Genomic DNA, 72089 nt, shown 5'->3' on the forward strand with positions numbered 1-72089 from the left:
CCTTTTCGAATGGGGCCGCGGTAGCTGGGAAATGAGCCCGTGCACTCGCGCTCAAAAGAAGGCCGCAGTAGCCACTGATCCACTGCGGCAGGTTAATATGGAAACGACACAGTTGTGCTTTACTGATGCTTTATAGTGTTTAGGCAGCTGAAGCCACATCCGAGAGCCCGATAAAGCTTTTTTGACATTGCACTGGATCGTTCCAAAAGAAAGCGGTCTATCTGGGAATTTACAGTCAGTTCTTTGAATTCTCTGATTGTTCTCTCTCTACCTCTTTATTGCTGGCACAGGTAGTCAAATGTCCTGGGGCATTTTAACCCGAAACATAACGATAGCATAATTATTGCTAGGCACTTTTTTGCCGCCACATTGACGCTCTGCATTCAGCATACGTATGCTGTGTGTTCATCTACATCGCCTATGCCAGGTAGATGCTATACTATTCAACAGCCAAAGTTGCTTAGATCAGGTCTTTAGTGCTTGACCGAATTATTCCTCAAAATTTGTTGAGAATTGCAGTGCTCAAATAAAAGTCTTAGACAATTTGATTTAAAGCACATGCCTTTTATCTTAAACTTTCTCTGACTATTAAAATTGCGAAACAATCACAGTGCTCACAAACTCTAAGTGGTGAAATTTCACTGTCGTCGCTCTTTACGGTCAGCGCAGTGGCACTGATGCGATGCCATTACAGGCCTTACATGGTGTGTTAAAGTATTTAAGGGAGCCAGAAATATTGCTGCTACCACGTATGCCGCATCCACGTATATATATTTAAAACAGCGTTCAAACGCAACAATAAATCTTGATATCGCTGTCAGTGCGTCGTCCTTAGGGCGAAACTGCCAATTTTTCATGCTTCCGATAATGAGGCTGCCTGCCCTCATATATATATATATATTTACTGTCGCGTGTATATTGTCTCATTCGCGGAATTTCTTGAGAGGCAAGTAGGGTGGAAGGTTTCTTTTCATTGCATTGAACTTTTGATGAAACTGCGGATGTCTGCTTCGAGCGTTTCGTAATCGCCGTGAGTGTTAGGCAAACGGCACCCTTTGAATACCCAACCGCCGTTCTGGCAGTATACTGACGATTATCGCTGCCAAACTAAAGCGAGCTGGGTTTTTCACGCTTCCTAGAATTCTAATAACAAAGTGTTACACATTTCCGGGATTTGCATCGCATCCGTCTCAATTTGCTTCGTGCCGAAACTCGTCGCAAGACAGTTGCGGACCCGACTATGCTTTTCCTTAATATAGTGTATGCTACGCCACCTGCCAGGTCATGGCAGCCACACGCTGGCACTTGGTCAAGAAAATATTCTTCTGTATTGGTGCACAGTGCTCAAACCAGCCGTCGGGGAAAAGAAACTGCAAACTGCTATATCCTGGCCCGTTCGCCAGTTCCTCGGTTTCGCGTACAACCGCATTCCTAAAGCCATTCCTCAAGCTCAATCGATTGATGGAACAAGAGGAACTGCTGCTGTCTTATCTCCTGGCCCTCACTTCAGTTCCTCCGTTTCGTTCTCAGAAAACAAGGAGGGCGAGGTTGGAGAAGGCGCAGCAGGCGTGTGTACGTGCACCCGTGAGCAAAAAAAAAAAAAGAAAAAAAGAAAAAAGTATATGGACCACAGGGTCGCCGAAGAAACTGAATTTCTTCGTAATTCACAAACATAAACTAGAATTAACGAGCTTTATGAAAAGTTCGCAATGCCAAGTTTGGACTGCAGTCTTCAATTTCAAGTTGCGTTCACAGGCAGTGGAAAAAAAAAACGGCTTTATCGCGCAGCCCCTGGTCCGTACACTTTTGCTCCCGGCTGTACGGCGCAGGCTGACCGCCGCAAGCTTAAACCGTGCAGCTCGCAGTGGCCTTGCCAAGTCGTTAGTTTTACCCTCGACGTATCCGCCGAACGGGACACGTCACAACCTTGCCGATCTGTAGCACATCTGGGAGCGGCTCGATGCTAATCGCGACTCCCGTTCCCCTGGGGTGTAATTAATCAGCGCCAGCTGCGCACGTGAACCACCGCCGACCGGTGGCTGCAGGGCGTTCGGGCAATGCGGAAACCGGAGATCTTGCGAAACATTGTCGTGACGCGCAGGTGACCTCGTTTTCTCTGTGGCTGTCTTTTGTCTCGCATGCATATGCGTCATCGCGTGCTTTTCACGTGCACTGGGACATTGCGGTGTCCAAGACGGGTCCTCGGAGCTTCATTTGCTCGTTTGGGAGCGGTAACCCTGACGGCCGGGACACCCTTCAGGAAGGGCATGGTCGGGCGCAGGCACTGTTCTTGTGGTATACTCCAGTAGAGGCGACAAAAAGGCCTTTTCATCATCCGCATACTCACCCTTTCTACGTTTTTAAGGCGAAAGCCTTTCTAGGCTCATGGTGAAGTTTGTGTCGGCGGACCTGACCGCCGGAGTGTCCGCCGAAGCGTCATCACGCCATATGAAGACAGATTACAAAGGGATTAAAGAATGAAAAAGGCTTGATAGTGACATTTAGTGAATGATATCGCTATAATAGAGATTGGTAGAGGTTAATAGTGACTACTAATTTCTCCGAAATGACCAATATGTCTAACGGCGGCTTGTAATTCACAATTGATTAGAAATGAGTAAAATGCTTACTATAGTGAGCAGTAATGACTAATAATGACTGAAATGACTTGTAATGACTACTAATGACTATGAAATGACCAATATGTCTAACGACAACTTGCAACGACTACAACTGATTAAAATTGACTAAATATGCTTGATATGCATTGTGAGCGTTCGCTCACAATGAAAACCACCACGTTTTTTGTTCGCCTGCATTTTCCTCAAATAAATGCGCGCACACAACACGGGGAACTAACTGTACATGAATTAAGCCAGCGGTTTTAGGGTGGTTGGCTATGCGGTGGGGCGCGGTATTGTATGAAAATGTATTAATTTAAAGTAAGAATTTGAAATGAAAACATGGTAATGATATGTAAAATTTCACCAGTAACGACTAATAATGACTTTAAATGACTGCTAATGACTACTAATGACTACGAAATGACCAATATGTCTAACGACGAATTGTAACGACTACAATTGATTACAAATGATTAAAAATGCTTAGTAGTGAGCAGTAATGATTAAAAAAAGAAGAGAAAGGGAAGAGGCAAGGAGATAGAGGCGAATGATAAGATGAGGAAGAGGACGATTCGGCGTTCACCTCTTAATGGAGACCTTAAGAGACCCCGTAATTTTTCTCTTTCAGATCTAAAAACAAAAATCAACCTTTAAGGTCAGTGCATTGTTTCTGCCGAGGCTCAGAGAAAGAAGACGCGTGAAACTGCTCCGGTAGGATTTGTAACTTTAGTTCGGTTGGGTAGTCTAATGACACTCTAACGTACCAAATACCACACCTCGAATTCGAGCTACTTTAAAAGTGCCTTGCGCTCGCAGATTGCTGCACAGTACATTTATAACTGCTCATTTCTGCTCTTGGGTTAGACAGGAAACCAGTAAGCTATCGCAGGAGACGAAAGATCTGATCAAGAAACGCCAATGTTTCGCTGTTTTTTGCATGTAGGTGACACTTGAAGCACAATAGTGAGAAGCGCTAACTTGACACATTGACCAGTTGATTTCAAATCGGCAATTGCGAATAGGTTAGTCTTATAGGGAGAGCACGCCTAGTAAGCGGGAAAGAACGCAAAAAAGAAAGAAAGAAAGCGGGGGTGGCTATGTCAACTTGAAATACCCGCACCAGCTATCCGGTATGTCGTATGTTCTGGTTGCGCCACGCAAGGGGCTAGTCAACTATTCGTCAATAAAGGAAGTACGATGTTACTTTCTAATAAAAGGAAAGACTCAATTCCGCGACATTTGCAGGCATTTGCACGGAACGGATAATAGCGCATGAGGGTACGGCTAAACCCGTGACGTCACAGTGGTACCCAACTGCACGACATAGGGAAGATTAATGAACGTTAACCGACCTTTCCTCCCCACGTCAAATGCAGACAGTCAATCGTTCGGCCAATCGATCGATCGATCGATCGATCAATCAATCAATCAATCAATCAATCAATCAATCAATCAATCAATCAATCAATCAATCAATCAATCAATCAATCAATCAATCAATCAATCACTCAATCAATCAATCAATCAATCAATCAATGTCATTGCTCACTGTTACGGCCAACAAAAAAAGGTAGCGGATTTCAGCGATTCCTACGGCTCCGAACTCAGTTACCTAGACAGCAGCGTTCGCTCACAATGAAAACCACCACGTTTTTTGTTCGCCTGCATTTTCCTCAAATAAGTGCGCGCACACAACACGGGGAACTAACTGTACATGAATTAAGCCAGCGGTTTTAGGGCGGTTGGCTATGCGGTGGGGCGCGGTATTGTATGAAAATGTATTAATTTAAAGTAAGAATTTGAAATGAAAACATGGTAATGATATGTAAAATTTCAATGATAAATTTAAATGCTACGATATTACAGAAAGAAAAGTGTGGACAAGATATGTAAGCGTTGGTTCTATCTTCATTGCGGCGCACGAAACTTCCTCTGTCTGGCGCAGCAGTTCATGTTGTGGAGTTAGAAATACGTGCACAAGCAAACCTTAGCACTCTACGACTCCGCATGTCTAAGTAGGCTAGATTTATTTAGTTGAACTCCACAGCGTTATGAAACCTGTTGTTCACAGCTGTTTGGCCAAAGGCTTATGCTAATGTTTTTCTTATGGGTGGTTAACATATTGCTATTTATACTTGAATGAGAAAATCTTGCTGTAGCATCTTCATTTGCGTTTTCTTTGTGTATTATTATTGGTGAGGTTGCGCTGTTCTCATTGCAGTAAGCTTTTCAAACATACGTAAAAGCAGTCATATTTTCTGTTTCCATTAATCAGCAGGACAATGTCAAAACGTACAGCCGGGCGACGTTTCGAGTGTGTGGTATATGATAATTAAATATTAAGTTTCCTTACACCGTATTTTACATTGTTTGCGTAAATCAACGTTTTAATCCCGGCGCGGATGAGGGAGCCGCTGTCTCGAAACGTTACTTGCATTTCAGCGACCACGAGTCGTTTTGAAGCCCTCCCCGCCTGGGAATTAATCAAGTATGAGCCAAGACTTCTACTACAACTGGTCTCACAAACCAAATGTTTCAGCGTGCTACCTGTACTATAGATATCAGCCATTTCCTTCCTTTATACGGCCTGTTAGCTCACCGCGGCTTTCCCCTCCCTACCTCCCACACGCTTTTTTCATCATCGACTTGGTCAGCAAACAGCGAAAGTTCGCGTCCTCGGAGGTGAAAGTTCCGAGAAAACGAATACTTTCTTCCGGAGCCGAACCATCCGCGCCACAAGCGTGCGCACTCTTAAAGGGACACTAAAGCGATACAATAAGTCGGTTTAGTCTAATGAAGCATTGTTTCAGAACCCTGAAGGCAGACATTTCAATATATTGGTTTGATTATTAGATGAGAAAATGAAGGTCCAAGTATAAGTACTTGAATTTTGCGCCGAAACCCCAGCGCCGGCACGACAGCGTGACGTCACGGATTCCAAAGAATGTTTTCGCATTTGGGCCGCGTTGGCTGAGGGAAGGTTCCCGAAGCTTGCCATGTTTAATATTTGGTTCCTTTAGAACACAATGTAGTCGATCTGTACCGCTATATAATTAAGTAGGCCCTAGAAGATGCCATCAAAATCTATGACGTCACAGCGAGTAGGTGCGGGAACTTCACGGAGGCGTCGCCACCCGTATTTCTTTCTTGCGCCTTTTCTGGCTTACCAAGCGCCTTATCGTTGTAAGAGTGGTGTTTTGGGGTTGTAACAAGGTAATTTACTGATGCAGGAGAAATCATTTTTCACTTTAGTGTCTCTTTAAGCAAAAGTACACCCTTTTGTCGCACAACAATGATCGTCATCTGTCTTGTCCGCATTTCCTTTCTTTGACACTGCAAGGCCGGCACTTGCAAGTCACAAAGGGCATGCGCGTTATCAGCGTGACATATGTATTCTACGCAGGAAAGTAGCGAGCTCGGCGTTTTCAAGAGAGCAAACGCAAGCACGGCAGATCACGATTATTGTTGCGCGGCAGATATACACCCCAAAGGGTGTACATTTGTTTAAGAGTGTAGTGTACACCACAGGGCAGAGAGAGCTACACTCTAAGAAAAGTTTACACCCTTTGAGTCGTATCGTGCCACAACGATAAACGTCATCTGTCTTCTCCGCATTTGCTTTCTTCAACGCTGCGAGCCCGGTACTTCCCAGAAAGGAACGGCAGGCGCGTTATCAGCATGACGTAGGATTGCCGACAGGAAAGTAGCGGGCGCGGCGTTGTCAAAAAAGCACACGCAAGCAAGGCAGATGACGATTATCGTTGTGTGGCAGATATACACCCCAAATGGAGGTGTAAACTTTCTTCTAAACTGTATCGCTGTGTGGCAAATATACACCCCAAAGGGTGTACATTTTATAAAAGAGTGTATAGTTCTCGCTTGCGCGGTCTATAAGCGCGTCGAAACGGACGCGTTCTCGTTCCGTTAGGACGGCCTTGGCGCCAGCGAGGCGCCCGTCGGTGTGGGTCATTCGTGCGGCTTGCTGTTACCGCCGCGGCCGGCAGCCTTCCAGCGCTGGCACGCCGGCGCGGCCGCGCTCGCTCGTCCTCGGCCGGACTGCTGCTCGCCGCCTCACTAAGTTTCATGGGTGCGACCGCCGCACCGCGCGTCGATCCCAATCGGGGGTTTGCCCGCGTTCGATTAGCCTCGACTGGGGCCTGGCCGCCGCCGGACGCTGGGGCGGTGTGCGCGAATTGGTCCACTGGAAGGGCAGTGCGTGTCTCCTTGCTCGAAGCACAGGAACGACTGGGTAATCGACTTATGGAACTGACTGACATGAGGTGCAGACGGCGAAAGCAAATACGAGCAGGAAAAAAAAAATAACGTAGAAGGAAAGGAAGAAGGAAAAATAAACGTGTCAAAACGCTCTTATGACTTGCGTCTTGACGTCGCGCTAAACAAGGCGCGCTAAAGATGGGCCGTTTCTGCGGGGGCAATGCATAAGCCGCACATTGCTCCCCGTTTTAAATGTGAAATTCATACAAACAAACAAACAAACAAACAAACAAACAAACAAACCAATTCATATGCCCCATAATACTCATATACAATAATTCCACATGAACCACTTAAGAGGGTAAATATATATACATCTTCCCAGATGTCATGTCTGATTGTTTCATAAAGAAATTCTGGGGCATATGTTTTTAATTAATTTTCGCTGTAGGGACGTCTTGTTTCTCGATATACCCCCATTATATTGGTCCCCGTTTTGCACAATCTGTGTATTGCTTCTTGTTTTACTTGACACGTCAATTACAGAAGTCATACTATTATTCACGAGAAATACATCATGTATTTACTCCACGCATTTCCATTCAGCGAAGAAAGCCACTGTGGCATAACTAGACTATCATCGACGCGTCTTTAGTAATTTTCGGTAGCCCGAGGAAATGGCGGCATGGAAACCGGACCCACCGGAGTTTGAACATGTGGACGTCACAGAATACGGCGCCCTACCATAGATCAACTTGTACATTTATTTGCCGCGACTTCCGCCAAACTTAAACGACTTGGATTTGCGCCAATGGTAAAAGATACAGAAAAGTACTGGCGGCGGCCGCCAGGGCGAGCCACGCGTACCGTGCGAAAACCCCTTATCGTCTCGCCGCTAACACACGGACAACTTTGGCCGTGTGTAGCTCCGGCTTCTCTCTGCAGCGGTCAGAAGCGTCGTCAGAAGGTTGACGTCGCTTTACTCACGCCCAAGAAACTGTGACCAACTTCGCCGAATGTGGTTCCCTATAAGTGGTCTGGTACGAAGTGATCTTCGGTGTAAGTGGAATGAGACCCATTGTCCACGACTGGCGCGGACTGACTCCCCTGTGGTGCGTCCACGTTCGGGATACAGCCCGTTAATTGCTGCGGATAGTGACTTCAGCGGCTACACGGGCCACAGAAAGTATAGCAAACATGGCACTGTCATAAGAGGAACATGTCGCATTATAATAACCGAGAGAACTGGCTATATTGTCTCCTTGGAGTAGTTCGGCTATTGTTCGAGCACTGCGACGTTGGGGATCAGTGAAAGGTGGAATAGGGAGACTCGCAGGCCTCATTTCCACAGATACCGAGACTTTGGCGGTTGCACGAGCTCTCGCGGCGATGTACAGCGATTCGGTACCGAACCAGAATGCATTAGGAACATTCTTTTCTGTGATTGTGTCTCGCAGAAATAGGTTCTTTTGTTGATATGTATATAGCTTGACGAAGGTTATGTCACTATCGAAGTCAGCGCATACAACGGCCCAACGCAGTCCCCTAGTCGAAACCGGCTCAAACTTGAGACATCGCTTGCTCGACAAACGTTGATTACTTGTTCAAAACAAAATTTACCATACTTGATACCTCCTGATTGTCCCGTGTAGGCAGTGCAACTGGGTACATACCGAAGGCTGTGGTGGTACGCAAGGACGCAGTAAGAGAAGGGAGCGGCGGTGGATGTTACAGAATTTGAACGAATGTCCTATGATAGCCGCATTTATCAAAAAGACAAATGATATTTAAACAGTGAGGCTCGAACTACAGGTAACTTGAAACCAGCGCAACGCAGCTCCGTTTGCTGCGGGTGCTCTAGTGTAAAGCGCAACCCTTTCGCGTTGTGCTCACCGGAATTTAGCCGCCAACAGGGCGGCAACGTTTGCTACACGGTCCGTGCACAACTTAAAAAGCGATACCAGCTGTCGCACCCCGGCGAAGATAGATGGGTTGATCGGGCTGCTTTCGCTTCCACCGCGTCCCGCTGCGCTCGACGATACTAAGACGAACAGAAGGGCGGCGATCGCGTTTGGCCGAAAAGTCGGCGTGAAGGACTACGGCATGTGCGGGCTCTACGCGTAGCGGGAGGCTGTGCCGCGTTTTAGCCCGTCGCGCTCATTAGGAACGCGAAGTTAAAGTAACCGTGACTGGCGCGACGCGTCGCCCTTGTTCCCGCGTCGAGTCTCTCGTTTCGTTCCGAGTTCCGCCTCGTTTCACGTGACACGTGGTGAGCACAATGTAGCAATAACGACCCGTGCGACTTGTCGCCGGCGGCTGTTGAATTGCAGAGGAGGAGGAGATATAGGAGTGATGCTGCCTCTGTTGTTATATCACAGACAGACAGACAGACAGACAGACAGACAGACAGACAGACAGACAGACAGACAGACAGACAGACAGACAGACAGACAGACAGACAGACAGACAGACAGACAGACAGACGGACGGACAGACAGACGGACGGACGGACGGACGGACGGACGGACGGACGGACAGACAGACGGACAGACAGACAGACAGACGGACAGACAGACAGACAGACAGACAGACAGACAGACAGACAGACAGACAGAAGGACAGACACCCTCCATCTTCTACTCTTGTTTCAGTCATAACGACCATACGTTTTCGCAGCTGGCTTTGTTATTACGTGTCTTTTGTCACGAAAGAACGGGCTACGGATAGGTGATTCTTGGAATGTCGCCCCTTTCAGAAGGACGCGGCCCGTCGTAACTGTGTGTAGTCGCACCAATAGACGATTGTGACACGTTTTAGAATTTGCCTCGTCGCTGCAAGTGGATCTAGAAGATCCAATGACCGTGCTTGCATGCTGTCACCGCCGTCGATTTGGCTGCGCCTTACTTTCTTTGAGGGCAGAAATTCGCCCAATAAAATGTTCGCGGTTCATTCTTGCTCGTCATATCAACTACCAGCTTGCGCACCGTCACATATACTTGGCAATATGATCTAGGTGAGACATGAAAGGGCACGTGTCACTAGCATAAATAGAAACGCTAATAGGAATAGAAATAGGATCCGAACGCGTGCTGTACGCAATTACACAAAAGTGTGACGTTTAATCTCCGTGTAGCTGCACGGAGCAGTTCCATGTAAACGTTATGAAGCCTGAATTTAGCCACCGTTATAAATGTCGGTGAATCTAAATCGAAAAAAAAGAAAGACGGATTGGAGTATAGTTCCGAGATTGTTCGCTTTTACGTTGGTACTGACGGTGCTCCCACGAGCAAAAGCACATGGAACAGTGAGTGTGTGATAAAGACGCCTTTCGTAATTAAGTATCCCAGGAGGTTCACGTGCAAAAACCGCGATCTGATTATGAGGAACGCCGAAACGGGGCACTCCGGATCATTTTTTTGCCACCTGGGAATCCTTACGTATGCACCCAATTTACGGCACACAAGTGGTTTTTCCCATTCCGCCCGCATCGGAGTGCGGCCGCCGCCGCAGAGATCGAACCCACCACCTCGCGCTCAACAGCGCAACGGCATAGTCAAAGAACAACCACGACTGTTGAAGCCCATTTTCTTTTCCGCTTATGAATATAACTTCAAATCGATGAGTGCAGCCCGGGACTTGACAATGCAAACTTTCGAGTACATGCGCCAATTTCGGTTGGCGCACCTGAATTACGAATAAATTCAGCTTTTTCTTAAAACGAGCCTGTGGTCTGTATCATTTTGTTCACGGGTGTACACGTCACGTATATGTTACACTTGACTTCGTTATCATTTGGCTACATATGGTTGCGAAAGCGCTGACGAAAATTGGCCCCCTAGGTTTACACTCTTCCCGTTGCCGCCCACAATGGTGACACGCAGACACCTAGTGTAGGGACAGTGTATAAATAGAATGTTTGCTCAAGATCATTGTCTTGTTAGAAGACGTACGCAACCCTCCCCCCTCCCCCAAACCAAAGAAAGGAAAATGTTTGAAGGAGGCTGCGATGGCTGAATGCACTTCAGCGTCTTGACGTGAGATGGCGCCAATGAGCCACGTGCCACCATGCTTTGGAATCTGTTGGTCTCAGTTTTTCATGTTGTACGCATATATATATATATATATATATATATATATATATATATATATATATATATATATATATATATATATATATATATATATGTAATGTTTTCAATTGAAAGGAAAAGGCAACATATGTTCCATGCATATTTCCTAAGCGAAGTGGAAGAAAGGTAAAATTATTTTTATATAAATGAAAACAAACGTAAACAAACGCGGGCCGTTTTACGAAGGCCCCATACCGACATGTAGTAGAGTATATGACACAAAATACACAACCACCGAGCGAAGTACAGCACAGCCTCCAGTCTAAGAAGGCACTCGAAGCTTCAATAAGCGGTGCTCTTGGAGTAACAGACAAATCTCGAAGGCAATGGCATTGCGCATTTGATGCGACGAAGCCGGTATAGTGGTTGCTATAGTGGCTTCGGCGTTGCACTGTTAAACACGAGGTTGCGAAATAAAATCCCGGCCACGGCGGCCATATTTCGATGGGGTCGAAATGCAACACATGAAAAAAAGCAAATCATAAGCCACTCTATTCTGTGGAGGTGGGTGACCAGCGGAGCTGTGTAGCACACGACAAAGAGGTTCCACATAATTTTGGACAAAGGTACGAACACATTTATCGTCTGGATCGGTGGTCGTCGTGACGAAAGGTACGCACACGCATTTATTTTTATACACCCGCGTTCATTCGTCTTATACATTCGTTATACACATTCGTGTTTTCATTTTGCGACATACCGAGGCAAAGAATTTGACAGCGAAATCACCGCACTGACTGGCAGTGGGGCAGTGCCGTCAGCGCCTTCGCAGAGGAAGGGGCAGTATGGTGAAGCTGGCATGATGAGCGGCAGCTGAGTCAGCTGTGGAAGAAGACGACGACGGCGAACGCGCGAGCAGTGGTGCGAGCCATTGCTGATGATGATAGTTTTTGCTCACGCACATTTGTTCACGGGCATGAAAAATGCTTGTACCCCTGCCATAAACAGCTTCGCTGTAAAACAACCATGTACCGGGCATTGAGTGCACCTTAAACAACCCCAGGGGGTCGATATTAATTCGTAGTACCCCACTATGCGGCGTGCCTCATAATGAGATCGTGGTTGTGGCCTTCAAAACTCCAGAAATATTTCATTTTTTTTTATTGACTTCGTACTGCTTCTGTTATTTTTCATATGGCGCAAAAGTCGAGATATCTATTGTGCCCATCGTATAGAGTGGAGTTGCGCTTCTTCGCTTCGCTCACTTAAGCCGGAGGCAAAGCGGTAGTCAGGCATCCAGGCATCAGGCTGATGAATCAGGCATTCAGGCATCCGACCGAAGTCAAACCTTGGCGGAGATTGAGCAGCTAACATGACATAAAGGGCTTGACTCCGTTGTCTTCTGACATGGCGCGGCTTGGCGAAGACAGGAAGACAGTGCGACGCCCCTCGGGTATCAGAAGGCGGTCACGTCTGACACCATGTCGAACGCAGTTGGACCACCCACAGAAAAGAACCGAGCGCACAATCAGATGGCCGGCGTGGTGACAACAACCTTTAGTCTCATGTCAGCAACATACCTATATAGGACATTCATGTGCCAAGTGGTGCCGCACACAGACAGGAAACGTTTCATACAACAGATTGACAGCCCCAGATACTGCGGACACATAAGGCACGCGGCACACTGTGTTGCGCACTTTGGATATATATATATATATATATATATATATATATATATATATATATATATATATATTTCTTCACTGCAGCCGTATTCACTATATCAGAGAAAAATGTTATGGATGCCTATTTAAGAGTAAACGGGACCGGCGTTATCTCATCATATATAGAAAATAACTATACCAAGGTCCCACTGTACAGCAAAATTCTTGGCTTTATTGACGTGAGCAGCAGTGCGCGGCAGCGACATAGAACGTAGATTTCCAATGATCATTTCTTCGACACCCGCACCAATTCAAACCCGTCCGTAGTGAATATAGCCTTGGTGTCACTGTGCTCATAGGTGCTGGACATGTGTTGCGTACGTCTAAACACTGGTAGAATGTGACGGAGAAGTTCAAGGCAACTTGCTTCCAGGCACCTCGTCTCTCCTCCTCTTCCCAGTTCTCAACTGGGCCGAAGTACCATTCACTTGCTAAACGTTTGCTCACTCACTCGTTTCTTATTTTCGTGCACGTGGTTGAGGACAAGGGCGGCCTTACTCGCACAGAAGAGGTTTTCTTGAACAAGGTTATGGTCAACGCTGCATACACATCGTACACACTTGACGAACGGCACCAAACACCAGAGAAGCTACGACTGCGCACACTTACGTACCAGACGCAGACATTGTCAGGAGTCATGCAAAGCAGACTTGCAACACTTCATTAGGAGCTGCGCAGCTTTTTGACAAGGGGAATCCAACATTCCACTCTTACGGCACTAATACATTGTAACCCTAGAAAACTCAGTACAAGCTAACCGTGAAACGCAGAAAGCCATCGTCACATATGGCAGACAAAATGGCCAGTTTCGAGTAGTTACGAGGGGTCGGCCAGCCCACGCGAGAGCGATGGAACCGAACATACACCTAGTAATAGCAGAGTCTGCATAAAGCGGAAGATCAAACACAAGACTGAGATGAAGTTGTGCCTCAGCCAACAATCCGGCAACGTAGATTCCTTTCCCACCTAATCCTCAACAGCGGCCAATTAAAAGCCGTCCTCTTCCTTAAAGGGACTGACATCTTGCCAGAATGTATTGTGAGACGTTGATGGGAGTGAAGCGTACGGAGCGGCGGGCGAGGAGGCGAGAAGTAGCAGCCGCCGGAGAAGAACGCCCCTCCTCCCTCGCCTGACCCCCCCACCTCGCGCATGACAGGAGAGGGCACGCATCCGGGCTGCGTCCCTCGCTCGCGCACGCGAGATGGAATGGCGTTCGCCGGCTCACCCTCACACGCTTTCGCTCATACGGAACCTCACGGCGACACCGACGCCGACGGCGACGCCTACGGCAGAAATGCGCCTGGAGTGTGCATATAATTACTATCGCACTGAAAAATGGGTATCATGAAAACAGGTTGTCAGTACCTGTAAAATAAAACTTTTATTAATTCATTCTCATTTTTGTCGAGAAAGCGTGACAGTAAACAACAATTTCGGATGCTCCATCGCAACATTTAGCTTTTGTTGCCACGAGTGTGCAGAAGTAGATGAAAAGGCACATGTTATCCGAGAAGTGTTTCGTCAGGGGTGCCGGCATTGTGCGCGATTTGGAGTGGCATAAAAAACGTTTGATCAAAGTTACAGAGGAATACTAAGACACATTGGAGGCCTGACTGCACAGAGCACTCTAATGCGCTTAACTGGCTCGAAACCCATAAAAACACTCATGATGGACCGGACACTAGGCGCTTGAATATAATGCTAGGATGTCTCGAAATAATTACTTTAGTAACTCTATAAGTAACATGGTCGGTGCCGTACACTAGGGGGGAGCGCGGCGACAGCCGCAAGGAGTCGCATTCCCTGCCGCTATATAGAGTGAGTATGATCATATACGTTTACCTTGTAGATGAACTAGAAGCCAATGGTAAGCACATTGTAAAGCACTGGCACAGCCAATTATTGAAAGTTAGTGGCGGCAAGCTCCACTTTACAGCTACGCCTTATTAGGTATCACCCAGTAAAGGCAGTTCCTTCTTTTTTTAACTGCGGAAATGATCTTACAGCGAAGCTGTATACCTCTACCCCGCAATGCATTTGTCATGTGCGTGGGCAAAAACTCAACCAATCACAGCGCTTGGCGCACGTCGCGTGTGCCATTGGATTCCTTGCAGTACCACCAGATGACTCTCGCCTCCGCGCATCCACTAAAGCCCCTTAAACTTCGTAATGTAGCGACACTCTCCTCCTCTGCCTTCACTCCTCCTCTTTTCTCCTCTCTTTCACGCTCCCTCCTCGACTGTGGCGCCGCCTACACTACTCTAGCGTAGTAACGGCGCCAACATGCGCTCCTCGCCACTCCGTAAACGCTTCTCGAGCAAGAATGGCGCTGATGCACGGCGCGAGGGCCCACGTGATGCTATTTGGCCAATAACGACGCGTCGTCGGCCTCGGCCAGAGCGCGCGAGGAGGAGGTGGCATTCTTCAAAGTGTGGCACTACGATGTTTAAGGGGCTTTACGCATCCGCGACAGCGGCGGCGCCAGCTGTGCCGGGGGAAAGAAAAAAAGAACCAGAAAGCTCGCCGTCGCGCACAGCGTACGCCTCAAGCGCTTTCCGGTAAAGATTACGGTTGCATAAGCAGCGGTTGGCGGGAAGCGACAACTGTAGCGTACGAAGCAATGAGTGACGTAACTACAGTTTCGTGCGTAAAAGAAGAACTCAACCAGCAAATCATTTCATTTGTGTTCTGATGTAGCGCTATGGAAAGGCCACGCGTAATTAGGACACCCGAAGGGCAGCGTGAATACGATGAGCGCCGAAAGGAACAGAAACGTCAGTATACGCAACGGCGTCGTGCTCAGGCTCGGCAGGACCCAGTTCAAGGCTACATCACATTGGTCTATTGGAACAGGGGATACCATAGCTTCGCTGGCCAACCACCTTCACAGCGTCTATTGGAGCCCTTTTTTTTCTCTGTCGCGGTTTCCCGCAGAATTCCGTTGCTACGGAACTTTCGTCATCGCCTGGCACGGCGGAACCTGGCCTGCCAACACTGTAAACTAATTTACACACTTAAGCACGCATAAGGGTGCAAATTGGTCTATAACTCATAGTTTACACCCGCAAAAGATTAAGGACGTGAGTTAATGACAGACTTACACCCTTATGCAACCCTAGGGGTGTAACTTCGTTTACGGTGATAGGCCTGGCCTCTTCAGGCCGAACGGGTAGCCGTTTACAACCAGTTCGCCCCCTTCACTGGAATTCGCGGGAAGTGAATGGCGTTGTGTAGACTTTCACTCATAGAACGGCATGTTCACTCGTACTCACACTCGTTCTGCTTATTTCATAAGTTTGAGGTAGAACATTAGTCAGTGTCGAAGAGTGAGCGAACGCGAGCAACAAAGGGAGAGCGTGTCAGCGAGTTTGAGTGGACGTGAATATTAACAGAAGTGTCTGCCGGTTAAGCCTTTGTAGGACGGCGTATTCTTTTTTTTTACGATACTGTAGAAATTTTTAGCGTGGCATGACGTAAATGGAGCCTTAGAAATTATTTACAACAAATTTCGCTTTTCTATACCAAGTCGTTCAGAAAAAAAGTGGGACCTATTCGTCCCACTGACACAAAAGGGTCTGAAAAAACAAATGGGACCCCTATGTACCATTGTCCGACTAAGGGTTAACGTAAGTACGAACTAAGGTGAGTGATGGTGATCAGTATGAGTGGACGTGAGTATGAGTGACTGTCGGTGAGTGTGAGTGGTCGCGAGCGTGAACGCAAGTGTGTGCCGATAAGCGCGAATTCCAAGTGGCTTTGCACGCGAGTGAGCGCTGGCGAGTATGAGTGGGGCGTCCGTGGGAATGTGAGTATGGCGATAAGTGTGCATGTGGGTATGAGTGAGTACCCACCTATTCTGCCAGCCTATGCTTTTTGGCTACGCTTTATCTCACCTCGGCAGCAAAGTTCGGGCGACTTTCCGGCGGTATTCTTGAGATCCGTTCTCTATAATGAGGGATGAAGGGCGTAGGTCATATGGTCACGTGCACTCAACTCGCGGTGTCACTGCACCGGAACGGTGACGCTTTCCTTTACCGTTACGGCAAAACACAGCGAAACACGTAGAGTGGCGACAGATGGCGCCGCTGCTTGGCTGCAGAGAAATCGGCACTTTTCTGAGCCGCGTCACCGCAGACAACGCGACCATGCCACCTGCTTCATTTAGAGTTGCTTGGGGCATCACAAACCAGCATACATGCTGCCCTCACTCATGTATCAACGCTTGGACGCGTCAAATGGGCTCTATAAAGATTTCATGTGACTCCTTAATGCATCCTTCATGCGTAAACTTCTCGTGGGTAAAGTTCACTTTATTCAGCGACGTGTGCGACAGTACAGCATGGCTTCATTGCAATCGTCGTCATGGCTGCCTCGACAGCAAGGAATTCAGCGAAGCTCTCAGCTTCCGCGGTAATCTAGTTGGGTCAGAAATCAAATATTACTAAATTTTTTTAAAGTACAGAGTGGGTTTCATATGTAAGAATACTGCTTTGATTAAGATCTGACCTATTAGTCTGAAATTCTGTGCACGAGTTTTGTGTTGAACGTTCGATAACTCCGTGTCCTGAGAATACGTTTGTTTATTCGTACAGATCAGGGAGACGGAACGGCACGTTAAGCGAATGACGGCCTTCGCCCATTTACCTACTACCCTTATGCGGCTGGATTCCTTCCTTTTCGTGGCTCGATGGCTCCGCGAAATAATTACTAATACAAGAAATTTTCTCGATGCACTAAGTAGATTTATCGACAGCTACTCACCTGTACTTATCTAGTAACTAGGTAGTTTGATCAGGCATTACACGTGGCTCTTTGTCGTTACATAATTTATAGCGAATAGCCACTCACGCTGCGTTAATTACCTGGGTTTAGAGATTTGCGAAAATGCCTAATTCGAATAGCATGTCAACCGCATGCTAGAAAAAAAAAAAAACTCCACTACGACCAGGGCCCGAGACTTTGTGTGTTTTTAAATACGTATATGGTGAAGCTCATTGCGCAGCTGGTGAAGTGCCACGTTCGCTGCGACTGCCTCCGAAATCTCCGACACGAGGCGCTGCTACACGCCAGAGATTTCGGAGGTCCACTTTAAAGTTATGGTTCGTGCCGCGCTCGGCTGTAGTTGTCACCCTGGTGCTAACACGTGTACACGGCTGAGTAGGAAGGTATACAAGCCGCGTCCCGCAGTCGTCGTCGTCGTCGCCGTTTTAGCGACCGCTTTTTAGTAGTTAAAGATTTTGGGAACTAGCCAAAAACACGGAGAAAGGAGATCCGAGAAAAAGAGAATCCTGCTTTCTTAAGAGAAAACACGGGGAAGGCGGGAGAGGGAAATTCAAGACGATGAGCAAAACGAGAACAAGGTGAAAGCAGGAGCCAACGTTTCGACATGTTGACTTGTCTTCTTCAAGGCGACATATGTGTGTGACAAAGCGTGTGACTTGTGTCGCTTTTGAAGAAGACAAGTCCACTTGTAGAAACGTTGGCTCCTGCTTTCGCCTAGTTCTCTTTTTGCTCATTGCTTCCTTAAGAGACATACGTCTTTCCTAACTGTTTGCGCAGATCTGCGAACACTTCTTTTTTAACCGCTTTCACCTAGAGCTTCAAGCTAGGCTGAAACACGCACATTGTCATTACAGCGCTCACGGATGTCACGAGGGGTGTCTTCCCCTGAAGCAGCGTTCCCAATTCGGAGTGTCCGACACACCGTTTGTTGTTCTGCTGTGCCTCGCAGTAAAGTTCGAATAACAGCCCAAGCGACACTTGCTCTGTTATTCAAACTTTTTGAAAAGCGCGTTTCACCAACAAACCCAATCTTACACCCGTCTCGTGTAGCGGTAACCCATGGCGATTACGGAATGTGGAAACCCGCCCGTACGGGGGAGGAAAAACAAAAATGCACGCTCGAGTCAGCCGACATTTCATGCACCATTACCTCATTTCCTGGGCGCCCGGCCGGGTGGGCACCGCGGCAGTGCCCACTCAGCTGGCACGACGACGTCAAATAAAACATTTAACCCAGATGCAATCGATGCTCGAGGAGCACGGACGCCGCGCGCACGCAAGCCCGCTTCCGCGCCGATCTTCGAAGAGAAAGCGCCACGGCCGAGCGCGCGTACCGCATTTGCTCGATCTTAACGCGCACGCACACCCTGAATCTGACGAGCAACAAGTGAGTTCGAAAGAAAATGTGTTGTGCGTCCGAGTTGAACGCGCACGCTATTTTTTTTGCAACGAGAACGATACAGTAGCCTGACTCGACCTACTCGAAAAACAAAACAAAAACACATAAAAAACCAAAGTGCAACCGGCACAATATTACATTGCAAAAGGACATGATTCGGGGCTAATTGGTGCCTACTTAATGCCAGGATGTAGCAAAGTGGCACAACTGCGAAGAAGCGACACAACACTGTAAAATGATTTGCACGGTTAAATGTCTGTAAAGGTGTAAACCGGTCTAACGTTTCATAACCCCAACACCCAAAAAGGGTGTAATTGTGTGAGTTTTAGACACCCTTACTTACTTTTAAGGCTGTAAAGTATTTCTTACAGAGAATGCACAACGTATCTTCGCAGACTGTAAATTTACGACAGCTCACTCTGGGGCCGCTCTTTATGGCTGTCGATGGACCGCGACATGTCATCAGCTGAGCGCGGGTCGTTAACCTGAACAATCCGCACATCAGTGCGTTCGATTGTGCGTCCATCGCGAAAGGGATGGCGGCGTCCGCTTTGCCCTGTTTCTTCCGTTTTACAATATTGCAAAATGCCTTGCCTATATTTATGTAAGCACTCTTTTGTGTTTTTGTTACTATAACCCCTTCCTCTTTTTTTTCTACATTCATTATACTTGTATTAATAGCATATTTGCCTATTTGTAGCACTTTCCTATTTTTTGTATTGACCTTTTGTGTTGGCCTCGTGCCATGCTCTCGGTTGAGAGCAGCAGTATGGAAAATAAATAAATTAATTGATTGCCGTTTTTTTTTCTGCAACGCTAAGGACAAGTGAGGTGGCTCTGTTGCCGTTATAACTCAGCATGTAAGATTGCTTAACTTTTGAAAGAGCGCGCGTCAAGAAGGTGGTGCATAGCCATCGCCAACCTACTGTGAGCTAGAGTGAGCCAGTTTATCTCACTCACAGTGCCGCTGTGCAATTGTGCACAGGGCACGTGCACAATTGTTCAAGCCAAGATATTATATCAAAAGCAATAGCACTGATGTAGAGATAAAAATATTCGAAGCCTGTCACGTGCCTTCTGGAGGCACTTCTGATTAGACCTCAGATGAGAGTTTACATGATATGTGTAAAGCGTTTTAAGTGATGCGGTATGGAGGGTAGACGCCTGGTTATTTGCTCTCCGTGTCAGTATGTCGTCACGGAAAGAGCTCACTGCTCTAATTGCTTTCGCGATGATTTTAGATCAGTCGTATTTTAATGCAGCGCGTGGAATTATTCGCGAATCTACCCAAATTTGTGGTATGTGTCTCTATTTATGTTCGGCTCTTAACCCCTTTCCAGCCAACTCTTGGGACCCTAGGAAATCCAATGGGAGCAGCGAGTTGCTGTACTGGGGAAACTGGGATCAAACCCGAGTGTGGGACAATCTTGGGCCACCGGGTAGGCAACTCTAGACATGCGGAGATATTCAACGAGTCTCTCTAACATCAAGAAGGATCGACATTTGGGCGAGTTGACTCTGGTTGAACATGTTGAAGGGGCAGCGCAATATGGCGAAGACAGAAGGCAGCGCTGTCCTGTGTGTTCTTGCCTTCTGTCTTCGTCTTATTGCGCTGCCCCTTCAAGATCTCAACGTCATTTTGGGTCACCTGCAGGGTGTGGGCCACTCGCTATATCCGCTCTGCAATGGACATCTTTCCCCCCAGCTTGTGTCACTGGGTATGTAGCTCTGGGTATGCGGTGCTCTTCCATGAACCAGGCTTTGGCGCCAACTTAGGACCCACATGGCATCTGTCATTAAGAACGTGCCGCTCTTGAATAAAGATATTTGGTGCCAAATTGGGTCACTGGGCATGTGTCACTAGTTGTGTGCCATATTTCATAATAATCATTATATAAAACATGAATTATTTCTGCTGAAACCCGCTAGGTGGAAAGAAGTAATTAATTAAGGGAAAATGAGACATCCACCTGATCGTAGCAATTGCTACAGAGGAAACACATACGGGTTTCTCGCAAGAGTTAATTAAATTATGGAGTTTTACGTGCCAAAACCTCTTTCTGATTATGAGGCACGCCGTAGTAGAGGACTCCGGACATTTCGACCACCTGGGGTTCTTTAACGTGCACCTTAATCTAAGTACACGGGCGTTTTCGCATTTCCCCCCTATCGAAATGTGGCCGCCGTGGCCGGGATTCGATCCCGCGACCTCGTGCTCAGCAGCCTAACACCATAGCCACTGAGTAACCACGGCGCGTTCCTCGGAAGAAAAGCCTCGCAGTTGAAAAAAAAAAATATCTGTCTTGGTCCGGGACGAATGGGTTTCCTGTGTAGCAGTTCCTACGATTGGGTGGATGTCTCATTTTCTCTTAGTTAATATGAAACGCGTCATCAACAATTACCCACGAACCATAAGATAGATTTATAATAACATTATAGTCGCCAATCATCTCTAAATGATGGATGCACCACCAATTTTCTTTTTTTCAGCTGGTTGGATAAGGGCTTTCTACGCATGCTAGACATGAAGTAGTTGATTGTCTCACGTCGGACGTTGCTGTACAGTTCTCCCATGCGGTCCACATTCTGTAAACGCATCAAAGCTCTCTGAAGAATTGAAAAATGCCTAATCTGTTCAGCAGCAGCGTGGCAGTTTACACCATACTGAAAAACGCAAGAAATGTGGTGAAGTCGAACTTTCGATGGACGGAAATAGTGCCTGAAGGGGCTATGCAGTAACTTATCCTCTCGCCATCCTATAATAAAAGTGGAGCAGGACCACAGCTCTGACGTTATGGGCGACGGGGAACGTGGTTTCAGTTTCGTGCTCGACTGCGACGCGCAGGCAGTTTACTGAGATCCATTTTGCCCGGAGAAATAGAGAACAGAAAGAAGTGCGCGTTATAAGCGAGTAAATGCGGTACGCGACGCCCCGTCTGGAAATTTCGTTCGCGTGAGGCTTGCCCGATCTAGCTGCGCGTTGCGCAATCGCCTCTGTAAGGCCGCACGGATGGCGAAGGCGACTCCCATAAATTGTTCCGTCACGCGCCGCCAGGGGGCCATTGTTCCGCAGTGTTTTATTGTTTATAGCGCCATACCCCCTTGTAGAAGGCGACCCCCATCGAAATCGAGATGCCGGAATGTACGCTTTCGACGCCTCGATGGCAGATGTGGTTTTGCTGTTGCTTCGACCTACCCTTGGGCGCCAGCAGATCGAGTTGCAGATGCGGAGGACGTTCTAGAAGTCTTTTGTTTCATACTGGCCTTGTTCGACGTTACCCCTTCCTGTTTCGGTAGCAATAAGCATTGTACTTTTTTGGCTTCCTCGTTCCCTTTTGAGATCGTTTCAGCGAGAGCGAAGTCGCTTAAGAGTGGAGTCGTTGTTGGCGGGGTGCTGGGTCACGTCAGACTGGCCTATGCTCGATACGTGCAACGTATACTATTTTAGTAGATTCCGATGAATGATACCACCAGTAATACGTCAGTGTGTCGAGACTGGTTATTTTGTTTTTGTTTGTTCCCCACGGTGTCGCTGCAGCTGCGGGACACGTCAGCTTTTCTAATCCTGACTGCTCTGACCTAAATACTCATTTGTGCGGCCTCTTTTGTGTCTTGCTTGTTTTGCTCGTCTTTTTTTTTTCATTATTACTAAACTCGCTACCTCCGGTGATGTACAATCCCTTTTCACTTTGACTAGTTCTATTATTCCTAGTTTAATATCCTGTTGTATCATTCCTTCGTTGTTTTTTTTCACTACGAGCAGCACACGCTGTCGCACACTCGCCCACCCCACGCACGCGCACACTTGATGACTTTGCATATTGAATTCCATAAGGCATCGAGTATTTTTCTTTTTTTTTGTTGCACGTAGGGAACATTTTACATCACTCAGCTCACTCGCGTAGCTGAAGCTCCAGATCCCGTCGAATAGAAGAGGTGGCTAACTTCAATCGGCGGGCGAGAATAGTGTCACCGCTTTCAGTCAAAGCGGCATGTTGAAACTTTGTTCCTGTCCGTTGTCGCGGTGCCACTTTTGGTGAACTGTGCGTATTATACTATGTAACCGCTGGATGGTCCAACTTCCACAGAAATACATTCGTTTTTCTTTGTTCTTCGGCAACCTAGGTAAATGGCTTAGCTTGGATGTTTAGAAATGAATGAATGAATGAATGAATGAATACTTCGATGGGAGTAAAAATCTTCCACCAAGCACAACTCACACGATCGATGTGTCACGCGCCAAAGTTCTAAGTGACTGAGGACACTCTCAGGCATCTCTTATCTATAGCTTGACATTGATTCCTCTCGCAATCAATGCTTCGCATTTCGAGCGAAACTGCGACCTTCTTTATTTGAGCAATAAATTGGGGGATTTCGGTATAGGCGAGTCTCTGACGTAGCTTTACCTTCCCATGCTTCTAAACCTACCTAACAAATATCAAAAGCAGCATCGAACCCTTCTGCAAAATAAGCCGCATACGGGAGCGCTCGCACGAGCGCGTACGCCGAGATCATTCGGTCAGCGCGTTGGGCGGATCGCGGACAACCGTTCGTCATCGCTCCTCTTCCAGGCGGTGGTCTACATAGGGGATCGATTTGCGGGCGCGCTGGAATGCGATCTGACATTTTTCTTTTTTTGCGAGGCTATGCATGTCTGCGCACAGCGCAGTGCAAAGGTTAAAGGGAACACCCTATGTGCGCGGCACACACTTTGCTGGCGCTATTGCCGCAAGGACCGCTTCGCTGCACACCTATGCAAATGCGCAGGCGTGCAGAAAGATGCCAGCTACACTAACACACAAGTCGTCGGCTGCAAAGGGCCAACGATTGAATTGGCAATGAATGCAGTGAGAACTTTGTCAACAAAACCTGGAAATTTTCGTATGTTGCGGAGAGTCAGCAGAGTAATGTAGTATAGTTCTGCGCGAACTGTATTTGCGTGCATACTTCTGCGCTGCGGTTTAATTAATGCTTCCGCTGAATGCGCCTGAAGCGTTCTCGAACAATCATTATTATAGCTTCGCTCCACTCTCCTTCTGCCCCGCGCGTCCACCCCTTATATATATATATAAAAGAAAGGAAATCCCGGCTGCGTCGGTGTACGCACCGAGAAAAAGCCAGCGATTGAGCTTACTTGTGGTGCCAGAATGTAATCACGTCCTTGACAATTAGCAACTCTTGGAAGTGTGGTTGGTGGAGGTGGGCCGCCCGCTTTCGCATCTGCGTGGACCGCGCTGTTGCGAGAGGCGGACAGAGCCGCGTTAGATGTTCAATGTGCCGCCGGCGTCGGACTGCGGCACCTCGAGCATCACAGAATAAGCTGCGGTGCATCATGTTTGACAGCTTGGTTTCACTTCACGTTGAATTCACTCTGCACTGTTGCCGCAGACAAGGAAGGCGGGTCTACTGTCCTGTCACGTGGAACGTCTTGCGCCGAGGCCGAGGGCGCGATTGCAGGCGTACTTAATGAGCACAAAGAAGCCAGATTGTCTAAGGTTGGATCTTGTATATATACAGCTGGACCTTGTATATAATGCTCAGCGGGCTGTCTCGCGTTTCACCGGAGGTGGCTGACCGTCTTTGTTCGTGTCCGTCAGATGATGGTGATGAAGGCGGCATTATCTTCCGCAAATCGTGGCTCGGCCTCTGTACTCTGTACGGGCTTCTCGGTGAGTTCAATTTAACCTCCCGAAAATATATATATTTGGTGCCACTCGCTCACCTATGGCATTTGCTGATGCCTTGAAAACTTCGACTTACTGGTTACTTTTTCTGTTTTTGCAACGGACGCATTGCACTCATATCTCAGGCATGACCCAACATCGGTTTGTTCGGAGAACAATGGAGACCAGTCACGCTACTCCGGGCTACAAAAATGTCGTAGATGTTGTGAAGCTAGGCGCATAAGGAGGCGCCCGCCACGCTATGGCTCAGTGGCTATGGTGCGGCTCTGCTGAGCACATGGCCGCGGGTTCGACTCCTGAACCACCGCGCGCCCACGTCCTCCCTGCCAGTGGAGCAGCCCAAAAGCGCTCGTGCACCGATGCCTTAGGCTCACTTTTCGAGAAGCTCAGGTTGCCGAACTTAATCCGGAGGCCTTCACTACGGCGTCCATCGCAATCACTGTGCAGCTCCGAGAGGTTAAACGATATAATTTATGAAGAAAAAGAAAAACATAATATGCAGACGCCAAGGTGAAGAAATATTAAGAACGCGATGTTCTGGTTCCCGCACGAGCGCCTGTAGTTTACAATCTAGGCTTCTCGTGTGCAAAGGTAGCTCTAAAATGAGTTAAAAGGGGGAGGGGGGGGCGAGGAGGCGGCCAACTCTCCAGTATTTCCCCTTGTGCCCACCCTGACCCTGTAACCTTTAAGTGTCGTGTGATGAAGTGCCATTATGCATCACCAGTATTTCATCACCGTTACCGGCATGCTCGCTTTCCTTCATTATTCCCAAATCACATGAGATGTCGCCAGATTCTAGACGCGACCCACTATGTTAAACCGGAGTGACGTTCTGCATAGTAGTACAAGAAAATTTTGTGGCAAAACTTCGTTCCGTTAAGCATGCATGATTTTGCGGGCTGATCCCGTGCCTACGTCGCAGAGGAAATTTTTGAAAAGAAATATTATAATCAAGACAGACGTCCAAGGCCCCATTATTCATTACAACGATTTAATAGGAGCTGTTATCACCATGCGCTTAAAAAAAGAAAAAGAAAGCTGGGAAGCCCCAATCTTTCTAGCTTTTGCGCAGCGGTTCGGTGAGGAATAAGGCTGACGCAATGAAGGCGGCCAGTCTCGTCAGAACGAGTGTCCTTTTTTGTGTTCGTTCGTTTACTGCTCCCCCTCGGCACCTCGTTCTACAGAACAACCTTGCTCGCTCGTTCCAGAAGGCCATGTTTGTCGGTGCTACTGCCGACAGCTTATGTACGCCAGCTGTGGAAAAATGCAGTGAAATGGTAGGGGGGGGGGGGGGGCGTTAAAGGCGGGTATTCAGACGCAACTACTGTTATTTAGCTTCTCATAATTAAGGGGGAGAAGAAAATTACTTCTCACTGTCGCTGCAGGCGCCTGTCGCGATGTACCAGAAGCAAAACTAACATGTGTGGATCGAAAACAAACAAACAAAAGGTGTAGATGGGGTTGGGTTGCTGAGCACGAGGTCACGGGATCAAATCCCGACGACGGCGGCCGCATTTAGATGGGGGCGAAATGCGAAAGCACCCGTGTACTTACATTTAGGTGCACGTTAAAGAACACCAGGTGGTCAAAATTTCCGGAGTCCTCCACTACGGCGTGCCTCATAATCAGAAAGTGGTTTTGGCACGTAAAACCCTACAATTTAATTTTTTTAAAGGTGTAGATGGCCACCAATGTAATGCCTTAAATGGACGCGAACGAGCACCGTTATAATAGTTTACAATGGCAAAGCATTAATTCAAAACTATGTTTTCATTCCTTGGCGGGACGAAAAGAGGTAATTCTCACTGGAGAAAACGAATTTAGGTCATCCGTTTCTGAACATCTGCCCAGAACTTCAGAGCAGGCGCATCGGTATAGCGTCGCGGATTTCGATGCACATACCCGAAAATTGGTCCATCGTAGCTCAGAAAAAGTTCCTTAATGCTGCTGTATGTTAAGATTCTGATTCCTTTGAGTGCATTGTAGTCCCTCTTTTTAGATCGCAGTTCTTAGGCGCCCGTTCCTGTGGCAAGCGTCGGCGTCGGCGTTGTGCCTCGTAACCAACCGAGCGCACGAACACAGCGAAGGATGAAAGCGAACGCGCAGCGGGAATTGAAAGACGGCGATAGCGGAGAGAGAGCGAGAAGGAAAGCCGAAGGAGGAGGTTATGGCGATAGCCTGAGAAGAAAAGCGTAGTGCCGCGCAAGACGGGCTTTGCGGCGACGATAGTTACGAGATGGTGCCACAGTATATATAGTGCGCGTGGTCTGCATGGCAGCAAAGCGCTGCATGAGCGGAGGTCTGTCTGCGGCGGCTGCTGTGAATCTCGCCCACGCGTCATCCACGCGCCGCCTCTCGCGATCTCCCGATTAGCGAGGCAGTCGTGCCACACTTCGCTCCGTTTGCAACGTGCCGCACGAGACAGATTGTCCGCGCCAGCCAATATATCGCGAAATGGAAACGTGTATACAGGTGGGCCCCAATTTCGCATTAGGGAGTATCGTAACCGTTGGTGAATGCTTTTGTTACGAATAAACGAATAACTACAACCGAGTATCCAGCGTAAAGCTGCATGACATCGCGGCCAACTGGTACGGGAACTTCACGGTGGCGTCGCCACCTGTATTTTGTGTATGCGTCCTTTTCTGGCCTTCCAAACCTGCTCTCACGCTAAGGTGGCTGTTTTGCTAATGCAAAAGCGTAGTTTTCTAACACAGCTGTACGTTTTAGTGTCTCTTGAAAAAGATAAGGAGGCCCCACAGAGGAACGCTGTATCAATTTATTTCATTAGACTTTCATTCAAAACCATATTTACCTTTATTTGACGGGATGTGATTGATTACACTATGAAAAAAAAAACAGAAGCACACATTTCCTCGCTTGGACCTTGCTCACCGGAACCGCGACGCCAGTACGTCAGTGCGACGCCACAGATTTCGAAGCATAAATTCTTGTATTACATGCAACATTAGCGAAGTGAACGTTCTCAAAACTGGGCACGTTGGCTTTTTGGTTAGTTTAAAATCCGATGTCCATATTCCTTTATCAACAACCGGTTATCTACACCCCTATATATATTCGCTGTCAACATGAGTGATCGCACGGCGAGCGGGCGTGGTATAACTCGAGCATGCCGCCCGTTTATCATTTTTGGGATTTACCGCAAAGCTCTCCCGAAAGTACGAGTGGCTTTTTTTTTTTGCTACTGCAGTAGTGTCGCATGATCATGAAACAGTAACAGTTGACGCATCGGCTAACAGCACGGTCACAAACTGGTTTTCACTGACGAGTGAAATCAAATATCGTTGCAATCGGTGAGCTCCTATTGGCTGCATTCCACGAGCTCGTAAACGCAGCCTATTCATTTCAATGGACTTAAGTTTCAGTGCTCATTGAAAGCGACAGTGTGTGACTGCGGTGTAAACTCACCGGAGCCCACGTTCCGCTTACACAAGGGGCAGTTTCCTTTTAAGCAAGTTTTTCGCTTAACGGGAGCGTGCTATACAAATCGCCCATTGCGAGGAATTTGCTGCTATGTGTGTGCCGCCCGTAGACGTGAGGAGGAAATGCAGTGCGACCCGGTTTCCTGCTCTTTTGCATTCGCGGCCTTGCAGCCTCGGCGACAGCTTGGGAACGCTGCCTTTGCTTGGACAATCGGTGGCTTGCAGAGGGGGCCAAACTTGGAGGCCGCCTTTCTGTCTGAGCAGCCCTAACAGATAACAAGCAGAGCGAGAGAGCAAGGAAAGAAAGGAAGATGGATAGAAAGAAGTAAGAGACATTTCCGGCTTTAAGACTACTACAGGGCTTCACCAACGATATATGACAAAAGTATAAATCGAGTCATTTGCTTTCGACGGCCTTCAGCCCTCCCGGCTTGAATTATCGTTCCATTCAACAGCATCGCTTGGCAGTCGCCGCATAGGGAGCGAATTATTTAATTAGGGTGCGTAGCACGCACTGAGGAGAGTGGGAACGACGTTACCGAAGGCTCTGGAAACCGTAATTGACGCAATGCTGTAGAATTCAAAAAATAAAAATAAATAAAGAAGGAACTGAGTGACTGAGGTTTAATGTCGGGAGTTTATTGAGGACGAAGTCAGGTGTCACATGGAAAAAGGACATCTCTCTCTCTCTCTCTCTCTCTCTCGTTTAAAACGAAGCTTTCACGGCCTATTCGGAAGGTACACTGTAGACTAACTTACACCCTTAAAAATGAAAAAGGGTGTAAATATGTTTATAACTCAGACACTTAGGGTGTCAGTTATAAATCACACTTTAAGGGTGTCACAAGAAACTAACAAACACATGCGTTCTTATGATATGACTAATACAAATCGGGCGCCTAGGTTAACCCCCTTTCTCCTCGTCTACCGTAAGGGTGCGAGTTATAGACGCATTTACACCCCTTTTCACTTCTAAGGGTGTAAATTATTACACAGTTTAACCGACCGCACAAGTGCACGCTGACGACAAAACGCCGCGCTCCCACAACTAATGGAAAGCGTGGCACAATGTGCACATACGTATACCTCATGTACGATGGTTCATTTAGAGCCCTGCTCCTCCAGCACCCTAACTCGATACTCCTACCGTAAGGCCACGAACGCATGCTTGGATATGCGGAGCGAACTACCCCAGCGTTCTCGAGACACCCTCGACCAGAACGTCGTCTTCCTTTGCTCTATCAAGTTGAGCCAAGCGCCACTCCACAACCGAACACACTGGCTTATATGCTGGCCGCAGTGTGCGGTCAACAAGAGCACCAGATTTCGGTCACACGCGTTTACGTTGCCCGCACAGGCCAACGTCCTCTTGTTTGAGAAGCAAGTACGCCCTTTCATCCTGCGGTTGTGTAAACGTGTTGCACGTCACCGCCCGTGTAGACGTTTTAAAGCGAAGCTTTGTTGCCGAGAGTTACAGGCGCCTTTTCGCACGTATCTGGCCGGTAACGCCGAACTCATTTAACGGGACGGCGCCTTCTGTAGGAACGGTGCAACCGAGTATAGTTTACGAGTTTACCGTTTCAAGCATAGAGTTTCGTGCAGTTACCACTAGAGGGAACCGTGGCGCTAGTGTCTACGGGATCTGCAAGCGGGGCGATTCAGTCAGCATGGGATCGACGGCTATTTGCCTAAGGCTTCATTCCTATGGGCTTCAAGATGATTTTGTGAATCAGCAAGCTCGTCATTTTTAGCAAAGGGGCGGTGTTAAAAGTACTTTAATAAACGTTAACAAAGCTAACCCATGGCAAGATTCGAACGTGGTATCTCAAGCCCACAAAAACCACTAAGCCACAGACGCATGCGTCGGCAAGTGGCATGGAACACCCTTTCTCGTGGACAAGCCAGTGCGTTGAGACGCTTGGCGCCTTTCGATCCGCAGTCGCACTAGAAGAAACTGACGCATCAGAAACAACAGCAGTGCAACACGGCACTGTGTATCCACCACTGAACGTTTAAACAAATAATATATGTGCGACGCGCCGCGTGCGAATGTGTGTATATAATATCCACCCTGTCTATATTACGTCTATCCACCCTGTCTCGAAAACAACACTTCGTACACACACACACACACACACACACACACACACACACACACACACACACACACACACACACACACACACACACACACACACACTATCTTTCATTCATGGATTCGCGTTCACACCTGGACAATATTATCGACAGATCTTAAAAATATTCAGCGTCTATAGCCTCAATTACTGCGATCGCGCAATATATGCCGTTATTTCAACACGACGTGCCCCGCAGTCATATCTGCAACACCCCAGTAGCTTTACTTTAAGCAAACTGTTGTGTTTCTCAACCACAGTTGCTGTTACGGCTACTAAGAAGACTTTTGCAAACAATTCGTCCCTTTCTTCCAGTAGGCCGCGAAGCGCAATAAGCAGTAAGGACACGCTTCTCTCGAAACGTGCTGCTGTTTACTTAGCCAGGCCGCCACTAAATACACGTATCACAAGAGTACAATTTGCTATCAGATACACTAGTTGGTCGCCGTTGAAATGGCGATGCGACGTTCGCGGAAACTATTTCATGAACATCCTCCTTATGAGCTGTGCGGCTGGTGAGCGTTAACAACGAATGAAGCAATCGCATAGAGGTTTGTAAGTAGCCGGGGGCAGGCGGTGACCCTAGTCTGCACGGCTTACCCAACCACAGCGTTCTTTGCTTGTTTCGAAGGCCCTCAGCGCCAGGCGTTGGCACTTGCGGTGCTGCCTTATAGGCCGGGCTACGTGGACAGCGAAACCGGCGTCAAAGCGACGAACGTTGCCCGGCTGTGCACACCCGACACTCGGCGTCAAAAAAATTCAAGACCACCGCCATCCAGAGCAAAAAAATTCGCGCGGCTGACGTCGCCGTCGGAAGCGGCGAACGCGCGAGGAGCACTCGCAAGGAGTCACGAGGGTAGATGGAGTCACGAGGGGTAGAAGGAGTCGCGAGGGGTAGAAGGAGTCACGAGGGGTAGAAGGAGTCGCGAGGGGTAGAAGGGGTACACTTCACAGGGGTACAGCAGGCACACTCCTTCTCCGCAGGAGTGTACCTGCTGTGGCAGAGACCTCTGGCGGTGGTCGAGAAGAATGGCAGTCATCTTCTACGCCAGCGCTCAGGTCACTCGCGACGCAGACGTGACGAATGGGCTTACATGCGTATAGCCTCAGAAACTACCTCTGCAGTCTGTTGAGTAGGGCGGACTTACTCGTCGGAGAGTAGCAGGCACTTACTCAGTGTACAATGTTCACCGAACGCGTGCGTAATCGCTACTTGCTGCCTTCGCCGAGTCCGGCTTTCTCCATTCGCAGGGCAGATGAAAAAAAAAAATGCTAGGCGCCCATTTCTGTCCGTCCGTTTGGCGGTCGCCTGTCTAGCCTAATCATCGTCAAGTCTTTGAACACGGGCTGGATGGATGGTCGGACTAGCTCGCAGCTATCCGGTGTAAAAGGGCGTTTACAATCGTGAAGGTGAGTCTTATAAGGCCATCAGAATTCCTGAGTAACTTCACGCAGTTCTAGCTCTGCGAGCATCTCGTTATCCTACCGTTTACTCTGACCGGTCCAATTAAACAGAATGCAAATTTATCCCGTGCTAGGCAGAATCGAACCCACGTCACATGGGTTCTTCAAGTGACGCTCTTGACACTCCAAGTGATGTTCAAGTGACGCCCTGAAGTGAAGCCCGACGCTCTAGCGAGCTGCGCCACGAATGCGTTAAGTATGTGCCACTCTTCAATGAACCTCTTTCGAGCCATATATACTTTCAGCGATGGAACAATACTCAGCGTTGGCACACACAAGCGCACCGTGCTTCTCGGAGGCCACGCTCAGACATCCCGGCAGCCTCATTAGATGGCACAGTGTGTCCAGAGGAAAGCGCGAGACATGAGCCCTGCTCCAGTGCAAGCTTCGTACAGTGTTCAGCGTTCGCACGCACCGCCATGCCATGTAATTCGGAGGCGCACGTGCTTCACGGCGGCGGCGCTAGAAGGCGCAGAGTGTTCATTGAAAGTGCGAGGGAGGAACCTGGCTCCAGGTACAGGGCTCATGCATGACGCGTTTTGGCGGCGAGGATACCTTGAGTCGCTGCACTGCTTCAATGCTAATCGCTTTACTACCGATAGTCATAGTCAAGTGGGCTCTGCCGTATTTTTACTTCGTTAATTTTTCATAGATCGCATGTTTATTTGCCGATAATACCTCAAGCGCCCCGTGAGGGGCGTTACATGTTGGCGATCAGCATGCGTGGTATATGAACTCGCACCATCGGCGATGCGCTAAGAAAGTTCTCGCCTCCGGTGATTCGGCTACGCGCGTAATCGTTGGAGTCAAGAGTAAGCATGGGGATTCCGCGAGAGCGCTCTGACCATGTGGACGCGCGACCTTGCCCGGTGGCGCCTGTGCGAAGTGGTCATGTGACTGCTTTGTCCGCGGAACAAACCGGACTTTCACCCTGCGTGTGAGTCCAACTATTCTGACGGCTCTACGCTCTACGGAATTATGCAATGGAACAATAAGCGCGACCTAAATATACGTACTGTTACGAACGTACGCAGGCATGTGCATAATTTCTTCATTAAACGGCAACTTCTTTCTAGAAGCATTCGTTTACGCACTTTTAGAAGTAGGGGACCTAAAGTTCGAGGGCTCAACCCATTCTGTAACACAAAAGAACGGAAAGAGAAATCACAGAAGAAAATAAAGGGAGAATTAAGGCATGGGTGTTAAACATAAAGGCGTCAGGTTGGCTACCTTCCACTGGGGAAAGGGGAAGGGGAATGCAAGGAGAGAAGAGATAGGGTGAAGGAATGACGTGGGGAATTTGCATGAACGCCGCAAGCGCCAGTCAATCAAAGGTGTTCAATGGGTCACTGGTCCTCAATAAGCCCAAAAGTGCCTTCACTGCTTCGTAGACCGGCGAGCAATGGGGGTGGTGTTCGAGCAGCCCCTGCACGGGCAGTGGCTACTCGTCGTAATGCTTTGGAGAGCCTTTCTTGTGTTTGTGTTTGAAATGGAGGACTGTGGCATACTAATTGCTGAACGTTGCCTTTGCTGCCGCAGACTTAGCTCGAGGCACTGTCGGTCATTCCAATTAGTGTAGCATAAGGCATTTTGAAGGCATCTCCTAATTGTATCCGGCTCAAGAGCGATGCCTCACGTCGGTGAAGTCCGGTTGTATGTCGGAGTTACAGCGAAGTGTTTAGTTAGTGTAGCCTGGGGCGCCTCGTATTTGGGGTGTTCCACTCGGCTAACTCAGAGTATCTGCGGCGGAAGGCGAAGCTGCCTTGCCGCGTCTGTCCTCGGCAGTAGAATGGAAAACCTGTGTTGTTTTATTAACGTGACGATCGAGCAGCCTTGTCTGCACAATCATTTCCGCTCATCCCGCAATGGGCAGACAGCTGCTTTAAAGAAACGTTGAAAAAAATCACCACCCATGTACTCCATACCGATTGTTAACCAGCCAAGCTGAAACGTGCGGCCCCGATGTTTATCACTGTATTAATCCCGACGTTTCAATAAACGACAGCTTGGTAGGCTGCCGGATCCTCGGTAACCAGTTGCTGCTTGCGCTCGGCTGCACGAGCCTGTTCTTGGGCCAGGCTGCAGCGTCGGCACGGCGTAGACAAGCTCGTTCCCATGCAGTTCAGCTCGCGGCGTTGCTGGTCGAAAGCTGCCTGCTGCTCAGGAGTCGGAGCCGGAGGGAAACTTCTGCGCGTGCGCTCGGCTGCGGCGGTGGGCAACGACGTCACTACTGACGCAGCCAATCGCGCGCCTTTCTTTTCTTTGCTCATGCTCACGGGGTCTTGCATCCTTGACAAAGTTATTCCTCGCAATTTTGAGAATGACAGCCCACAAACAAATGTCATTAGACAAAATACTGATAGCGCATGCCTTTTATGTTAAATCTCAGGCTGAAATATTAAAAGTGCGAAACGCTAACGGAAACCTGAAAAAAATGTGACTTTTTTTTGGAGGGCGGGTGGCTGTGCACTACCTCCGGGATCGGGCCTCCGCAAGCGGCCGCGTTTCTACCAGAAAGCTCGCCTTTTGTGCATAGCGTTCGCCGCCAGCGCTTCCTGCTAAACGTCACGGTTACGTAAGCTGCAGTCGCCGGTAAGCGTGAGAAACAAGTTCTCTTTGAATGCTACCGCGTTCCACTCTCAAAGGCGAAGCTCAAGTGTCCTCCAAAAAATTTTTTTTTCTTTCGCCCTCGCTCCGCCGGCGCACGTTCGTACGACACCAGCGTGACACAGGGCGAGGAGAGGTCGTGGACGGATCGCCGCTCTGCCGAAGAGCCACCGCAGTCTTTGAAAAGCGCAGCAGCAGCAGCAGCAAAAAGCGGCGGCGGCGGCGACGCAACCGCCCGTCACGACCTCTCGCTTCCGAAACGTGCTTCCTCGGCTGTCCTTTCCAGAGCGAGCGCTGGCCGCCAGCGCTTCCCACGGCGGCGACGCCGAGCTCGACGAGGGCTCCCGTTATGACGCGAAGCGACGTCGTTTACCGCCGTGCCCTTTCCCCGTTTCTCTCCCCTTATCTCCCGCGCTCAGCGTGCTCTCGCAAACGTCCTTTATCTTCTTCTTCTTCGTTCTTTCTTTTTTTTTTTCGCGGTGCTGCATTCGCAAATACGTGCGAGTGGCGCTTCCGCCAAATCACTGCAGAGACACCGACGAGCAGCATTCACTCGCTCGCGTTCCTTCTTTGATTTCGTCCGCTCACGTGTACCAGCTTAATCCTCGCGTCTTTCGGTTATTCCTTCTCTTCCGCGCTTCATTCGCCAATTCCTGCATTTCCATTCACGTGTACTTCCTTCTATCTTTCTTTACTTCCGATCTACATGTGTCTTTCTCTCATGCATTCCGTTTTCTTTCCTTTGCAACTTTCTCCTTTCAATCGCTTTCTTCTGTTTGCTTTCTTTTTCTGCATTTCTTTCCTTCTCCCGTTCATTCCTTCGTGTCGTTCATTGATGTATTCTATATTTATCATTTTCTTCATCCCTTCTTTCTTCCGTTAAGTAATTTCTTTCTTTCTTTCTTTCTTTCCTTGCTTCTCTACACGTAATTTCGCATCACGCCTGCCAGGTGATTCCTGTTTTCTTTTCTTTTATGATTTGTTTTAGCCTGCCTTCGCTCTTTCTGTCATTCCTTGATTATTCCAAATTTCTCCATTCCTTCCTTGCTTCACTCGTTAGTTCCTTCCTCTGCTTGATTTCAGCTCTAGCCTGCCGGCTGATTCTTTCGTTTTCGTCATCTCTTTATTCATTTTGTGTTTCTTCCTTCCTCCAGTCATCCATTCCTTCATTCGGTCACTTCTCCCCCCTTTCCACGCCGCTTCAGCTCTGCCAAGCCGATTCTCACACCTTTCGTTTCTTTGTTTCTTTTCGCTTCGCCTCGCGTATACGCCAGGCGAAAGCGAAACGACCCCCCGGCCGCCTCTTTCGAGAAGTGTCCCGCTATTCCGCGGTAGCTGGCAGCAGCGGTTCCAGCGGTCCGCGGCGGGCATACCGACGTACCACGTACCACGTTCAATCTGCCTAGCGGCTGGCTCGCCCCACTACGAACGGCGGCGGTTCGCGTGTACGTGACGTAGCGATATGCATCTCGCACGAGGGAGGCGAGCGGAACGCGAGGAGTTCGCCGCGCGCTCGGTTCAGTGGGAAGGGCTTCCGAAACAAACGCCGCCGTGCGGAGGCTTGCGCGTGGCACCGTTCTGGCACGCAACGAGCGGCCGTTACGTACAGACGGTTGGCGCCGCTCCTTCTTCTCCGAGTTTTCGCTCGCTCTTGACGTAATTACGCGCCCTGGCTGTCGGGGATAAACGACGTTTGGAAAGAACAAACAGGAAGCACAATTAAAGGAAGCGAAAACAAACAGAGCGAGTGAGACGGTACAAGAAGAGAAAGAAAGAGCTAGCGCTGCCTGCGAAAATAAAGTAGTAAGCTAGCACAACTGTAACAACAAAGATATAAGTGAAGACGTACGGACATAAAGACGGGGGTGCTTCTTTTTCGGTGAACTAATAAATTTGTCAGGATATGGGGCCCATTCTTTGAAGAATGCGCTATTTCTCCTGGAACACACACACACATTGCATTTCAACAGGCAGGGATCAACGCAAGTGGTAAAGTAGCAGAGGGTATTGCCAACTTTACCAAACTAGCCGGAGGTATGTAACACTTGCTTCTTCTAGTGACTTGTGCCATAGCTACAGTTGCAGCTGTGAGAACTCACCGCACACACGCGCACACGCACAAACAGACAACCTCGGAGAAGGTATACCCTAGAAAGACGTCCAGCCAAGACCCAACGTGCGTAGCACATGGCACAAACACTTGGGCATTACGGAATTTTCCTGCATCCTGCTGTCGAGGTGCCGAGTTTCAGCGATTGAAAAACGACCAGCGCCCCACACAGTAAGGCCGAAATACATCCTTCTCCCCCTCCCAACCTCTGGATCGGCCTCCTTTCCACGTCCTCGCCCCCCATTTCTCCGCCGCCGCCTGTGGCCAGAAGCGGCGCTCTGCCGCGGGGCCGTGTAGAAACGAAAGGAACGCCGCCATCAGCGACCTTGGCCACGAGCGCTAGCTGGACGTCGTCGGCGGTGTGGCCAACGTGCATCGTCCGTTGCCTCCTCAACCGCGGTGCCGCGTCGAAGTGCGACACGCCCAAGGCGCCTTGCTTCGCGCAGCGTCCTTAGCGGCCCCCTTCCGCTCACCACTGCGATCCCTGGCCGAGATCATTGGCTGCCGGACTGCGCGCGCGAAGCTTTAGGGTCAAGCGAAAGGAGAAGGTGTGTGTGTGCGTGTGTGGGGAGAAAGGGTGGCGACTTCTCCCACTCGCCCCCTCTCCTACGGTCAGTCTCACTGACCCCCCCCTCTCATTCTCGCCTGTGAGGCGGAAAGGTGCTGTGCGTGCCCGAAGTATATAAGGGGCCGACTGACGGCGGGACAACTCACTGGTCTTCTCGGGTCCACGAGTAAACAGCTCACAAGCCAACCATGAACTCCTTCGTAAGTATAATCCGCCGCTGCCGCAGTTGTGTGTGACGGATGCCGAAGAACCTTCTCTCTCTACACGCCGGGGCCGAGGATTGCCGGTGTGGTCCGCGGAGGTTCCGGGTTGTCTCTGCCCATCGAGGAAGGGTTGGCGGTCGCTCACGACTCAAAACTCGCGAAGCTTAGCTTGAGGAAAGTCGGATGTCGGCACCAAGCTTTCATTCTGTGTGGCCCGGTGTAGGATTATAAAGACAAAAGCAAAACCTACGCATACCGCAGAGATTTCAAATTACGTTTGGCACACGCGGCCAACGCTCACGGCTTGTCGCGATGGCTCACCTTTAACCTTGAATGCCAGATCTGGACTTGCGGGCAAATGCCGACTTTGTTTCTTCTAGTACGCCTGTTTTGTGGGAAACGGATGTCGGCGAGCTACCTGTGCCGTCCTACACCCATTGTACATTAAGAAATATATCTTCGGCCGTAGAACCACCCCATTCCTCATGCGTTTATTCAGTCTTCATGCTTGATCCTTTCTAACCTCTATTGCTTGCGCGTATCTGAGAACGCTCGAGGAAGTCACGCGCTTCCACGTTTCGTAAGCTTCACGTCCAACAATGACGCACCACTCAGTGACGGTCGCACTGCGAGCTCAGAGATCAACAGAGTATAACCTTAAAAGTCGCGCACTTGCGTGGATGCTCGAGTATCTTACAGTGGTGAGGCTTCAGAAGTGTCGTCGCTTGCTTTAGGCAGCTGCACTTCATGGCAGTAGTGATCATTCTGACGTTTCCTTTCGCAGGCCGTCGTCGCCCTTCTGGGACTCATCGCCGCCGCTAACGCCGGTGGTATCGGCCTCTTCGGAGGTGGATACGGCGGCCACGGCTACGGCGGCTACGGCTACGGCGGTCTCGGCTATGGCGGCTATGGCGGCTACGGACACGGTGTCGCTGTCGCTGCCGCTCCCGTCGCTGTCGCCGCCGCCCCGGTCGCTGTCGCCGCCCCCGCTGTGGCCTACGCCCGCCCCTCTGCCGCCCTCGTCGGCTCCTCCTACGCCAGCCACGTTAACCACGGCGTGAGCTACACCGCCCGCGCTGTCGCTGCTCCCGTGGCCGTCGCCCGCCCCGCCGCTGCTGTCGCTGTCGCCGCTCCCGCCGTGGCTGTCGCTGCTCCCGCCGTCGCTGTCGGTGGATACGGTCTTGGCCTCGGCTATGGCGCTGGTCTCGGCTATGGCGCTGGTCTCGGCTATGGCGTGGGTCTTGGCTACGGACACGGCTACGCTCTTGGCGGCTACGGCGGCTACGGAGGCTACGGTCTTGGCTTCAAGAAGTACTAAGCGGTACGTCTGGTCTGTCTCCAAGTTCGAAAGTTTTGGCGGTGCTGTTCTCGGGCGCTGTGAAAATTCCGCCGTATTATCGAATGCGCTACTTGTGAGCTCTGATTCGCCCGCGTGTCAGCTGTTGTTGGGTGCTAAAGGCCTTTCTCAGTGACTTCAACGTCAACGGGACAGAATTTGAATGTCCAGAAAGAATGCTGAATAACGACCTGTGTTGCCGATTGATTTGGCTAATTTGTGGCCAATATGCCTTCACGTCGTGTCACCTCATACTCTGGCAAAACATGAGCAATATCATAAAGGACAGGTCGGTTACAAAACTCATAACAGACGAGGATCAGACAGTTGCCCGTTGTAATCTCTTCTACACGGACACTATAAGATGGAGCAACAACGGGTACTGGGATGCTCATGTTACCTTTCAACAGTGACTACGGTTTGAACTGCAAGCTGTATAACATATGTGAACCATACAAACTGTGACGATCCAGCAGCTGAAATTGTTATGTAGGGATTCGCTCGACTGTTATGTTATCCTCAGGTGACTGACATGTTCGTTTTCTTTCTTCATTTTTTGACTACAGGTACCACGTCACTTAGGAAACAAATACTGAATGGATGGTCCCGCCAGAAGACCGGCACTTGGGACGAGGACTGCAAGAGCGTCCAGCTTGCGTTGGCCTACGCAGCGGGCCAAGAGTCATTGGTTGTTGTCGTTAATAAAATGTTTAAGTTATTGAAAAACAAAATGCTCTGCGATTTTGCACTTTCAAGGGAGAGGGAGAGACAAAAAAAGGCACGGTGAACCATATTTTTTTTGCGGGCAAAACAAGCTCTAGGCGCTGTAGCCGCTAGTTTATATTATCGGGATATGGGCTTCAGAAAAGCAGACACTTGGGACTACTTCATCCGCGCACACGTTATCATTCATAGGGCTTCATTTTTTTTTTCTTGGACTTTGGCAGTTCATACGCGGGAGTTCGGTGGCTTTGCATATCCCTTACATTTCTTTTCCTTATTTCATGGCTTGTGTATATCCTCGCTTTGCTTGTAACAAAGCTTGGGAAATAAATGAATGCTTCCGAGAACCCTGCACCAAAGCGTGCTGTTTGATTTCCACGAGGTTCAAAAACAAACAAACGAAGAAACAAACGAAATTAGTGTGGGTCAAATCAAAGACTCACCGAAAACTTATTCCAGAAGCGTTTATAACATGGTAGTGAGAAAAAAATGGGTGCATAGCCTAGACTACGAGTGGTTAGTTTAACGGCCCAACACTTCCCAATCACTGTTCTGACGCGAGGAGCTTGAGGGGCCAGTTTGCCGACATTATCCTGCGTCGCGAATCAGCGGCTGCTCCGTTGTGGTGGCTTTCTTACATAACGCAGCTGCAAGACAGAAAGCGCGCTTTCGCGGAGTTGGCTGCGGGAATTGAAGGAAACTGCTATTAACGCGAAAGCGTTAAGTGACGAAAATCCGGCGTCGGTGTCGGACGTCGTTTCGGCGAAAAGATTTTCGAACCACCCATACCCAGGCCCTTCAGGCTACGCAAGGAATTTACCGAACTAATTGAATTCCTCAAGCTAAAATACGTGGAAATATCGTAAACTATGACTTACAACCTACAGACATGATATCTCTCGGATTGTAATTTGAGTATACGAGAAAACATAATTCTCTTACGTTAAAACACAAAGAAACCCCCTTTACAGCGTTTCTACCATTCACAAACCAGTCACGGCGTCCGCCATTTGCACGCGCCGGCACGCGGGTGTCTCGGGGGACACGGAACGGCGCGTCCGGTTCCTTGCAATACCTCCAGATGGCGCGCACCTCAATCTCATCGCGGCCCACGCAAGAGGCCGCGTTTCTACCAGAAAGCTCGCCTGCGTGCATAGTGTTCGTGGCCAGCGTTTCCCGGTGAGCGTTACGGTTACATACGCTCCAGTTGTTGGGAAGCATGAGAAACAGTCAGGGATCTTTGAATGCTATCGTGTTCCACTCTTAAAGGCGAAGCTTAAGCGTCCTCCAAATTTTTTCAGGGACTAAAATGGGACAATTTGTCCGCGCGCCTTTACAATGAACACCCGTGAGCAAAAGTATACGGGCCAGAGTTTCCGAGATAAAACTCATTTTCTGCTCTGTCTGTGAATGGAAGTTGAAAGTAAAGGCTGGAATCCAAACTTGGCACTACAATATTATATAGTGCACTCGTGAGTAGCCGCTTGTACATATTAACTGCGAAGAAACTCTGTTTCTTTTTGCGACGACCCTGTGGTTCGTATACTTTTGCTCACGGGTTGTGAGAAGCTCATGTCAAACTGAGTTCAATATGACCAATGTTCTGTATTCCGGCTACATTTTTCTACGGGAACAGCTGTCAAGTTAAAGTGCAGCTTGGCTTGCTTTTCTCGACGATTCTTGCTTAGCTGCGTCCGACTTCTTACTAAATGATGTTACGGTGCACATTAGGTAAGAACTTTACACAGGAAGTTTGAAGTTTATTCGTCCTGCCTGCTTACAGGAACGAAAAGCCGAGGCGAAGGGATACATAGCCTGAATCGTATCTGTGATTTATTGCGCAGCGTAAATTGGTATTAACGATGTGTGATTATTCGTACAAAACATTTAAACGAGAGCCCGAAGCTGCTCGCCTACGCTTACAGTTTACATTTTATACAGGTAACAGGCGAGAGCGTTGCGAGTAACTTATGAAAACTCTGAAAGCACAGATTTATTTCTTCCTGGGTTGCCCTGTTTATCGCCTTAGAACTCCCTTGCCTGAGCCAAAAAAGAAAAAGAAAAACGAGGGTTCTACTCCGGGGACAGCACACCTCAGGGACTGTATACCTCAGGGAACCGCACGCATCATTCAAACAAATTGTCTGAACCACGCGTGAGTCTCCTATGCCTGTTTTCTTCATGATGCTATTGTACGCCAGCTCTGCACTATACGCAGAGTTCTGCGCTTGAGGGCTAAAATGTATTTCTGGATAATTATTACTCGAAATTCGATAACGCATCGATGACGCTTTGTTAGGCATAGAATGAAATGAACGTTGAAGACATATCGATGATACCTTTATTTCCGTATCAATAAGGTAAGGCAATGAGCAGCCCCTCCCGTATGAGGAGAGTATGTTACGCAATCCCACAATCTACCTGCATTTCTAAGTTTACACGTAGGTTAAAGAAAAAAGAAGCAGATGAAAACAAATTAGGGAGACGAGTTTATGACAAGCGCGACACCATCTTGTCTTTCGGCAGGCAGATCTGTATGATGGGCACGTGAATCTATAGAACATTCAGCGAAACAATTTAATATGAGATGAAGGTGTCACTACAATGTCAACATTTCGAGAAGGGAGCATGTCTTTGTCAAGGCCAAGGCGAAAGCATTTGTGGACGAATGAACTCGCCTTCGTCAAGCTGAAGGCGAGTCCGCTTGTCGAAGCTTTTACGCAGGACAGAGTGTTTTTTTTTGGGGGGGGGGAGCTGTGAAGTACGTGATTGAGCTGGCTTTCGCCAAGGCGAAAGCATGCCCTCTAGTCGAACGTGCGGAGAGAGTTTGACAATGACAACGAATCTGTCTTCACTAAGGCGATAACAACAGGGTCGTTTTGTGTAAGTCTCGACAATTCAGGCTCTGAGAAAAGCACGGGAACTAGGTACTTGCGTCAAAGCGAACAGAAGCCGCCCTGTAGAAACATTAGCACCAGACTGGGAAATTTTCCTTTTCCTGCTACGTCTCCGAAAAGATTTCTGAAATGCGGGCAAATATGGCAGTTTCACACGAACATGCATATACGAAGTGTTCGGCAACCGTGGAACAAGGGATGTTTTGAGGTTGGATCCAACGATTCGACAAGCAAACTTGTCAAAACGGTTGAAACTTGCCTGTCGACTTGTAAGACAGCACCCGACAGGTACGTACTGGCCGACTTTGTAACGATATTTTCATGAAACTGACCGGCGAATAAGCGACGCCGAACGACAAACCCTTAAGAACACTTATCGCTTTAAACATTAAAGAAGGTAGGCGACAGACATTTGCTTAAACCAAAATAATAAGAAGGTTCGAATTGAAAGCTCGAAATATGACATAAAATGCCTCGCTGACTTCACTGTAGCAGAACTTGCTCTTTTTTCTTTAGTAAAGTTAGCCCGAATAAAGTGTGTACTTTAAGAATATGCCAATTTAACTTAGTTCCTTTATCTACATCTTCACCCTATCGCACTTTTCTTACAATGTAATTACTTTTTATTGGAGGGAGTCAGTCGTGTTATAACACAAGCATCGAAACGAAGACTACGCAGCACTTGGATGGAGGTTATCAGTCAAATCACAGCCCATATCGTCAGTGCATCAGCCAAGGCACTCGCGCTGATCGATTTTATGAACATACTTTCGCCCGCGTGATATGCAAGCATAGGCGCTTTTGCGAGTTAAACAGCTTCAGGCCACATTCGTACGTATCTTTTTCTTCCAGCGCAGTATAAACCAGGGGGGCCTAACTGAATGTCCTTGCACCCAGCGACAAACCACTAGTACAGCTCCCGCTCGAGGTCAGTCCGGTTAGTCGGTTTGCAGCGAGAGGTACTAGTCAACCTGGGCTGAGCCAGCGTCCACTGCCGTTAACTGAGGCCTATCTCTACAAAGAGAGGGAAAGGGGGCGGAGCCTTTCTTGCATGTTTCATCTTGCCCACTTCGCTCGGGCTGGTCTGGTTATTGAGGTAGGGCGATGGCGCTCTGCCGATGCGATTAATATTCATGAGGACCCCAGTGCACACTTCCACGGCTTCGAGCGCCAGAGAACGGTAGATAACTCAAAGAGCCAGCCTGCCCTCATATTTTCATGGCTTTAATTTAAGCCCCCGTTGCGTAGTTGAAAGAGGTGTGGTCGACCGTTGCTCCTGCGTATTACTTTTATTTTCACCGCGCGGAGCCGTTCTTTGAAACAGGGGCGTGCTTGCGTTGGAAAGACCTTCAACACATGTAAATGCGAAGTGGACGCCGGAATTGCTCCTGAATCGAGCGTAGTAAGAACAGCAGTCTGGACTGTGTATGCTGCCGACTCTCAAGTTTCTTTCGTTTTGTCGTTGTTGTTTTTTCTTGCCGTCAGCCAACATTGCCGCGGCGAGAGCATGCATTGAGAGTGCTGCTCGTATGCCGTTCATTCAGAGCTTTGCAACAGCTTTTTTTCCCCTGCAATTTACTGTGCGATGTATTACCATACCGACGACCTGGCCGGCGTGCTTGCTGGTCTTGGCTCGAATGTTCTTCCTCTTAACTTTCCTGCAACGCAAAGACGTCCTTGCCGAAGGCCGAGCTAAATTTAACAGTAGTACCAGATTATAGCAGCACTGCTTCCGCCTCAGTACGGTCTAAGTGGCTACACCAACTGTCTTTCATTACGGCTTAGCATTTTCATTCCCGTACTCACCTACCTTGCTTCTAAAAGAACAGTGTGGCACAGTGACGTTAGGCTTTGGTAACAACCGTAAGAAGCAAGTATACAAGAGATAAGAAGACTGATACTGCAGGGTAATGATGCGCAAATAAAGCAGAAAGTTAAAGTCGGTGGTCGCTCAGGTTGTCTACCCTGCGCTATTATGAAGCATAATGATTAGAATGTTTCCTTGAAGTGGAAGAGCTTCACACGACTGAAAATCTCCCCGACGATTACGATGCTTCCTAATGCGAAATTCGAGAGTTGCTCTTCAGGTGTTTTGAATTCCACCGGTTGCGTGGCTCATTGTTCAGAAAGTAAGCGCGAACACGAGAACGCGCGTCTCGTGCGGTGCGCATTCTCATGCGCATTCTCTAGCGTCGGCGGCGCGGGAGAAGTAGCGTATGCGATGTGGGTCCGAAGCACGCGGATGGCAGCTCTTTGCATCCGTATAACTGTATACGGTGGCTGACGCGCTCCACGAGTACTCGCCGCACGCTTTAGTAACGACGTCAACGGCGCACGCTACTATGGCGCCATCTCGTAGTCTCGTGCGGCACACTGCCTTCCTCCTCATCCTTTCGCCACACTCTCCTCCACCGCCCTCCCCCTCGTGCTTTCACTGTCGCTTCCTCCTCCGCTTTCCTCCTCGCGCTCTCTTAGCTATCGCCGTCTTTCATCCGCCACTGCGCCCCGCGTTCGCTCTTTCATCCTTCGCTGTGCTCGTTCGCTCGGTTACGCCGAGGGACAACGCCGACGCTCAGCGAAGGAACGGGCGGCTAGAGCTGCTATCTTAAACGGAAGCTCAAGAGAAGCCCGCGAAAAGATGAAAAATTGCCGATTGAATGGCCACTCGAGGCACTTTGCGTGCATTCGGGGGCTTCTTTCAAGCTCCGAAAAGCACTTTTATGTAGCACGTATCGAGCAACAGAAACCTGTATCGGGAGTTTTTCATCTTGCGCAACAATTTTATCATCGATGCCTTCAATGTAATTCTAATATTTGAGGAGTTGGTTAATTAAGACTAATTATGTACTTAGGCGGAATGCTAAAAGTAATACGAGTATCTGAAATCGAGTGCTAACAATAACACCTTGGTTATGTCCAGCTACGTGGCGTATGCCAATTTTTTCTTTCGGCTCAAGTTACGTGGGACACGTCGTATACAGACGAGGGTTCCGTAGTTATGTCACTGCACCGGGACCCTTCGATGAAAGTTACACGGAAAGAAATAATTGAAGCAGGAATATAGCCAACAAGTTGCACATCAGAAAATACTATAGAACACGAAAATAGATCAATACATAAAAAAACGAATTATCCAGAATAACAGTATACGAATGAAACCGAATCACGAAGTTATGAATTGCCTAGGTTTCGCAGAAAGAGGACTAAACGTAGGAGTGATAAAAGAGGCACGACTATAATTTCCATTTTATCAATAAAGAACGAGATTTCTTTTTCACTAAGAAACATTCGGTATTAAGAATCAGGGTCGGTAGCACAGAGAGATTACGCCGGAATCCTTTCATTTTATATCATAGGGATGACCTAACGCTGAGAGAATAAATCTTTTCTTGATGTTTTGCTGTCGTTTCTTGTCTTTATAGAGATATACTTAGGAGTAACTGATTCATCTTATTAACACTGGCTTTTATATGAACCTTCGTGAACTTTCTCTCTTGGACGCTGTGATAGAAATGTGCGTTCCACCTTTGACGAATTCCTGATTCAAGGCGATTTCTTCGCTAAACTATTGTACGTTATGATATTTCGACTTTCCGTTGTCTTGAGCCAAATATCTTTTTCTTTTTTTTCTTCTGGGAACGACTTAAGGAGCTCCGACTCTTTGCAAATTCTCCTTAACGGGTGTGCGCCATATCTAGATTGGAAGCAAGACCGAACCTGTCCCGTAGGCGGCTTAAGGAGACAGAATAAGTTACACAGGCTGCAGTTGACAGGCTACCGAAAGGGAGGTATAAGAAAAGACAAGATCGTTAATGAGGGGTCACCACATCCCGTGGCAGTACATGTTCAGAACCATTCCGAGCTGAACGAACGTTGCGCGTCGCCAGAACGCACTCGACTTGTTTCAGTAAGTTATGGCTGCAGAAATGCGCGGCACCACACACAGGTCTATCCACCGGTGACGCGCTCGCGCTGCAACATAGATCAACGAAAAGAGAACAGGGCAGCTTCCGCTTCCTTGCAGTGACCACCTTAGGCGTAGTGCCAGGCCAGCCACTCGATTTAACGGCGCGCTGTCACTGCTGGCGCTTGCGGTCCAGAGTGCAGCAGTTTACAAATGCAACGACGCACGATAGCGATGAAACGGTTCGCGCGAAAGCGTAACAGCGCTCGGATATTTCGATACTGCTCGCTGCCGTTAAAAAAGCAGGAGGACAAAGTTGTCCGCTTAGTGGAGCGATGGCTAAGCGTTGTCGTAACGGAATGATGACTTAGTCTGCGCACTGCTCAAGTTAGCAGGAGAGAAAGGAAAACTCGAAATGACCGCTGCAAATTGACCGGCCCACAACTGCACAACACTGTTTCCGAAGAACTCGCAGGGCTGATGCGGATATAACGTTTTAACTCGCGTTCACCGCTAGACAGGCTTGCGAACAAGTGATATCGTCCGTGTACAATCTTGAGAGTCGGAAATATCTCTTACGATCGCGCGATGCCTTCATGTCCCTGTCGATAACTGCCTCACGCATGGAAATGGGAATGTGTCAGCGCAGTGGCGAATATAATGCAATGAATCGCTGAAACGACCAAGAATGTACGGGAGCTCACTATTGCCCTCAAATACCACGTGCGAAGCGGAGCTTGTCGAGCATATGAAGTCCATCTCAGTAGAGGACAGAAAAACGCTGTAGGAAAAGCTGACATTGAGGGGCAAACATTGTTTACCAGTAATAGAGCGGAGCGTGAAGCCTCTTACAGCAGTATAAGAAGACGAAGAAACTTTATTAATGAATGGTCCGCCAATTCTTGTTGTGGTGGCCTCAGCTGGTGGCTCGAAGTCCTTGGACCCGGGCGGCATCTTCGGCTTTAGCAGTAGAAAAATCTTTAAAGAGCGAAGCATTCAGTCTAATCAGTGTAGCCGAAAGATAAGGGGCACGATCTCTGACACGTACTCTTTTCTGCCCACTGCATGGATCAGTCACACACACACACACACACACACACACACACACACACACACACACACACACACACACACACACACACACACACACACACACACACACACACACACACACACACACACACACACACACACACACACACACACACGCACACACACACACACACACACACGCCTGCCAAGCTTGCTGAATGGCTACTGCTTCAGAGAGTCAACCAAAAGCGCGGCAAGTCTCGATAGGATGATGCTGCAAGAGCAAGTTTTTGCTCGTGCATTATTCGAACTCATATTTTTTATAGCCAGCCAGCCAGCCAGCCAGCCAGCCAGCCAGCCAGACAGACAGACAGACAGACAGACAGACAGACAGACAGACAGACAGACAGACAGACAGACAGACAGACAGACAGACAAAAAAGACAAAAAAGACAAATAGATAGATAGATAGATAGATAGATAGATAGATAGATAGATAGATAGATAGATAGATAGATAGATAGATAAACAGGAAGATAGACAGACAGATAGGCAGACAGACGGACAGACAGACACACAGATAGATAGATAGATAGATAGATAGATAGATAGATAGATAGATAGATAGATAGATAGATAGATAGATAGATAGATAGATAGATAGATAGATAGATAGATTCTTTTTTTTGATGGCACAAACCGAAAGCGTACGCTACTTTCTACCGCTCCTGGCGAAAAGGCAATAAAACGCAGTTGTTGGTTGGAAATGGGTGTCAATTATTGGCTGGCTATGACTTGTTAGACGTATGAGACCAACAGAAATAGATAAACAGAACAAACGAGTTAGACAAAAACAAAAACAAAAAGAAAACAACAGCCAAAATAGAAAGCATGCAATTTTCCAATCGCTATGGACGGTGTCAAAGACCGTTCCTATTTCTGTCGCTAAACGCATTGTCATTCATGAATGTTGTCTAGCTTGCGCATAGGAGCCTTGGTTTGGGCATCGTCCTCACCTGTTTCCAGTGAACTTACTTGTTGTAAACAGGCCTCACGTTTGTTTGTTTTTTATTTCATGTTTGCCTCTGCTGGGCTTTGCGGTGCCGACCTACGATTACTTCAAAGCAGCGAGCTCGAATCACTGCTCTGCGATTGCGAAACGCCGCGCAGTATAACGATTTAACTGGTTATTCACCGACTGGAATTCGACGGGCGCTGTCGATATGCTATGCGCTGGCTCTGACCGACTCTCAGCGCAACCATTTCCCGAGCCCCCCGGGCGCCACAGATAACCCCCGGATGCTGGAGCCTTGCATTAGTCGCTCATCAACGACATGCTCGGGCCTGCTCGCCGGCGTTACGGGGACCCCGTGTTCCCGTTCTCGCGTCGCGGCTTTGCCATTGCGGGCAGCCTTGGCTGATGCCGGAGAGATTCAGGACGGTCTCCCCCCGTCACCCTGGGACGGTCCCGTCGCAGTCTCGTGCGACGGGATAGTGCGCTACAGCGCGGGCGGGCGGTGCCGGTAGTTGCAACGTCGGCCCTGCGAGTGCGCGCCGATGAGGAGAGAGTGAGAATCGCCGTGCGGCTTCGTTGCAACCTCCTCCTGTTTGTTTCTGTCGTTTGTGCTTTCCGCTGCTGCCGACTGACCGAGGGGGTGGAAGGAGGAGGAGTGGGTGGGGGGGGGGGGCGAGACGTTTCCGTGCGCACCTTCGAGGGAGAAGGAGTTGTGGACAGGTGCTTTTGTGAGGACTCCAGGCTGAGGTGAGGGGGGGGGGGTCGCGAGCCGTTTTATACTGCCGAGCTTTTTCGCCTCTCTCGGTGGCGCGGGATCACATCTTGCCATCACGGCGCCCGCTCCCACTTCACCCCGGCGCTCGCCCGCTGCACCCTTTCCCTCGTGTTCTTGCCCGTATCTGTGCTTCCTGCGAGAAAGGAGCCCGCGGCGACCATTGGCCACTACAGCGTCCAGTTTTCTGTCGCTTTTGTTTTCTTTTTTCGTTCGATAGCCGCTCGCCGAGCGGTCGGTCGCCTTCGCACGAGAGCGGGCCGCAATTTCCAGTATAAAAACGCGACGAACCGTTAGAAGGGTTCCACACACCTTGTTTTCTCTGTTCAGCGCTCTGAGCAGGAACTAACAGCTCCATCACCATGAACGCCCTTGTGAGTATTGGTGTAGCCTTGAGGGTGTACGCGGCATCTCCCGTAGCTCGGCGTGAAGCTCGCCACTGACCCTTTAGTTACGTTGCGTTGCTTTTAATGACAGAAAGGCTTTCAGCTCCCACACAGAATTACGCCTTATGGTTGAGGTGATGTCAGTGTGCTTCAACAGTAACAGTCCAGAGCAAAATTTGTCTCATTGAAGGCTTCAGAAACGCGCTAGAGAGAACTTGGGTGGAAGGTTTCTAGTCAATCGAAAAAAAGTACAAAAAGGCACAAATCGTCACGACTTTTGAACCATGTCAGTTGTACTTGCCTCCACATTGACAGCTATAGTGTAGCCCTTTATGGGTGTCTATATCAGCATGGTTCGGGCAATATTTTGTACCCCACATAATGGCTTTGAGCAAGAACACTCGCGCTTAAATGGCATGAAATTGTGTACGAATGGTACCTAATTAAATTTCTAATATTACAACCTTAACTAGACTTTCGTTTGATGGGAAGTCCCGAAATGTTCAGAAATGGACGGCGTATGTCCGTTCTCTTACAGCGCAGTATGGTTAAAGAACTTTGACGTCATATTTTTCTCATACGCGTATTCTTTGCTAAAAGCGTAAAAGAACATATCGTGGTGCCATCACCTCTGACTGACAGCGAGCAGCTATAAATATATACCACCTTATGGCATCCCGTTCCCACGCGCAGGCTCTACGCTCCCCAAGCAAGAGCTCATCCTCAGGCTTCCTCAGGCTTTATAACGTCTGTTCAACCAGTATCACTCGGGTTGTGCCACAGCAACCTTAACTATGGAGATTTGTACGCACCGGCAGCTAGACACACACTTGCTTTTGACCGATCCTGTAAAAGCGTAGGCTCATTATACGATCCCCGTTCGCACTAATCCCCGCATTGTCTTCCCACAGCTCGCAGTTCTCCTCGGACTCGTCTCCGCCGCCACGGCCGGTTTCGTCGGCGGTTACAGCGGCTACGGCGCTGGCCTCGGCTATGGCCACGGCTACGGCCACGGCGTGGCCGTTGCCGCTCCGGCCGTCGCCAAGGGAGCCTCCTTCTCCTACGGCCACAGCGCTGGTGGAGCTGCCATCCTCGTCGGCGGACATGGTCACGGTGGCTACGGAGGCTACGGCGGCTACGGAGGCTACGGAGGCTACGGTGGCTACGGAGGCTACGGAGTCGCCGTCGCTGCTCCAGTTGCCGTCGCCCGCCCCGTGGTTGTCGCCCGCCCCGTAGCGGTCGCCCGCCCCGTGGTTGTCGCCCGTCCCGTGGCCGTTGCTGCTCCAGTGGCCGTCGCTGCCCCAGTGGCCGTCGCCGTCGGTGGATACGGTCTTGGCCACGGACTCGGCTTTGGTGGACTCGGCTACGGCGGATACGGCTTCGGCGGCTACGGCTACGGACACAAGGGCTGGTAAGTTGGTGCGACAGCGGCGAGAAGAAAAAAAAAAGAAGGAACAGCCAGACGTTCATTTCCGCCATGTTTTCGTTTTAGATCTGGGATTTAAATTGTTTGGTCTGCCGAGCTCTGGCGAGGGACACCGCAGGGCCATCTTGGGCATTTAGTCCCATCATCCTACCTAGGTTCCTCAAACATTAGCCACGCAAATGAAAAGTGATATCATCAGACTGTAGAAGAAGCTGAACCTTAGCCACACGGGACGTGCGCAACTTATAGCCACTTGCCTCATCCCCCCGAATATCAAGGTGCAGAACACGTGGCACCGTCTACCAAATGCATGCAGCCTGATTATTCGCATGAAGTTGAGACTCGTGATATAGATATTGTGTACGCGTTCACAGCTCTCGGCACAGTTAACTATAGAACGCAGGGACCGCTTGTTGCGTATAAAACAAGCCGTATTCTGGCTGTAGATACTGGGTTACAAGAAAAGTGCATGCTCCATCGGGGAAAGGTACACATCCACGTGAATGTACTCGCATCTGGACAAGATTAGTTTAGCTTGAATCTGTCATCTATGAGAAATCGATTTCTGCGCTCCGCAGCATTCGGCTTATATCTCGCGCTCCACAGAGCTGCGTTTGGGTTAGCACAAGACCAGATCAGAGATCGCAGTACAGTGGACTGAACTGGGCTGGTTGGTGCATGTTTAGAAAAAAAAATCGGAAAGCGCAAAAGATCGTATGTGCTGAATACCTGGCGCAACGCTGGGACCTTCTCCTTCAAGGCGTCCAGCTTTTTTCTTGTGCTGTTAGATTTCACACTCTAAAGCAGAGGACCCGAAGGCGTTAAGGGTGATACAAACAAAAATCGCTTTCGCAACATTCTGCGTCGTGTGCACGGGGGCATTGAATCTGAGGACAGGCCACAACATTTTGTGGTAGGAAATCTGCAAATCAGGCTTCGCAGTTCCCGGGCTGTGAGGATTAGGAATCAGTGCCCAAGCGTACGGTCTCATTCGTTTCTATTCATTCGAAGTCGACACCAGGATGGTGTTGGGAGAACAAACTAAACGCCTGACGTCGCAGGCGAGTGAGGTGTACGTTGCTAGCCCCGAACAATGCAATGTTTCTGAAATATGGTAAATTGTCGTATTATCTAAATTCTACACTACAGGGTGCCGGGTCTCGTGGTTATGTCGAAATTCGGAAGTCTAAATGACAAAAAAAGAAAAGCAGGAGCTTCTTGAAAATCATTCACTCATGCGCTGTCATAAAGAGCAAACGACAAACGTTATCTACTGAGTAAAAGTTTTGAAGTGCAACAAAATAACCGATAGGGTTTCTTCAAGTTATATCTTCAGTACTAAATTCTCTGCGTGTACCTCAGTAGTGTATATGCGTGAACAAATATAGTTGTCTTGTTTTTGTTTTGATGGGTTTTTCTAGTGTTTTTTTCTATGAATTGTAATTACGCATAATGATTGTGTTTATTTATGTCAACAATAGCGTGTAATGTCATGCTCTCTGCCTTGTATGGGGTACCCGAATCCACGTGAAGTGAACAATGATTCACTCTTTGTTCGGGCCTCCTCCATTTTTTTATGTGGAAAAACGGAATAAAAATCGAATCGAATTGAGTTGAAGCGCGATTACTTTTGTAACGCTGGTGATATTCTTCTTTTTCTCTCGATCCAGAGCACGTACAGAAGAGTTCGCTGGATGCCCTCACCTCACCGGCACGTCAACGCGCTGGACTGACGCTAGTTGACTCGGCCATAGAAAATTTTTAAATTATACCTATATACACTTAGGAGGACTTCGTCAAGCTCTTGTCGTTCGACGCAATATGAAAAGAAAAATGACAACGCATATACGTAGCATGCGGGATGCCTTGGGAATTAAGTGTTGATCTGGTTTCGTATTACACTCCGGGGCAGCTAAATCTGTACAATATATTGCCAAAAGAATTGTTTATTTTCTTCTTGCTTCGTGGGCAAGGCTGCTTGAAGGGTCTGTTCAATAAAAAAGTGCATCATGAAGTGCCATATGATTGCCTCTGGACTCTTGAATAAATTAATATACGAAGCCTATCACCCTGTGCACACTACAAATAGAGTACAAGATTCCTAGTACAAGGAAAACTCTATGCCAAGAGAATCGCTTTCAATTCGCTTTGTGCGAAAGATTAGTGCGGTAAAGTACATATCCCGCTAACAATACTCAACGCATGCCTGCTCCTAAGTACTTGTGACACAAGCACTAAGCACCTACAAAAAATGATTCGTGGGGCCTAACGTCCGAACGCAACGCCGAAGCTGTGAAGCATATCGCAGGGGTGGGGCACAGAACTGGTTTCGATCACCTGGGTTTCTTCACTGTGCACCCAAAGCCCAACGCACGAGAGTTTTTACGTCCATCTCCCAAGGGAATACGAGCAGAGAGGTTACGAATCGAACTCACGACATGCTGCACATAATGCCTGCTCACACAGGGTCACCTCAGCGAAAAGCACACTATTGCGCCTTAAGTCCCGCTCGACTGAGGCTGGCGCAAGCGTCGACCAACATCCACGGCATTGCATTCTCGAAGGATCCACTCCCTGCTGCCATTGCCCATTTCCCCTCATACTTGAGGCAAGCATTTCCAACCGCAAATCCTTTCGAAGCAAGGTATCCTAAATGAAAAATGGAAGGAAACGCTGTTGCAGCCAGTGCATTCTCCATCAAGTCGCAAAACCCATTCTGATAGTTACCGGTCTATCACAACGCCTAACTCGATTCGAGGCTCAATCATGAAGTCGCGAAAAAAAAGTAGCTTTTTCGCAACGTTCGTACCTGGAAATCTTTAATGATCGACTGTACTTCAATATACCGCTAGGTCAAGCCTCTCAACGTAATAAAGCAAAAGCTGCATTGACTGTGAAGCTTAAAAGCTGCGGAATATGTATATAGGTAAGAGGCTAGATTGGGAAGATGAAGACAGCTTTACATTGTCTCTTTGTATACCGACAGCGAAGAACAAACAGTGTGAAATATGTGACTTTAGAATATCTTTTCTAGGCGATCTTGAGCCCAGAAGGGTAAGCAACACTCGAATCGTGACCGTAGCGACAAGCACAGTCATCGGTGGTCAAATTTAATCCCGCAGTTCAAGTGCGACCGCTGCTCTTCGGGATGGCTTAACGGTTATGGCGTTGTGATGCTACGCAAGAGGTCCCGGGTTCGATTCCCGACAGCGCCAGTCACATTTCGACGTGGACGAAATGCAATGACGTTCTTCTACTGTGCATTGGGCGCACGTTAAAGAACCCCAGGTGGTCAGAAAATTTATACGGTGTTCCCCACTATGGCGCGCCTCCTAATTATTTCGCGATTTTGACACGTAAAGCCGCCAAATTTAAGTTACTTCCGTCCGCTATTTACACATGTCCTATTGTACATTCCAGAGTGACCGCTACGCGTAGACTCGAAAAATAGGCAACAGTAGTTGCGACGCGCATACAATGTCAACAGAAACGCCTGCCTCGATATTGTCGCCGCGCCGGAAACTCGAGGGACAAGTGCACGCACTGGTCAGTAGGAACAGTAATGATGATGGACTTCTGTCATGGCTCTCCCCGACTAAGGGGATAGGCCATATAGTTTCTCAGTATAACATGTAGTGAGAAACTCTATGGGATAGGCCAAAGCAGGAACATCAACAAGAGCGGACTCTTCAATATCGCGCGCTAGTCACAACTTCTTTAGCTTCTTCGCTTTGCTTCCTTCAAATGCCGATAAACCTTCTTGCCGTCATCGTCCTTGCCACACAACAGACGCGGAATTTGCCTCCCTTCCAAGGGAAGCATCGTCCCGATGAGCAACTTAAGTGTGCGCTTGCACGGAACATTACAACGTGAGTCGCTTGGATAAGTACGGCCTCAACGCGCACCACATTCAGCATGCACTTCGGGCAGCTGCTTGCGGCGCCGTGAACACGTTTCACCATCCAGCATGACCTTGCAGTTGTAGTTCACATCGTTCAGGCGTCGGATCACCATGTATGGCCCAAAATATCGCCTTAGCATTTTTTTCCCCCAGAAAGTGTTCGAAGTCGTATGGGTATCCAAACTCACAACCTCTCGCCTGGTGTGGAGGCGAGTGCTGACCGCGTTGCATCCTGGGCTTGCTGGGGGCTGATGCGTATACGTGCAAGCTGCTCGACTTCTTGGGCACGTTGAGCAAATTCCTCAGCATCTGCATGGATGTCGTCACACTCGTGAGGCAGCATTGCGTCCAACTTAGTCGTGGCTTCGAGACCGTGTACAAAGCCGAACGGTGTCATGCGAGTCCTTTCCCGCCGAGCGGTGTTATATGCGAAGTGGACGTAAGATAAAATCTCGTCCAAATTCTTATGTTCCGCGTCGGCGTACATGACTGTTCGAACGATCCGTTAGTCCCTTCGTCTGAGGATGAGAGGCTGCCGTTTTCCGGTGTGCTGTGCCGCCAAGTTTGAGTGCTGCGTCGAGGGGTTCGGCCGTGAATGCGGTTTCACTGTCAGATATGGAGTTCGAGGTTTCCCCGTCAGTAGTGGAGTGGTTTTCCTCACTACGCCAGAGAGTTCTGGTGGCGTAGGCTACGACTTTTTTGAAGCAGTCTTGCCACTCCACCAGCTTGGCACCCAGATCTACATTGCTCGCGTCGGTATGAAGTGTTATCGGGGCGTCCTGGTCAATGTGTGCAGTAATTACGGGTGCTTGCAGGCGTTGACGCAACTCGTTAAATGCCATTTGCTCTCCTTCACACCACATAAAGGGAACATCCTCTCGTGTTAGTCACATCAACGGTGAGGCAATACATGAAAAGCCCGCAATAAACCGTCGATTATAAGCGCACGGGCCGAAATAGCGTCTCAGTGCCTTGTTGTCAGATGGTGCGGGGAACTTTGTGACAGCGTCTGTTTTGTCTGGGTCAGGACGGACACCTTAGTTACTGACGACGTGGCCTGGAAACTGGAGTTCGTTAAACCTGAAATTGGATTTTTTCTGGCTATAACATGAGGTCAGCCAGCGTATGGCTTGAAGAATAGCCAGTAGCCGGTTTCGGTGCTCATCAAATGTCGCTGAAAACACGATCACGCCATATAGGTACACCAAGCATGTTTGCCACTTAGGACCTGAAAGCGCCGCGTCCATAAGACGCTGGAAAGTGGCTGGCTCTTTACACAAACTTAAAGGGAGCACCTTGAATTCATAAAGACCATCGGGCGTTACGAAGGCGATTTTCTCACCATCTCCCTTGCATCGACTTCTGTCTGCCAATACCCGCTGCGTAGGTGCATGGAGGAAAATTAACGTGCCTGACGCAACCAGTCTGGAGAATCGTGTATGCGCGTTAGCGGTAGTGGTCTTTCTTTGCTTCCTGATTTAACTTTCCGGAGTCAATATAGAGGCGTAAGCTGCCGTCTTTTTTTCTTGACCGATACCACATGCGACGCCCAAGGACTCTTCAAAAGCTGTACCACATCATCCTCGAGCATTTTGTTCACAGTCTTTTGTATTTCTTCGCGTCCCTTCGGGGTCCACATAGTATAGGCGTTCTGTCGAATTGGTCTCGTGGCATCTTCCGTAATTATCAGATCCTTATTTGTTCAGTGTCGCTTGCTTGACCTTGGAAGTGGATGAAAAGCAGTCCTCAAGCTGCTGTATCAGTTCCAGTAGGTGCTGCCTCTCAGCGGGCGACCGAGTGGAGATAACGTCGACGGACAATGTTGCAGGCACCGGAATGGGTCGGTTCATTCATACCGTGATGCTGCACAGCGAAACGATCCTTTACTTCTGCCATGTGATAACAGTACGCAATTGCAGTGCCCTCCGTTATGTGGCGGCGTTCATTGTTAAAGTTCGTAAGGAGCATTTCCGCGTGCGCAGAATGCCCCTTGCAATCGGAATGCCCTGTGCGAGCAATAGTACGGTGATCTTCCCCGTTATCGCATCACCATGATAAGGCCTCTCACTAGATACAGACACAAGGCAGAAGGTTCGCTGCGGTATCGCCACGTCGTACGCTAGTCGCAAACGCTCGCGCTGTCCATCATTGTCGCCGTCTTTGAGCGGACCCTAAATGTTAATCAACGTTTCGATGAGGAAGTTGAATTGGTCGTGTGAAGGCAAAGAATTTAGGTGCGTCAATCGATGAGTGCTTCGTTGTCCTTACATACAAAAACAAGACCAGGAATCCGGGACATCGACTACTGCGGCGAAGCCGACTCTGGGGCAATGCGGTCGGCGTAACTCTATGGGAAGCATTTTTATTTGAAGATCGATTGCTGAGCTATCCCTCATTTATTGCAAATTGCACTTTAGGCACTTAATCCCGACAACGGTCTCACGCTATATGGGGCGTCTAGTTTAATTTTACTGGCTGGATTTCTTTCCTGGAACACTTTTGTACACCCGTTGAACATGCATAGGGTGATTTTTTTAAATGCTGATTACAGCGCAGCGAGATTCTAGAGACACACACTCGAGGTCTTCCTCTATATGTAGGTCCAGTTTTGTTTCATTTCGCTGACCAAATGTTTTTCCTGAGGAGCTTTTGTATGACTACCATGCGGCGAAGCAGCACTACAGGGGCAAAATAGTCGTCCGTCGTTGTATTGGAGGGAAAGCGTTCGTCGATGATGTCAAAACTCATAAACTAGAATGTGCAGCGCTGACGCGCATTCATACCCAGATGTACAAGGAAAGATGACACTACCGGACTCTGTGACAAGCAGTGGACCGAATGGCTTTATGGAATGACACCGAAGCATTAAGCCTGGCTACGCGGGCTATTTCTTTCTCAAATGTGGGTGCACGGCAAACGGTGTTATTCGGTATTTAGAAAGATAAACATTACGTTCTTGCGTAACTTATGAAAACCAATGAGTAACTACATTGAAATAACGCGCAATTAACTAAGTAATCACAGAATACAGGTAATTAAAAACGCTATAGTCACTGTGTACCTTAGTCATTAACATGCTAAGTTCCCTCAGTTTTCCCACCTGTAATGACATGGATATCGAATTAAATATCGTAAAACGAGTAATTCAACAATGAGGCCTGCTGGGAACTGGTATGACGATGTCAATAGTGATAATGAATAATTTATTCTACTGGTACAAAGGTTGCTTTGAGTCGTCACTTCGTCATTTGGGTCATGACAAATTAATTAAAAAAACACTGCTAACTTATAACGTTGAGTCTACCTTTCACACAGCATTTCCTCATGGATATCAAATGAAAAGTCACTACAAAAGTGACGCAATTATGATAAATAGGAGTGGCAGTCGGCAGTTACCAGTGATCACGAACCACTTTCTTTAGTATGACAGGGGTAGCCTTTGTACATATACATTGTCATTGATATCAGTCTAAAAGTCGTTAAATGAATATTCCTTTGGTTGCCGCTGCTGATCGATTACGCCCGGTAATTAGTAACCACTAGCGATACGCTGATATTTGATGTTCTCGTATTTTAGATAGTATAGATTAATGGATATCAAATGAAAATTCATATGAACACTGATTCAATTATAGCAACCAGAAGATGGTAGAACGTAATCACTGGCAATAACCAATCACTTTGTTTAGTATGACAGTGGTAGCCTTGATTTGTGCACGTCGTCATAGGCATCAATCAAAAAGGGATTACTCCAGCATTTTTGGCTGCCATTGATGACGAATCGTTAGCGATCACTAGCAATACGTTTCGTTTGATGGGCTTGCTATGGATATCAAACGAAAAGTTATAAAAATGGTAATTCAAACAATATAACTAGGAGGTGATGGGCGTGAGTCCCTATTGATCACTGATCACTTTGCTTTGCATGACAGTGTTAGTCTTCATAATCCATTGTTACTTCTATGAATAAGTTTCATTAAACTTTTATTTTCTGAATGTAAAGGAGACATGGTCGAAATACTGCTGATAACTACTTATTAATTCAGTGTTCCTAACTATTTAGAAACCTTAACTTTATAGATATAAGCGGTAATTTAAAGTGTGGTTCAACTGTGATAATTATGAATAGAGAAGTCGGAGCCACCAGCGATTACAAATCACTTTTTACTATGATTGCGTTTATTTTCCGCGTAGTCATTGGGTAGGATTAAAGTGTCAATAAACAAGCAGTTAGGTGACCAATATGAAAAATACCTAGAGTGACTAGTGATGGTGATCTTTCAAGGTTGGTGCGGTCTGGTACATACAACCCGAAACTATAAGAGTATCAATGGAAGAGTTATTGGCAGGGAAAGTCACATTTCTACTGGGGCACCTATAGCCGTTATTGGTCCGCATCGCCAGCGGGAGATACTGAAGCGACAATAAATGAACGAGTAGCTGAAAAATAATTGCTAATAACGCCGAGTAGCTAGTGATCACTAGTAATTTTGAGCACTTCAATATCCTTGGATTCTTACCCAACGTAGTTTATAGACATCATTTGAAAAGTCACTCAACGGCTGGTCAATTTCATATAAAAGAAAATGGCGCGAGGAGCAAGGAGACGCAACCAGCTGGCTGCCTGCCGCTGGTTGACGTCACCAGAAAGTCGCCACGAGAACCGCGACTATGCGCACGCGGACGCCCCTCCCCCCCCATCTCCCTTCCCAGTTTCGGTTTCGCACGCTCTGATAGCCCAATTCAGTCGTGCCACAGTTGCGCGAGCATTCGCATTTGTTCCGCACCCAGAAAATGAAATGGCTTGTACCTATGATTTATTAATTTATTTTACATGCTTTCAAGGCCCGTAGGCGCTACAGAAAGGAGTGGTACATACACAGCAAAGGAATGCAGAACAAAAAATAAAGGAATTGTTAGGTGGCAACGAGAACCACAGTCTTGAACCTCGATGCGTCCGTAATAGTGGCGACCGATGCGGGAAGGTGGTCCCAGTGATTGCACGTGCGAGGAAAAAACGAGTAACAGTACGCGTTCGTACGACAAGATGGCATGGAAACATTATGAAGGTGTTCGCTGCGGGATGAAAAGTAAGAAGGAGGTGTTAAATGTTTCTTTTTTAATACCGGGTTGTGGTAAATTTTGTGAGAAAGGCAGATGAGACTGTATGCGCGACGTACTGAAGGATCATGTATGTTGTGGGTTTGCTTCATGAGTGTTACTCTAAACTGACGAGAGTGATTATATAGAATGAAGCGGGGCGCGTTATTCTGAATGGTTTCGACGGAGAGGGTTAGTGATGCTTGAGAGGGGTCCCAGATGGCCGACGCATATTCTAATTTTGAGCGAACAAGTTTTGCGGAGCGTTAGCTTTAAAGCTGCAGGAACAGCGTAAAAATTTCTGTGCAGATAGCCTAGCGTGCGACTAGCGTTAGAGGCTATATGTTCAACATACTTGTGCCACGATAGATCGTCAGTGATATAAAGGCCGAGATACTTGTAGAATTTAACTTGACAGGGTGGAACGCTATTCAGAAAAGACATGCGTGTGTCAGTAATGTCAGTGTGGCGTGAAATGCGCATATATTTACATTTATTAACGTTTAATTTCATGTTCCATGTCTTCCACCATATGGATAAATTGGATAAATACGGATATGAATAAATACGTAGATCTAGCTCCAACGACCCATGTCAATGAAAACGCTGAAGTTGAAGAAAAGTTTAAATTGTATTTATTACAGTTTTGTTCAATAGTGACTAATTACCTCGTCTTGGAAGCACCGTAAGGGGATGTGAATGTTAGGATGTGAATGAAGTAGCCGAATTATACCTCGTCAGACGACATGTGTAGGCGGCATCAGTTTGTAACTTCATTGGGAGGCGACCTGATAGCGTGGACGGGCGATGTCACAAACAACATCGCCAAGCCTTCCTATTGCAGGGGTCGACGTAGCACGAAAAGAGTTTCTCGGGACAGGCCAGCGCGGTCAGGGAGACCATAGAAGAACGACAGTTGGAACAAAGAAGTGAACGTTCTGATGGTGATCGTCATATTGGCTCTTTTGCATGTCGTATTGGGTCTTCTGCTTACCGTATTGGATCTTTTGCAGTTCTTGCGGCTTTATAGCAGTGCTTTGGTCAGGATTAAAATACTGCTATAAAGCAGCAGGAATATTGCTAATAAGCACAGTAAATACGCATGTTATTATTAAGGTATAACCTCTCGGTGTTGCTAACTCAAGACTGCTGCAATAGGCCTTTTAAAAATGCGGCCCGTTGAGTTACGCTCGTGCATTGTGGGGATCGCATTCAAAATTCCTGGGTGTCTCAATCAATCAATCAATCAATCAATCAATCAATCAATCAATCAATCAATCAATCAATCAATCAATCAATCAATCAATCAATCAATCAATCAATCTTTGATTTATCAGAACACCTTGTTGCTTATCTTCGTAACAGAGCATCCAAAGATGGTTGAACTCATTCCCCACGTTTTCCACCCAATTCTTCACATTTATGATCACTAGTGACTCAAAGGTTTCAGTTCCTAGTTCTTATGATTGAATCATCCTTTAAAAATGTTTCACTTCATATCCATAATGCTCAGGTTTGTAAGTAGTCGATAACACTGAAATGAACATAAGTAGTAGTGATTACCAATATTTCGGCCCTGCCACCTATATAACTTTATAAAATAAATAAATATATTTATTATAAATATATTTATAAATATAACTTTATAATGACACTCATTCACAAAAGTGATAATTAGGGATCGAAGACTACCACTGACATACTAAACAAGGCGATTAGTGATCACTGGTGATTCAACGCGCTCATATCCTAGTTATCAGATTTGAATCACTACTTTTATGACTTTTCATTTTATATATAAGACATATAAGACTCATAAAAATATGAGTACATCGAACTAAATGTATCATTAGTGATCACCAATGACTCAGCATCATCAATTACAAATGGCAACCAAAATACTCATTTAATGACTGCATCATTGATACCAATGACAACGGAAACAAATGAACGCTACCACTGCGATACTAAACAATGCGATTCGGGATCGCTGGTGATTCAGTACTGCCATTTCCTAGCTATAATTCAATCACTGATTATGTGACTTTTCATTTGATATCCATGACGCTAAATTGTACAATACACGAGAACATCCAACCGAGCGTATCACAAAAGATCACTCATAAATTGGCGCTGTCAGTTATGAATGGTAACAAAAAATACTCGTGCAACCACTGTCTTTATTGATACCAGTGATGACGTGCACGAATGAAGGACGCTAATATCGTGCTAAGCAGAGTGATTTATGATAACTAGTAAGTCAATGTTACCATCTCCTAGTTACTATAATTGAATCATTGTTTGTATGACTTTCCTTTTATATCCATTACGTTGGGTCATATGATAGTGCTAGAGTTAACATGTGGCTGGGCGCAGCAATGGGGAACACTAATGACCGAAAGTAATCAGTCAGCAGCAGTAGCCAAAGTAACATTCATTTAATCACTTTTTGATTGATATCAGTAGTGACTCCCCCGAAGGCAAGCTTGAACGGTACCAGTAAAATAAATAAATAATTATCGCTATTGGCTTAATCATGCCAGTTCCTATTAAGCATAGTTGAATTACGCATCTTATATTTCATTTGATATCCATGCCAATAGGCGTGTAAAACAGGGAGAACTTAGCATAGTATGTTTGTAACTAGTGATAATTAGCGAGTGCAGTCCAATTAGCTGTAAGGTGTGGTTGCTTAGTTAATTGCTCAGTGATTCACAGTGTTGTTACTGATTGATCTTCATGACGACGTGTTCGCTTACCACCTACCGATAGGCTAGTAGAAAAAGTTATTCGTACACTCTGAAAAAGATTACACCCTTCCGGTTGCATTTTGTACCCAAACAATAATCGTCATCTGCCCTGTCCGCATTTCCTTTCTTTAACGCTGCGAGCCCGGTACTTCCAAGTCACGAACGGCATGCGCGTTATCAGTGTGACGAAGCATTCTCGACAGGAAAGTAGCGAGCGCCGAGTTTTCACGAAAGGAAACGCAAGCAAGGCAGATGGCGATTATCGTTGTGGGACAAATACACACCCCAAAGGGTGCAAACTGTTTTTAGAGTGCAGTTTGAGAACGAGATAAGCCTCAAAAGGTGTAAACGTTTTTTAGACGGTATGGCTTAATGACTGCAGCATGCTAGTGATAATTAAATCAGATTAAAATGTTTTTGTTCTGAGACACAGCAAAATTGCGCGTGCATCGTGTATATATATATACAACAAGAGTGGCCTCAAGTTTGTTGTTGGCCACGTGAGACGAAAGCTATTGGTCTTCCAGTTTGCTCTTTAATTATCAACGATGGTTTTTAACTTGTAATGTTTTTAGAACATTCTGCTTGCCTCGGCATTCAAAGTCTTGAACGACGTTCTGCTTGGAATTAACTCACTGGCGCTGGTAATAAGCCGGTCTTCATAAAGAACGCGCTAAAGACGAAGACGAACACATACATACACATAATTTTTTTTCGTGTGTTATGAAGTGGATGAATTAAAGCTGACCGGTTTCTCAGTCAGCCAAGACTCAATACAAGTAAAAGTTGAACGCTTTTGTTTTTATTCACACATTTCGTACTGGAAAAATACTGATCTCCACGCAATGCGAAAGTGTCAATCTGCAGAAGCAATTTGCGTTCACAACTGAAATTTGTACATAATAAGGGAACACAGATTCAAGAAGAACCAAACAAACGCGAAAATTGCTCACCATAATGAGCTGGTCACACGGAACGCGACTCTGACATGTCTGTTATGACGGTGCATATATTTTGTGTCTTATAGAAGGTTCAGAACAATACACATGCATTTCACTGACAATATCAGAAGCAAAGGTGCAGAGAATTTTAAACAGGCTAAATGCATCTGCGTAAACATACAGTAGCCTATAATTGATATCATCGTTTGAACTGCATGCCGAATGAAGGAGCACGTTTCAATTACTTTTGTGTTCAATTTGTATAGCGCTCACAAGCGCATATAAGCTGCCGGTTGTCACACTTTGGGCCATATTCCTATATACAGAAAAGCACGGCTACTATTAATACACTATTTTGACGCAACAGCAACGCAGCAAACCAACCATTCATGAAAAAGAAAGACTAATCCCGCCCTGCATCACAAGGGCTATTACCAGTTCGTACCTAATTAGCATTGAATACCCTATACTTGTATAACTGGTAATATTAAAGATTTATCCTAAGCCAACAAACAATGATATGGTATGACATTCTTATGATATGATTAGTAAAGATCGCGCCCCTCGGTTAACCCCCTTTCTTCTCGTAGGTATCATTAAACGTATCTTGGTGGGCAAAACATACAATAATTGAGCCTCGTGTGGGATATAGGCGCTTAAATGCGTACACACACCGAAGCTGAGCCTGAAGTAAGTTAACTGAGCAATATAAACAGACACGCGCTCAAGCCCTTGATGGCAAGAATTTCACCAGGCAGCAGACGGACTACCTTCATGACCAATGAGTCGAGCGACGTTGCTCATATGCAAGTCCACTCAGGCTTGCACAGAACTGGTTTAATCATGCAAAATGAACACCTGCTGAGAAAGCAGAGTGAGATACCTGTACTTACCTGTTGTCATCAGGAAACGTGGAACACTTTGCAGAACTGGATATGCCGGTGGGAGAACAGCACAGCCGCACAACACATGCGATGCCCCGATTTAGCCATCTTCGTCTAACGCTTAGTTGACCTCGTTTCCAGCGTCTTCCGTTCGTCGCACGCCTGATCGAGCTTCTCAGTCTTATCTCTGCCATCTTCATACTTGGCGCTGCAACGGAAGCACATGACCGAGCGCGATCCGATTGGCGATATCGCCGAGCGAGTGACAAGGGTGGAGCGGTGTCAAGCTCGACGGATGCGTGAAGTCAACCCCTCCCCGCGCTTCGCCCGATTTAAAATTCGCAAGAATAGAAAACAAAAATTCAGAGTGATACCACTTTTCGAATGTGGATAATCAGAGGAGCTGTGGCATGGCGATAAATATGTTGAAATAAGTATGTCGATTGCAAATAAAAGACACATTCCACGATGAATTTAGTTTTTTTAATAACTTTTTTTGTTGCTTTACTAAATTGCATACTCAGTGAGTTTTTTTTATTTTTAACTTTGTTTGTTTTTTATTTATCGTTTGGCCACCAATGTGTCGGTCGCATTATAATCACTATGATATAGGGCCCGTGGCTCTGTGGCGACACTGGAAAGGTTCCAGGCAAATGTGAAGTCCATACACAACCAATGACGCGTCATGGGCCCACTGATGCTTGTGTAGCATTGAATGCCGAACCGTACAGAAAGAAATTCAACAAGACGGGTACTCGGCGAAAACTGACCACAGGAAATGCGGCACGCTAGTAATGATGCCGTCCCTTAGCTGCCGCGAGCATCGGAAAATAATGTGAAATGGAGTTAACAGACATTGTTCTGTTCTGTTTATTTTTTCCCGCTTAAACTGAAAGGTTTTGCACATATATGAACTTTGCGACTTACATTTCTTGCGTCACCTAGCAACAAGCTAACGGCACGCCAGAAGAGCGAGATGCATGCGTCATACGCCGGACGCGCCGCCGAAGCATCTATGGACAAAGCGAGCGAGGCCGTCTGCGCTTGCGAAGTTCGTCTGTGCGGCGACGCGTCCCTCTTTTTTTTCTTCTTTCTTTCTTTTTTGGATGTAGCCTGGTTTGTTGGGCTCCCGCTGTATTCTTGCGGTACTTCTGCACGTCGACATGGCACAACTGCACTATTGGACTACCGCAAGGCGAGAAATTTCGTTTGACAGTCTGCGACGCATTTAAATCCTAGGCTGAAAGCATAGAACCGAGGCTTGCGACGCTGTTAGCGAAAAGCAGCTCAGCTGTCCTGGTGCAGGTTATTTGAGTTAATTACTCGTGCTGAGAGATGTTTGTGACAATTTCCATGGGCCCCACATTATTGTAGCTAATTTCGGTAGTTTTCTGGGTGCGCTCGCCGCGCCTGGCGTTGTGACGCAGTTAGCGAGAAGCAGCTCGGCCGTGCGATGCAGTAGTTTCGCGCGTGCTGAATCTTACTCGGTCAAGTTCGTGACACCTTCTCTGACATTACCACTAGTGCAATTAATTTCCATACTTTTTGGGATACATTGAGGACGCAGTTAGCGAAAAGCAGCCCGGCCGTGGTGACAAAGTTGGTTTGGCGTGTACCGAGTCTTAGTGGGACAAGTTTGTGACGATTTTTAATGGCCCCGCCACAACATATACCTTCTTTCGGTGCTCCCGCTTGTCGAAAACGTGACGAGCGTTTGCAAGAGTGATAACACGGGGGTGCGTTGCTTGCGCCGGCAGAACGGGCAAAAGATAATGCTGAGGAGCTCAGAAACCAGGAAGTAGAAAATTCTGTCATCTGAACGACTGAAAACAAGCTTCGCCCCCACGCATTTGTCTTAGAGTGCGAGTAGAAGGAATTCTGTGAGCGTCTAGCATGGTCTGGTTGAGAGCCTGTGTTGTGGCCACCTCTGTGTATGTATCGTACCATCGCGTCGGTTGAGGCAAAGTTGTTTTGGAAATGTGCATTCGCTCGTATATTTGTGCTCTTAAAGTGCAGGAAATAAGGCCCGGGAATGTGGGAATACTTGGAAATCGGATGCTTTTGTCATATTTTACGTAGGGTATTGTTTGGGATGGGGGTCGGGTATCTTCTACGCCATGTTACGTAAAAGCGAATTGTTTTTTGTTTGTACTGCCGCCCATTCACCACTTTCGCACGTTTCGCTTCTACACGCAGTATTCCTATACAAGGTGTTAATACCAAAATGACGCATGCATCTAATTTACTTTTTCCAGCTGGCGCCGTCCTGTGGAGCTTCGTGAGGGCGCTATGGCAGCGCACCTGCTGCCACACCGCTGGATGAATGCACAAAAGTCCGGAACGAGCATTTATATGGAGCAAAATAATAATTTCCACATTTCACATGGCGTCTTGCGTCTACATTATGAAATTGTACGCGGCACAGATTCTATGGAGGCTTGTAGAGATTCTTCGTAATCATTTTTACTTAATACAACGATTCCACACAACGACCGCTCACGGTTGAGGAGTAAAAAAAAAAATGATGCCATGCCGATGAGCGCAGCCGGCGTAAAGCGTTCCAGTTAGCGTTCAACCTGGGCGCGCCCAAAATCGAAACCTGGAGGAGGGGGGGATATTCTGCAACAGTCCACCTAGTGGACTGTCCATTTCGGCCACTGCTTATTGGCTAGGGCCGCTCGTTCCCTCCTCTCTCGTACAGCTGCATCCATTCAGCAGCGGCCAAAATGGACCGTCCACCAGATGGACTCTTACACAATACCCCCCCCTCCCCCCCTCAGATGAGTGGTTCAGGTATTATAATGCCGGCGGCTTGGAGCGTTACAGTCGATATGGCCGCTGGGCTCTATGGGAGTGTCCACTCTTGTTGAATTTCTTTCTCTGTAGTCGAACCCTTCCAAGAGCAATACCACGAACAACGACTTTCCGTCTGGCCGAGACAGGTCTATGTTGAAATCACCCACAATTACGATGGGAGTGGAGTCGGTAGGGGTGATCCAACCAAAGGTGCGTACGCTTGGCGTTTGCGGCACGATCTTCGTCCGTATTACGTGCCGCCCGCCGTCTTTGTGCATATTGCCGCTTCTACTCACGACGGTGTTCTTCGCAGGCGCGCTGTTCTTCCGCAGTCCTCACCGCACGCGGCCTACCCCTTGCACGGGTGGAAGGGTACTGAGATAAGGTTACGTGGTTTTCCTATAGAGCCCGTGGCGTCAAACCGCAATCCGCACTAACTAGTGTCTATTCCAGTTCGATTTTTTTTTTACAGCGAGGCCGTCTGTGCCTATAGAATCTGGTGGATCACGCCCGTGCATGGACCAACAGTTTTTCGTACATGGGCCGATCCCGAAGATAGGGCAATGCCGGGCCGACCCGCGATGGAGGTGCCGTTCGCCATTAAAGGGCCCACATACACAGCTTCGCTGGTCATCATTTTTTCACAGAGTAGTAGGGCACTGAGTTTTCTATTACGATATTTTTTTGTGAGAATGCGTTTTGACACTTCTCGCAATTAAACCCAGCTGGGGCACGCATACCCGACGATACGCTTTTGCATTACGCCTTATCTCTTTTAGCTGTGGGCCGCTCAAAGCCCTGGCGCAGGATCCGGCTTTGGCTCCGGCTCTGGCTCTGGCGCTCGCTACGGCTTTGCCGGCGCTGGTCTAGATATCGCTGCCGATCCCGTCGGGGTCCGCTTCTGACGCATTTAAAAAAAGTTATTACGAATCATTGCTTATTTATACATTGGCACATTCTGCTGATTAAGGCAAGCAAGTCGGCATTGCCGGTAATGGCGAGTGTACCTGTTTTGTTAAGATGGAGCGTTTTAAGCTTTCTTTAACAGAATTAGCCCCGTATATTAAGGCACAGCGCGAGGCCATGCTTGCGCTTATTTACTGAGCATGTTGGGAAATTAGAATTGCAAGACGAGGAACTATGAAATCAATTATACGAAAAACAAGCTTACTCTCAACATAATTGAATGATGACGGCTGCTTATCTGTTAAGCACTGAAACACTAAGACACAAGGATGAAGACCAGTTGATGGGGTGGAGGGGGGCGGGGAGTCACCAGAAGAAATAAGCACAAGAATAATTTCAGCGCGGGCAGACACATTATTTCAGCGAACTTAATTTCAATGCAGTTGCCCTTGAGGATTTTACCGTTGACCATAGTCATTTCTTAATTTTATCCGTTTTATCAATTTTCCCAATGTATTTTTTATTTCACCTTTAATTTTATCTCGCTTCACGAGTGCTGTGACTCGTCGCATTTTATATAACCGGTTCATAATTTTCTCAATTTACTTAATTTCGTTACATTCGTAAACGAAAATTAAGCTTCCTGCTTTTATGTCGAAAAACATGACGTATTTACTGCATAACAGGCACGAAAGGGCTGGACCTATTTACCAACAAAGGATCGGAGTAACCTGTTTCCGCGCCCATCGGCCACAGCGCATCACCTGCTCCCCACGCTAAGAACAGTTCCACCCTTTGGGGTGTATATTTGCCACACAACAATGATCGTCATCTGTCTTGCTTGCGTTTCATTTCTTGAAAACACTGCGCTCGCTACTTTCCTGTCGAGAATGCATATGTCACGCTGATAACGCCATGCCATTTGTGACTTGGAAGTACTGGGTACGCAGCCTTACAAAAATTCATAGAGGGCGACAGCGGAGACCTAAGTAGACGTGTGATGACAATAGAAGTAGTCGAAAACTACGTAATCATTCTGACAGCTTGGGCTCACGTGAAATATCTGTCAGAAGAATTTCACGGAGATAGACACGAAACTTTATTTAATGCAGTTTTCATGTCGCCTGTCACAGGTGTCATCATTTTTACTCGCAAGAAAAAGCCAGCCAACAAGGTGGCATCATTGGTTCCCACCAACAATGTGGTCTTTCTTACCCGTTAAACGTGAAGCCATGCGACAACCAGACACCCTTTGTGCACCCAAAGGTGTAAAAATGTTTTGAATGTATATACACTTTGCTGCCCGTTGAGAAGGCAGCGAAGTATGCATGATAACTCGCGAGACGGACCTCCTGTAAGTACACGCCTTTAAAAATACCCGTAAAATGCTACCTCTTAAGCCCCTTGTTCGAAAGCTATTAGTGGCAAAGCTATTGGTGGATTGTAAGCTTGTGCGTTCCCTTACAGGAATTTGCTTTTTTTTAAATTTAAGAATGCGTATTGGCAGTATGTTGCGTACGGGTATTACAGTGCACTCCACTCTGAAGATTTAAGAACTGCAAACTGTGAAATACATAGCAGGCAACGCAGCTACGCAATTAGTGTAGTACAGCTTAAGCACCGCTATACTTAATTTGGACGGCAACGCTGGAAGAATCACCCAACTCCACAAGGGCTAAGTGTTACTTTCCGTCTACGTGCAAAATAGTCTATCCTTGACCTCGTCGCAGCGTTGCATCGTGGGAGAAGACAGTAACGCTATAGCCTCCGCAACGCATTGCGCAGGCAGAGCTGGCCCTGTTCCAGAAAATGAACTGCCGTGTGCTCCTGGAACAGATTAGCCACGGTTCTCACAATACATCACTTCGCGCTTTTGCTTATACTCCGAACGTTGTGATCCGCTTCGAAAGACCTTGCGCGAGCAGAAGTGCAAACTTTGAGCGGGGAAATAGACAGCTTTAGGGACGATTTACGCTCGAGCCGCCCATCGCCGCAAGCCGCACCGCACGCGTGCGGTCGCGCGAAATATTGCACGTATCAAACACTTGCGCACAAATTTCGGTTTACAATGTGTAAGGTATACACTGCGCAAACAGTGTAAATAATGATTTGTGCACAAGTGCTGGATGCGTGCAGTTTTTCGCGCGACCGCAAGCGTGCGGTGCGGCTTGCGGCGATGTGCGGCTCGAGCGTAAATCGGCCCTTCGTTGGGCGTCCGCAACCACCCACGTACGCAGCGCGCGAGTTTGTGCGTACGTAGTGAGAAATGCGCGCGCACGAAACGGCAATAGTTGGCCGGACGCAAAAGTTGAGACGGAGATTGCTGGCTTGCACTCGCAGGAGCCGCTCAGTGTGCTACTCAGCGCCGCCATGTGCCACCTTCTAGAACTATGTAGCCCATATCAGCCGCCACCAAGTCAAACCACAAGTCGGAGTCATATCTTCGGCAAGAGCCGTATTGAAGAATGCGCTCTCGTGGACGAGCGAGAACACGCGAGAACGTCCCGCAAAGCCCTCAGGGCCCGCAGCGGATGCTACGCAGCTTTTGAAAAGCTGTGGGCGCACGCAAGAGACGGTTGAGTGCTGCTGCGTGCTGCGCATCCGCACTGTCGCCTCCGCGGGGTTCCTGCGTACGCAGAGCTGCTGCGGACGCCCAACTAAAGCTGTCTAATAACATATTGTAGGAAACGTTGCGCATTGACGTTGCACTTCAGCCCGCGTTATCTCGATGCCAGCGTTTTCCAGGTTCTACGTATACGCATATAGTACATTCAAGGACCCTGGTGCGAGTCTGTTGCTGTTCAGAAAACCGTCTCGTTTCCGTCGCAGCCCAGGCGGCTGGCGTCGGCAGATGTTGTAGCAAACTGAAACAGCCGCAACACCACCTGGGTGGCACCCAGTGCCCATAATTAGAACTCCGTCCTAGGACGGCGTTCTAGACGTGACCTCGAGTTCGGTTCGTAATGATAGTCGTGAGTTGTCTTTGTTGCTTCAAAGTTTTGAACAACTTATGTTCCGCAAGTGTGCATCGTGAAATTCAAAGCACCTCATTAGCAAAATGAGTGGAAGGTGAACAAGTTGGTTTTCAATTCATAGCTATGCCTGTGCAGCGGGACGGGACGTAACACGGACAGCAGAGACGAATAAAAGAGGCAGGAAAGGCACTGTTATTCACATATACAGGATGTTTGCTTAGAGCGCAGTTCTTGGGCACCCCTTCCTGCGGCGAGCGTCGGCGTTGTCCCTCGCAACGTAGGGAACGAACACAGCGAATGATCAAAGCGAACGTAGAGCGCAGCGGAAAATGTAGTGCCGCGCAAGACTGCTGTGCGGAGACGACGGCTACGAGGCGGAGCCAGAGTAGCGCGTCAGACATATGGAAACAAAACGCTGCATGCGAACAAGCACAACGAAGGACGAAAGAGTGAATGCGGAGCACATCGGGTGCTCAAAGACAGCGACAGCGAAGGGAGATCGAGGAGGAAAGCGAGGGAGGAGAGTGCAGCGGAACCATGAGGCAAAAACGGAGGAGGACGGTATGAGGAAATCGTGAGAAGTGTAGTGCCGCGCAAGACGGGCTCTGCAGTGAAGATGGCTACGAGATGGCGCCAGAGTAGCGCGTGTCAGATATGTGGAAACAAAGCGTTGCATGAGCGGAGGTCTGTCTGCGGCGGCTTCTGTAACATCCGCTGCAGCTTATCTGAAGATCACAAGAGCCTGTGCGTAGATGACGCGTACGCCGCGTGGGCGCCCATACCATGAAAGCGATCTTGATTTGGACAACGTCGTGCGTCATCTCCGCGCAGGCTCTTGTGATCTTCAGATAAGCGATACAGTCGCGCTACACTTCGCTCTGTTTGCAACGTGCCGCAGGAGACAGTTGTCCGTGGCAACCAGTATATCGCGAAATGAAAGCACGTGTGGAGCTGCGCTCAGATATCCCATTAGGGAGTATTGTAATCGTCGGTGAATTTTTAACGAAATCGCTGTTTTATGCATTGGAACGTGGAAGTAACTGGAACGCCAATGCATTCCATCGGATACCTCGAAAAGTCAATACTTCGAAGTTGGTGTAGTACTTTGAATGCTTTCCAAGTGTATACGCCTTGCGAACTCCCCTGTTGCAACTTGTAAATTGAAATATGCGCCGTAAAAGGACTAATTATAAAGTTAATTAGTGCGATTACATTATTACCAGTTAAGCATATCGTTTTTTCGTGGAAGTAATGTCCACCTTGTCGTGTGATTTAGCGCAAGTGTTATAATTGTGCTCTCTGCCACAGGAAATT

General features: G+C 47.9%; 2 protein-coding genes across 2 annotated transcripts; both read left to right on the forward strand.

Moving 5' to 3' along the window:
* The first annotated feature begins 36932 nt into the window (after positions 1-36932).
* On the forward strand, positions 36933-39437 carry LOC142590962 (uncharacterized). Its single transcript, XM_075703330.1, has 3 exons — positions 36933-37028; positions 37816-38352; positions 38934-39437. Exons 1-2 carry the CDS (start codon positions 37017-37019, stop codon positions 38347-38349), a joined length of 546 nt encoding a protein of 181 aa, XP_075559445.1. The 5' UTR covers positions 36933-37016; the 3' UTR covers positions 38350-38352; positions 38934-39437.
* Positions 39438-49015: 9578 nt separating this feature from the next.
* On the forward strand, positions 49016-52544 carry LOC142590963 (uncharacterized). The gene is made up of 3 exons (XM_075703331.1): positions 49016-49084; positions 50008-50507; positions 52193-52544. Coding segments are annotated over exons 1-3 (513 nt in total). The 5' UTR covers positions 49016-49072; the 3' UTR covers positions 52194-52544.
* Positions 52545-72089: the final 19545 nt, after the last annotated feature.

The sequence above is a fragment of the Dermacentor variabilis genome, chromosome 8, assembly GCF_050947875.1.
Source record: "Dermacentor variabilis isolate Ectoservices chromosome 8, ASM5094787v1, whole genome shotgun sequence".
Taxonomy (NCBI): Eukaryota; Metazoa; Arthropoda; class Arachnida; order Ixodida; family Ixodidae; genus Dermacentor; species Dermacentor variabilis.